At 38.7% G+C, this 64,756-nt stretch overlaps 2 protein-coding genes and 1 pseudogene across 4 annotated transcripts; all 3 read right to left on the bottom strand.

Annotated features, from left to right (window-relative positions):
* Positions 1-17,672: 17,672 nt before the first annotated feature.
* On the bottom strand, positions 17,673-23,482 carry LOC114261615 (ruBisCO large subunit-binding protein subunit beta, chloroplastic). 2 transcript variants are annotated; one of them, XM_028201898.2, is made up of 15 exons: positions 23,282-23,482; positions 22,461-22,714; positions 22,242-22,367; positions 21,715-21,852; positions 21,510-21,605; positions 21,093-21,335; positions 20,750-20,984; positions 20,398-20,567; positions 20,237-20,314; positions 20,059-20,130; positions 19,847-19,951; positions 19,026-19,118; positions 18,854-18,946; positions 18,031-18,157; positions 17,673-17,911 (listed from the first exon to the last, which is right to left on the bottom strand). In XM_028201898.2, exons 2-15 carry the CDS (start codon positions 22,698-22,700, stop codon positions 17,898-17,900), a joined length of 1,830 nt encoding a protein of 609 aa, XP_028057699.1. In that variant the 5' UTR covers positions 22,701-22,714; positions 23,282-23,482; the 3' UTR covers positions 17,673-17,897. The 2 variants fall into 2 exon arrangements, with proteins under 2 accessions (XP_028057699.1, XP_082756230.1); XM_082900104.1 differs by having other exon boundaries at positions 22,461-22,753; positions 23,282-23,359.
* A 3,327-nt stretch (positions 23,483-26,809) lies between these two features.
* On the bottom strand, positions 26,810-27,350 carry LOC145823008 (secreted RxLR effector protein 161 pseudogene; annotated as a pseudogene).
* A 21,906-nt stretch (positions 27,351-49,256) lies between these two features.
* On the bottom strand, positions 49,257-52,725 carry LOC114261617 (ankyrin repeat domain-containing protein EMB506, chloroplastic). Of its 2 annotated transcripts, none has more exons than XM_082900118.1 (7): positions 52,194-52,725; positions 51,272-51,351; positions 50,914-51,012; positions 50,712-50,810; positions 50,534-50,632; positions 50,349-50,447; positions 49,257-49,881 (listed from the first exon to the last, which is right to left on the bottom strand). In XM_082900118.1, exons 1-7 carry the CDS (start codon positions 52,585-52,587, stop codon positions 49,777-49,779), a joined length of 975 nt encoding a protein of 324 aa, XP_082756244.1. In that variant the 5' UTR covers positions 52,588-52,725; the 3' UTR covers positions 49,257-49,776. The 2 variants fall into 2 exon arrangements, with proteins under 2 accessions (XP_082756244.1, XP_082756236.1); XM_082900110.1 differs by having other exon boundaries at positions 50,349-50,459; positions 52,194-52,711.
* Between the last annotated feature and the right edge of the window lie 12,031 nt (positions 52,726-64,756).

Here is a 64,756-nt window from a genome sequence, read left to right on the forward strand (position 1 = left end):
GAAGAATTTGTCAGGATTCCCGTCGATTTCAACTCGATCCAGGGCTCCGGTTGCCTTTTCACTTGGGAGCCGCCCAACGTCGTCGACGCTCTCTCGATCCAGCACCTCAATTGAATTCACTTCCAGGTCTCTTGGTGTCTTTGTAGTAAGAAGATAACATGCCTGCGCTGATTTCTGGGAACCTCAAATTTGCTCAATGTCGTGTTCAGTCCGAAAGTGAAGTAATTGATAATATGTGCTGGGCACGACCTGCATCGTATGCAGTCAAGTTCGTCCCATGATAAGATTATATGGCGAAGGAAGCTTGACAACCAAAAATTCTACATTCACTGACCGGGAGCCTGCCCGAACTAGTAGTGTGATTTTGCCCAATGAGTATTCCGGATTAGCATTGAAGCCGAATAACGGATAATGAGCTAGAGACAGGTCCAACTCAGTGATGCCGAGTTTGACGAAGGTCTTGTAGTACATAACTTCCGAAGTGCTCCCCTGATCAATGAGAACAAGCTCAATGGTGAATCGGTTTATGCGTAGCTCGATGACCAAGGGATCAATGTGGGAGAGCGTTACGCCAGCCAAATCTGAATCATCAAAAGTAATACTCGAAGCTTCATGGGGCCGTTTCGCTGGTGTGATTTGTTTTTGGGGGTTAGGATATGACTGAATTGTATGTATGGCGGATCCCGTCGGCAAGCTGTATATCATATGGATTACGCCGAGTGGAGGTGAATCCTACCGTAAAGCAACTGTTTTGGTTGAGTCGTTCTTTCGGACGTGTTGCTTAAGCCAACCGTCTTGTACCAACTCCTCAAGGTGACCTTTCAAAGCATAACAACTTTCGGTATCATGACCGGAGTCTTTGTGATATTCGCACCGCCTATCCCGTCTCCTCGTGTCGAGAAGTCCCACCATCTTAGGTGGCCATTTGAAGAACGGCAGATGTTGTACTTTAGACATAACCATGCTGATCGGCTCTGACAACTCTGTATATTTCTTGTTCGTGCGCCTTATAAGCCTGCTATCCACTTAAAGTTATTCATTAGCCCGGTGTGGACATTGGTCATTTGATCGGCGCGAATCTCATCTTTTGTCTCGTTTCGTCCGATTTTGTGGTTTAGGGCTCTGTGATGGTACAGAATTTATTGGCTGAACGATTTCAGATGGGGCCGTCTTGCTAGCCTTGTGCCGGCTTTGACCCGCAGGGCGTCATCTTTCACTTTGCAGTATTCCTCGACTTTCTTCATTAGTGACCAAACTGTTTTGGGGGGCTTTTTGGTCAAGGGGTTGTAGAGGGCACTATCAGGATACAACTCCATTTTAAAGGCGGTGATGGCCATGGAGTCATTACAGGCATCATTTACGAGATTAAAGCATTCCCAATAGCGCGCCAAATATGCTCGTAGGGTTTTCCCTGGTTGGATTTGCATTGCCCAGAGAGAATCGACCTGCTTCGGTTGGACCTCATTGGTGATGAACCTTGCCCTGAAGGATTTTTGGAGTTGATGGAAGCTCTTAATCGATGCCAGCTCCAATTTATAATACTATCTGACGGCCAAAGGTCCCAAACTACTCGAAAATATTCAACACATGAGGGCCTCGTCGTTTGCATGTAGCGTCATGACTTGCTTATAATGACGGATGTGAGCAGTGGGGTCCGATTTTCCATCGTATAGGATGAATAATGGAGCTTTGAACTTTTTGGGTAGCACTGCCCTTGCGATCCGTCGCACAAAGGGGTCATGTTGATCCTCTTTATCTGAACCATTTCTTCTTCGCTTATTCCGTGCATGCGGACTCCCTTCAGAGGAACTGGAGGTTTTGACTCGTCCCTTCTTTTTGGATTCTAGGGATGATGAGTCAGAATCACTGTCACTATCTTGTCTCCGAACTTGAGGTCGTCGACCATCCTTTCTCAGAGGTCATCCCGGATCTTGGCATGCGGCTTGTTGGGATTTTGCCACCTCCAAGGCCAAATCCTGTCGAAGGTGCTCGTTCTCAGCGATTATGTTTTCCAACCTCTGTTCGTTTTGTTTCGCCTGATCCATAATCGCTAGCATTGTCTCATGTGCTGATGTCGAGGGTGAGGTCTGGGCAACTGAGTCGAAGTTCAAGGCCCTTCGTGAGACAATGGTCTCGGGCCCAAGCATGTTGCTTGGAGTGGTATCATCTCGTCACGTAAGGTCGTCAGCGACTATCAAAGGATCTTCCGTTACGCTCGCCATGGATATGCTAGAGTATTCCCACAGACAGCGCTAATTGTGGAGAAGTGGTTTGGAAATACTCTTTGGATCCAGTAGGACGCTCGTGATTCTCAGTTAGTTACCTGAAAAGGAATGAACACTCCGGTCGGGGGTGCCGAAATTAGCACTTCGACGGATAAGTCAGTGTATACTCTCTTGGTTGCTTATATCTCAAGTTAAACTTACTTGTTCTCATGTACCTTTTTTAGCTGATGCTCTTCTTATTTATAGTCGTCCTTGATGTTGATGGTTGGCCCACCTTTCGTCCAATGAACAATCGTTCATTCGGCTAGCTCTTCATATTCGGCCCAGTTTACAACTGATTCAAAGGCCGATCGGCCTATTCGGCCTCTGTCCCTCTGGGCTATGAGCCGTATAATACATGACTTGATTTCCTTCTTTAAGTTATTCGGCTAACCTACGTAGTAATCTACTCGGCCCCCACAGTTCCTTTTTTACTCTATCTTCTATCTTTTCCAAGCTAGGTTGCTGAAGTTAATATGCTCTTATTTGATAAAAAAGTTGTTCGGCTTTTATTTCGAACTCTGTTTCCTTCAATCCTTATTCTATCTCATCCATATCAAAGTCATCCCAGTATGCAGAGTCTTTATTCTTGAAGTCATTATATTCATCAATAAGGTTGTCTGCTTTATATTGGGTGTGAATTCAACGGGTTGAGATGTTGTCCAAAGATTGAGTGGTGGCCACAAAAGTTTGGTGCCAATGGAGAAGCAGTGGGAGTTGATCCAAAAACATCTGAAGCCCTGCTTGGGCAATAGGATTGAGGACATGACTCCGGGTCATAACGTCACAAGCCCATCGAAAATTCTCAAGAGGAACATCACTCTCAAGAACATTGAAGGGCAAATGAGAAAAGGCCACAAGTAGAAGCTGAGCTTGATATCACTCAAATATAGTGGGGGGAGTTGGAGGTTCATAGGAAGGAAGAAACTGATTCTCAAAGAGAGTAAGTCTCAGTTCTTCCACCTAATGAGGGTTTTGCGGAAGAGGAGGAGCAGGAGGATCCATCTCGAAAGAAGAACGGAACTGGGGGTTGTTTACATATGCAAGTCAGTCAGAAGAGCAAACTTTTGCCCTCTGGGCTAAGAATGACGCGCTGTAACCTTGTACTTCCTCTGGACAACAAGTGGTTTGCACAATCTTCGTAGGCATGGAGGATGTGTACCATGCTATGAGTAAGTTGTCTTCCAAACTGCATCGGCGATTGATGGATACATATGGGTAAACTACCAAGCTCTGAGCGATAGGAGGGAAAGATAGAAGATTAGCAAATTCGACGAAGTGATGATTAATGCGCTCTCTTAGCCTGGATTCCTCAAGTTCTGGCCAGCCTCCCCAGCCAGAAGTCTTAGAAGAAGAAGAAGAAGTTGCAGTCTCATCCCGCACATAAGATTTTTGGTTAGAAGAAGAGTTTCCAATATTCATGTTTGCAAAGTTTTCGGCTAAAGAATTATGAACAATAGGTTCGTTATCCAAAGGTCGATAGTTTGCAAAAGCTTCCATGACTTGAATATAGAGAGATGGATAGGTGTGGCTAATAAATGCATGAAGATTCTTTCGAGGGCAAGCATCATTATCTAACAACTCTTCGTATGCTCGATCTATGTCAAAGAAAGTTTGTTTGGCCATGCGAGCTGTATCAGTCCTTTCGAATGCTCAGATAGTGGGAAATGTTCAAGGTGTAGAAAAGAATTTAATGTCGTCGGTTGCAGTTCTAAGAAGATGTGAAACCTATGCACGTCCTAGGACGTGGGTGAAGTGTTTTGATCCACTAATATCACCAAGTATTTGGTATATTAGTGCGGGAGGTAATGTTGGCTGTATAAATTGTATAAACCAATCATGATTCAACACATGGCATGAGAAGGGCAATTTGGAAAGGTAATATAAATCACCAGTCATAGTCAAGCACATGTCAAGCCATACTGGTAATAATGGGTCTACGTAGCACTGGAATGATTGAGGGATATAAGGTGATGTGGCCTAATGGTTACTCAGAAGGTTCAAATTCAAAATCATGAGGGAAGCCTAACTACAAACATGGCGTAATGGAGCTAACTGTGAGAGAACATGATCAGCGATCATAAAGGGATGCTTCGACGGTTAGAAGCCCATTTCAACGATTATCATTGAGAAGTATAAATAGCAGAGAAGGCCCCAAAAAGAAAGGACCTAGACTCAGATCCAGAAACCAATTTTTATCTACTGTATTTTCCTTCCAGTTTTTACATTTCTTGTTCTTTACATTTCTACACTTCAAATTCTTGTATTGCACTTTATTCATAGGAGTAGTTTCGAATAGCTTGTTGCTGTAAACCTCTACGAGGCTGGATCAGATCATTGTAAGTTTTTCATTTTTACCTAATGAAATTCTGTAATTGTTCTTCATTTAATTGTCGTTTACTAAATTCTCATAAACAAGCCACCAGTAAAACTCCTCTTCATTGAGGCTGAAAGAACTGAAACACAATCGTCTGATAATTGGTTGGCAATTAATCTTCTATAAGGACTGATTGATCCTTACCGAAACGTTTAAAATTACAATAGTAACCTTCCAAAGCCAAAAAAAACTAACTGTACGGTGAGCAAATATTCCGGCGAGCCCGTACTCCTTTCTTCCAAGCTCCTTGTCTGTCCGATTGACCTGCGAACACAACGACGGTGAGCTACCCGGCGGTGTGTGGCCGGAAAACCCCTTTGACGGTCAAGTTAACACACACTCAAGGATAGATAGAGTGAGGAGAGAGTTGGACGTCTAAGTGTATCTCACCAAATGATCCTCTGTGCAGCATGGGGGGCGCAGACACGCTTATATACCTTCTGCGCCCCAAATCTACTCCCATTAGTCTCTCGATGTGTGGTGCTGCTATCCCATCTGTCAGCACAAATCCAGCAATCACCACCTAACCAAACTGTCAGGATATCTTGGCGGAGCCCGGCAGACCGGCAGAATCACCTCGACCTCACACAGCCGTGCTGCGCCGCATGCCCGAATGCTCACTAGCCGAGCTCCATACCAACCGAGCCGAGCTCGAAATAGGTCACGTGGGTAAAACAAAGGCCTTCCTGTCGAGCTAAAGGCGCGAGCCTTCCTGCCGAGCAATGCAAGTAGCACGGTTCCCACCTGTACAAGTTCAAATAGCTCAGTCTTGGGCTTTAGCCGAGCAGCCCCATCTCCGTGCAAGCCCAAAGCTATCCTGGCCCAAACGCGCTCGGCCTTCAGCAGCCCGGCCCTTACCATGGCCCATTTCCAGCTCATAAAATCTCCCTCTCAATTGCCCCTTAATTCCGTCCGCAAAAGCGTGACCGGGATTACATGATCCGACCGGGGTAGACCCTTTCTCGGTCTGTTGTTTGCAAGACGTCAACCGCACTAATTCCAGTGCTCAGTTCCTCGATTTGCTCGACCAACGTCTCATCTCGCTTTCCTGTCTCTTCAACTCTGACGCCGCCATTAATTGGGACACGCGTCGCTCGTTTGTTGGCCTCAAGCAGCCAACCATCACGTCCCTTCACATTCAAAATTTTTGGCGGTCTCTCACTTCTATTTATACGTCTCTGCCCCTTCACTTTTCGTTCTTACTGACTCTCCTTCATTCTTGTCGATCCAGAGCTCCAGTGCCCTCAGCAGCTCCCATTCTTGCCCTCCTTCTGCGTTCGTGCCTGAAGGATCTGCATTCGCCTCTACTGGTAAGCTCTTCGAATCTTTTTGTGGCTGTTTCATTTGATATTTCTTGTTTTAGGGTACTAAAACCATAGATTTTAGGGTATAGCTCCCCAAAACTCTCTCATGTCCCTTGTTCTCCTTGCTGTTTTTCAGCTTCATTGATGAACACCTGAAGATCTAGGGCAGACTGGGCTCCAGGTCTTCTTTTGATCCCAAAAAACGTTAAGACCGAGAAAATTACAAGTTTGCCAAAACCTTAGTAGAAACCGAGGTAGGCAGAGGACTTGGCCGCTCGACCGGGCTGGCATCTGGTCCGCTTGCGCGACCGAGCTCTTTGGTTTGCCTTCGCGATCGAGGTGGTCTAGCACTCTTCCTGACCGAGCTAAAGTCAAGCTCATTTTGCGTAACCGCGCTTCCACTTACAATTACCCTCCTTTTCCTACAGAGTCCAAGGGGACCACTGACCAATACCGAGGCTCTCAAAGACCGAGCAGCCATCAAACACCAGTCTGTGCTAAACCACCTCAGCTGAGCTAAACCAGCCGGCTACACATGGGGCGCTATCGCTTCCTTGTCGACACTCCAGTTGCCCTGGCCGCGTTTCGGGAAGAGTACGGTATCCCGGCTGACGTTCATTTAGAGCTCGGCGTTGAGGACACAACCCCATGGTGCAGATTAGACCAGTGTTCCTTCACCGTGCTATGCATTATAGAAGGGGGCCTCCACTTCCCGGTTAACCCGCTGATCTGCGAATTCTTGCGGCGCATCGGGCTAGCCCCAACCCAGGTCTCAACTAACACTTACAGAATAATCAACGGGATCCACGAACTGAACAACCGGCTAGGAACCAACCTAGGGCTAGCCGAGATACTGTGCCAGTATACCCTCGGGCATACAGGCGATGGCCTTGCCTACTATTTAAAAATCAGACCGGGCACGGAGAAGATAGTGACCGGCACCCCAGACAAGGACTTGCACGATGATGACTTTTTCTGGGTGTTTGGTAACTACAAAACAGCCGACGTACCGGGCTGGTTTATTAGCAAGAATTTCGGCGAGACATGTAAGCCGTGCTAACTGCTTGGTCAATTTATCTTTCTTCACTATTCTGTACTTGACATTTTTTCTTCTTTCCTTTGCAGCAATCGAAGCCTTGCAAGCCCACTATCATTATCCCAACGAAGCAGCCATCAGAACCGTGCTCCGTAACTGCAATCAGGATTGCCACGAGCTCATTGGTTACAAACCGACATACAGATATTCAGCTCCACGTCAGAGTAAAGTCACAGACTTTCTTCGCGCTCTATCTCCACCTCTTGATCCTATATTACCGGACGTGCCATTCATCCGGTTGACCGAGGCAAAAGAGATGGCCAAAGAAGCCGCATCAAGAACCTCATCACTGCCACCTCCACCGAGATACCGAGCATCCCAACCCGCTCTCCTGCTGCCGGGTAATCCAGCGGGACCGTGGTTGCACTAGCGTCTCCCACCGCCGGGCAAGCCAGCAAAGACAACCGCCGGGCTGGCAAAAGGCCACGTGCAGACCCTTCCGCCGAGCTAGTTGCAGAGCTCAACATCGAGCAAACTGCCGTGATAACTGACCCAACTCCGCCGTGGAGGCCCCAACTCAAGCACCGGGGTAAAGAGATCCTAGCGACAGCTTCTGTCAAAGGCGACAAGGAGCATATGCTCGCCTTTGACCTCTCCAAAGCCTTGCTGCTACCGAGCAATGTGGTCGGCAGCGACCATGTGCCGGACACCCGGCTAGTGAAATCCTCAGTCAAGTCTATGACCAGGGTAAGAACTTTGCACATTTTGCCAAAAAATTTTCCAAGTGTTTGCTCGGTTTCGTCCAAGTGTTTGCTCGGTCTCCTTTTTTATCAAACTTTCTTCTTGCAGGCCATCCAGAAACAACACTTGGTGTTGGAAAGGATCCACTGACTCCGGCAGAAAGCAACCGACTCTGCCAGCCAGGTCGAACATCTTCAAGCCGAGCTGGGGCGATCAAAGGCTTCGCTCGATATGGCAAATTTTGACAACTCAAGGTTGCTCGGCCAGCTTGGTGTTGTCGAGAAAGAGAGGAATGCGCTCAAAGACCGAGCTGGAGACGTTGAAGCAATCAAAAAAGGTGGAGCTGGAGGATGCAAACAATGCCGGCTTCAAGGAGGCCGCGGAGAACTACACTAAGTAGGTCCATGCCACCCAAGACATCTTCTTCAAGGCGGGCTGGAAGGCTGCTTGTGAACAACACGGCCAAGGACCTGATACTGACGTGTTTGCCTCTCCTCCAGCTGCCTTCCTACCGACCTATCTTATGCGCTATGCCAACGACGTCTTCAACGCGTTGCAGGCCGAGGAAGAAGAAACTGAAGACACCGAGGAGAATGCGGAGGGTGACAACCGCCCAAATCAAGCCGGGCAGGAGAAGACCGGCGCCCAGGAGACCACAACCACGATCGACCTGGAGGTCGCGACCGGGGATAAATTCACAGACCTTTCCCCTCTAGCTTAGTTTTCTTTGTCTTTCTTTTTGTTTGAACATGTAACCGGGCTATCTGCCCCTCCTCTTGTAATTATTTTGCACATCAATGAAAAAGTTCAATTTTCATCAAGTGTTTGCACGGTCTTCAAGCTAAATAACTCCAGCCGGACAAAATTTCGACAAAACAAACCATCTTGTTTAACTTATTTAACCGGAAAAGACATCTCGGTTTGAATCATAAAGTTGAGTAAATTATCAACTCAATCAATCGGAGTAAAACATCTCGATTGAAGTTTCACAAAAGTTGAATAAATCATCAACTTAGTCAACCGGATTGAAACATCTTGGTTGAAAATCTCAAAGTTGAGCAAATCATCAACTTAGTTAACCGGAATAAAACATCTCGGTTGACATTCACAAAAGTTTGAGTAAATCATCAACTCAGTCAACCGGAATAAAACATCTCGGTTGACATTCACAAAAGTTTGAGTAAATCATCAACTCAGTCAACCGGAATAAAACATCTCGGTTGACATTCACAAAAGTTTGAGTAAATCATCAACTCAGTCAACCGGAATAAAACATCTCGGTTGAAATCTAAAAGTTGAGTAGATCATCAACTCAATTAACCGGAGTAAAACATCTCGGTTGAAAACCTCAAAGTTGAGCAAATCATCAACTTAGTCAACCGGAATAAAACATCTCGGTTGACATTCACAAAAGTTTGAGTAAATAATCAACTCAGTCAACCGGAATAAAACATCTCGGTTGAAATCTAAAAGTTGAGTAAATCATCAACTCAATTAACCGGAGTAAAACATCTCGGTTGGAATCTCAAAGTTAAGTAAATCATCAACTCAATTAACCGGAGTAAAACATCTCGGTTGGAATCTCAAAGTAAAAAACAACAATTTGAATGCTAAAGCAAAGATGAGACACTTCTATTATATTGACAAAAAGAATATTACATTCTGAAGTGTGAGGCCAAAAATTTCTTTGCACAGAAAGAACACAAAAGCTAAAAATAGTACAGTTTGGGGATGGCCGCATTCCATGGCCGGGGTATTCCTCTTCCCTCCAAGTCCTCCAAGTGGTATGCCCCCTTGCCCGCCAGACCGGTTATCTTGTAGGATCCTTCCCAGTTTGCCCCTAGTTTGCCTTCACCTGGCACCAGGGTGTTGCCCATGACCTTCCTCAAAACCCAGTCACCGACTTTGAACGGTCTGGGGTGCACTGTTTTCTTGTATTTTCTTGAAAGCTCTTGTTGGTAGGCGGCCACATGGATGAGAGCCTTTTCCAGCGTTCTTCCACTAGGTCTAATTCCAGGGCAATGGCTTCGGCGTTCAGCTCGGGCTCAAAACTTTCACTGCGGAAGGTGGGCATACCGACTTCCAAAGGGATGACCGCCTCTATGCCATATGCCAAGGCAAAAGGAGTTTCCCCGGTGGATTGTCGCGGGGTCATTCGGTATGCCCAAAGAACGCTTAGGAGTTCCGAGGCCCATTTTCCCTTGGCTTTCTCAAGCCGTTTCTTCAACCCATCAAGAATGGTCTTGTTTGATTCTACAGCTTGACCGTTAGACTGCGAGTAAGCCGGGGTAGAGTTGTAGAATTCAATCTTCAAGTCTTCACAAAATCCTCTGAATAGGCGGCCGTCAAATTGGGTGCTATTATCAGAGATCATAATTTTGGGGACGCCAAACCGCATTACCACATTCTACCAGACAAACCGTTTGACGTCTTTCTCCTTGATTGTTGCCAAAGGCTCAGCTTCAACCCATTTGGTGAAGTAGTCTATAGTCGCAATGAAGAACTTCCGGTTGCCTGGTGCCGTTGGAAGTGGGCCCACTATATCTAGCCCCACATCGCAAAGGGCCAAGGGCTGGTGAGGGGAAGAAGTTCCCTGGCCGGCTGGTGGATTTGGTGGGCAAACTTCTGGCACTTCTCACATTTGCGAACATACTTCTGCATGTCTGCTTGCATGCGCGGCTACCAATATCCTTGCGAGATAGCCCGGCAGGCTAGAGATCTGCCCCCTATGTGACTGCCGCATATACATTCATGAATTTCGTACAGGAAAGCTTCCACGCTGCTTGGGTGTACACACTTGAGGTATGGACCGATGGAAGACTTCTTGTATAAAGCGCCAGATGGAGAGAGCCAAAACCGCTCTGACTTCACCCGGACTTTATGTGCTTTTTTTTTGTCGGTGGGAAGGGTCCGATCTTTGAGGAAGAGGATAATTGTGTCCATCCAAGAAGGACCTAGCTCAGTGCAGAGTACTTCTGTCTGCTCGACTTCCTCAATGCTGGGCCTCGGAAGGAATTCAATCAGGAGAGGGCTGGGAGATGTGCTATCGACTATGAAAGCGAGGCCGGCTAATTCATCTGCTCGGCTGTTTTCTTCACGACCAATTTGTTGGACCCTTATTGCCTGGAATCACTTGATGTCGTCTCTTACTAGAGCTTGGTACTTCGCTATTCTGTCGTCTTTAGCTTCGTAAACCCCAGAAACTTGGTTAGCCACAAGTTGGGAATCACTATAAACCATTAGCTCGAATGCGTGCATCTGAAGCGCGCTCTTGAGCTCGGCCAAAAGCACCTCGTACTCAGCCTCATTATTTGATGCAGGGAATCCAAGGGTGATAGAGTGTTCAATGGTCAGTCCGTCTGGCGAAATCAGAACTATGGCCAGCCCGGCACCGTGGCGGTTAGAAGCCCCATCTACGAAAAGTTTCCACATTTCGCCCACAAAGAGCTTCTAACATTCTGAGGGGTCCTGGGAGGCTTGCAGGTGGATGGGCGCATGGTCGCTCGGCTGTGCGGCGTCAGGTTCAATGCTGACTGGTTCCACTTCCTCCCCTTCTGGCGATGCGGCACCGGACAGAGCAGGTTGGTCGGTAATACCCAACTCTGTCGTTGCATCGCTGGGCTGTAGCGTTGTACTAGCTGAGGGTTCTTCGGCGAGACGTGCAAGTTCCGCGTCGCCAACATCACCTTGCTGTGTTACTTCGGTTAAATCTGCACTCACCCCCTCGGCTACCGCCGCAAGATCCACTGGGCAGACGGGGTGAATCCCGGGTGAGAATTCAGCAACAAAATCGGCCAATGTCTAGGCCTTTATGGCAGTGCGTGGTTGGAACTTGACGTCAAACTGTCCCAATTCGACCGCCCACTTGAGAATTTGACCGGAGAAGTTCGCCCGCTCGAACAAAGCTTCGAGGGGGAACTCAGTCAAAACAATGATTGTATGAGCATGGAAATAGTGCGTTAACTTCCCGGAGGCCATTATCAATGCCAACGCAAGTTTTTCCAGCGGCAAGTATCTCGACTCTGCTGGTAGCAAGGTTTTACTTACGTAGAAGATAGGGAGGTGCTTGATTCCTTCCGACCGGACAAGCACCGCACTAACTGCATGCTGAGAAACGGCCAGATAAAGGTAAAGTTCCTCGCCGGGATTCGGTGTTACCAACAGTGGTGTTGAAGAAAGATACTCCTTGAGCTCGGCCAAAGCCCGGTCACACTCTTCATCCCATGAGAACTTTCATTTCAAAGCTTGAAAGAAAGGGCAGCAGCGATCTGATGACCGGCTTATGAATCGGTTAAGCGCGGCGGCCATTCCAGCCAGATGCTGCACGTCCTTAGCCGAGCTTGGCTGTTTTAATTCTTGTACAGCTCTGATTTGTGTGGGATCTGCCTCGATGCCACAGTTTGTGACTAGGAAGCCTAAGAATTTTCCGGATCCCACGCCAAAGGCACACTTGGACGCATTCAGGCGTAGCTTGTGTCGTTTGAGAATGGCGAACGTCTCGGCCAAATCAGACAAGTGGTCTGCTTGATGCCGGCTTTTGACCACCATATCATCAATATAAGCCTCCATTGTCTGGCCTAGCAGAGGAGTGAACATCTTGGTCACCATCCTTTGGAAAGTTGCCCCGGCATTCTTCAAACCAAAAGGCATGACTCGGTAGCAGAAGAGTCCCATTGGAGTAGTGAAAGAGGTGATCTCACGGTCAGGGCCATGCATGGCAATCTGATGATAGCTATGGTAGGCATCCAAAAAACTAAGCCTGTTATGTCCGGCTGTTAGATCGACAAGCTGGTTTATTCTGGGCAGAGGAAAGCTGTCTTTAGGGCAAGCTCGATTGACGGTCTTGTAGTCGACGCAAACTCGCCACTTCCCATTCTTCTTAGGTACAACGACCGTGTTTGAAATCCACCGAGGGTAATGCACTTCCTGAATAGCTCGTGCCTCAAGCAAGTTTTTTACCTCTTCTGCAACTACCTTGGTATGGTGTAGCGCCGATCTCCTCGATCTCTGAATGACCGACTTTGCCTCGGGAAAAATATTGAGGTGATGGCAAATAAAACTCGGATCGATGCCGGGCATGTCGTAAGGCGACCATGCGAAGACTTCAATATTTACCATAAAAAATTCCACCATCTCGGTCCTTTCATGGACGGTAAGGCTTGATCCGAGCAAGAAGAACTTGTTCGGGCTCTCCGTGTCAATCCGCACTTCCACCAACTCTTCTACGGCTTTGTCCTCAGCCTTGGTGCCCACGTCGTCAAGGACTCCCCGGTCTTCCGGTCCTTCAATCATTTGAACGAAGCCTTTGGCAGCTCGGCTCCCGTTCACTGCCACGAAGCATTGCTTCGACATGACCTGATCGTCCCAAACTTCCTCAATTGCCTCCATAGCCGAGGGAAATCTCATCACCTGATGGTGGGTCGACGCTACGGCTTGCATAGCGTGAAGCCATCCCCTTCCAAGGATCAGGTTATATGTAGACGGCACTTGCAATACCCAGAACTCCACTTGCTTGACCACGGATCTCGCTTTGACTGGCAGAATAATTTTTCCCAAAGGCCACTCCGGTTGCGAGTTGAAACCAACCAGTGGCGAAGTTGCCGAAGCCAAGTCTATATCTCGGAGTTTGAGTTGTTTGAACGCGTCGTAATACATGATCTTGACCGAGCTTCCCTGGTCGATCAAGATGCGCTTGACTTCGAACTCCTTGACGCGGAGTGTGACCACTAAGGCATCGTTGTGCTGCGTCTGAATACGCTCCAAGTCCCTTGTAGAGAAACTGACCACGTCTTTCTCTTCAGTCTTCCCCCTCTTGATCGCGGGCTGGACCGACAAAACTTCCATCATGTGTTCTGCCTTCTTGATCATACCTCGGGGCTCGCATACACGTGCCGGCTCCACTATGCCGTAGATGACATTAACAACTCCTTGTGGGGGCGCCTCCAGGTCATCCGATCCACGCAGGTCAACCGGGGCTTGATGTGCGGCCTTCACACCCCCATCAATGTAAAGGTCCAAGTGTCCGGCTACGACTAACTCCACCAAGTGTTGCTTCAGAGGCAAATAGTCCCCTATCCAGTGTCCGCGCTCCCGGTGGAATGTACAGCGATACCGCGAATTGAAACCTTTTTGCACATCGCCTAACTTAGCAGGAAACTGGACGTAATCCTCGTCACAGATTTCACTAAGTATGCGATGGATTGGAATCTTAAAGACCGTGGTGATGCCCGTCCGAGCTTTCAACCTTCTGTTTGCGTCAGCTACGTCGTCGCAGGGGTATTCATCTCGGTCATTCTGCCGACCCCTACCCCGGTTTCGACGATTTGAACCTCGGTCAGATTCCTCGGCGCGATCATTTGAACGGTTGGTCTCCTGTCCGACCGCGTGCACCTTGCCAGCCGACCTCTTGTCTGTTGCTACCGGAGTTGCCTTCGCGGTAGATGCTGCTGCATCATCTTTTACTCGGATGTGCTCGTTGATGCGCTGCATTAGTTGGCCTATGGATGTCGGCTGGTGCATGGTAAGCGAGTCCTACAGTCTATGTCCGACCGGGAGACCACGCTTATGTTGTGTGATTGCCAGGTTGACCGGGCAATCCAAGATCTCATTGAAGGTTTCCCAATATCTGGAGTTGTATGCCTTGAGTGTGTCGCTCGGCTCCATCTTGACACTAAGAAGGTGGTCAACTTCCTTTGGCGTTCTGGTGTTGGTTTTGAAACGCGTCACAAAGGCTTCCGCCAACTGCTGCCACCTTTCGATGCTCCCCTCCGGCAACCTCTCAAACCATTTCAAGCCCAACTCGCCCAAGCTTGACAGGAAGATAAGGCACATAAGAGCATCATTCCGCTTATGTCCGGCCATGACCTGTTGGAAGTGGCTTACATGCATGTATGGATCGGTCTTTCCGTCGTAGAGCGTGAACTTTGGCTGGTGGAAGCCTGCGGGAAGCGGCTTTGTTTCTATCCCCAGGGAGAAGGGTGTGGCACTCAGCCTCGCCAGATCTGTGTCTAGAAAGAGGGGCACAGCTGGGCGGGGTGGTGGTATTACGACTTCTTCACTGGCATGACCCCCGTAAGATAGCTACTGGAGCGCGGGCACCCGCTGAGTCTCTTGCCGGCGAGCCCGCTCCTTCAAGATTGCCCGCAAGTCCTCTGAGCAAGCGGAATAGGAATACCTCGACGTCGTCGCCGGACGTGAGGGCTGATATGTACTGTCTTGCGCGCTAGATCTCTTTTCCGGCGCGTCGGATTCTCCAACCCTGTAGCTTCTGGTGATAGAAAGAGACGAAGTGTACCACTGGCCCTGATTGCCTGAATGGCGGGGTTGGGTGCGCTCACTGTGGTCTCCCACTCCAGCTACACCTTTCCCTTTGACATGCCGCTTAAGACCCTCCATCTTCGCCGCCATTCTCCGAATGACGGCGTCTTGGTCCCTTAGCTTGTGTTCCAGACGTCTGGCGTGCGATTCTCTCCGCCGCCGGTGACCGTCTGGACTCCGAGAATAACCAAAGCTTCTTCCGCGCGTCTCTTGAATGTCCTCTTGGAGAAGTCTCCAGGTCCACCATCGGAGGAATGGCGGGGTGTCCTCTCTGTCTGGCTGACTCCGGGATAACTCCGTCGATGGCGGACAACGGAATCTCGTTGTTGTTCGTTATGGACGGCAATCAGATGAGCTGGGAAGACAAGGTTTTGTCTATCAAGTTCCCACAGACGGCGCCAATTGTACGGGGAGCAAATATTCCGGCGAGCCCGTACTCCTTTCTTCCAAGCTCTCTGTCTATCCGATCGACTTGCGAACACAACGGCGGTGAGCTACCCGGCGGTGTGTGGCCGGAAAACCCCTTCGACGATCAAGTTAGCACACACTCAGGGATAGATAGAGAGAGGAGAGAGTTGAATGTCTAAGTGTATCTCACCAAATAATCCTCTGTGCAGCATGGGGGGCGCAGACACGCTTATATACCTTCTGCGCCCCAAATCTACTCTCATTAGTCTTTCGACACGTGGTGCTGCTATCCCATCTGTCAGCACAAATCCAGCAATCACCACCTAACCAAACAGTTAGGATATCTTGGCGGAGCCCGGCAGACCGGCGGAATCACCTCAGCCTCACACGGCTGTGCTGCGCCGCATGCCCGAATGCTCACTAGTCGAGCTCCATACCGACCGAGCCAAGCTCGAAATAGGTCACGTGGGTAAAACAAAGGCCTTCCTGCCGAGCTAAAGGCGCGAGCCTTCCTGCTGAGCAATGCAAGTAGCACGGTTTCCACCTCTACAAGTTCAAATAGCTCAGTCATGGGTTTTAGCCGAGCAGCCCCATCTCCGTGCAAGCCCAAAGCTATCCTGGCCCAAACGCGCTCGGCCTTCAGCAGCCCGGCCCTTACCATGGCCCATTTCCAACTCATAAAATCTCCCTCTCACTAACAAAACTATCCTAATTTTTTTTATTAAACTTTCATCTAAATTTTTAATTTTTTATTTCTCTTATCCCATATTTCTTATTTTATCAAATTGATATTTAAAAAAAAAAAATTTCTAGTACATGTCTTTTTAATTTTTTATCAAATTCAAATTTAAAGATGAATTTTGAATACTTTCGATCAAAAAAAAGAATGGAAAAATGTTCTAATCGAGATAACGGTAACATCACTTTGGTCCGATAATACTCACTTTAGGGTTGGTTTAGGAAGTGGATTGGCTTTTTGACTTTTTGACTTTTTTGGTTATTTTAGCATGGGCTAAAAAGCTTAGGGAAGAATTTTTTGGCCTTTTGGCTTTTTTGGTTTTTTTTGTGAAAGAAAAGTGTAATGATTATGGATTTGATGTGATATTTTGTTTTTTGTGGCTAAAATAGCCAAAAAAAGCCTACTTTAGCTCTTCCCAAACAGTTCTAATTGCTAATCACTCGCATTTCATGAATAAATGCTGAAAATGCCGTACAAATGGACTCGAACCCTATACATATCCGACCCAATAAAATTATATAATAAATAAAAATAAAAATAAAAACGAACACATTACATTTCTCGTTTTGATCAATAAACTAATTATTTCACAATCTAGGGTTGTTTAAGGTGTCCTAAATAAGTGTATTTTTCATCTTTTTGAACTAAAAAATTGAGGAAAAAAATATAGATGTTGGGGTTAACTTTTTGACTTTTTACGAAAAATTGTATAAATAAGTGCATAGGAGAAGTTAGTGATTAGCCGTACAGGTTGGACAGTGCAGTCGGCTGGTTAGGAGATGGGAAAATATTGCCTCTTTTTTTAGCTTTAATTGGACGGTATTGTTCGGCCCGTGGGGGCTCACCACGAGTCCCGTTCTGCTAATCGGAACCGTTCAATGTGTAAAACTCATCTAGTGCTATACGCCTATAAAAAACCACGTTGATCGAATATCGATAGCTATCTGATCATGTTAATTTTTTTTTGTCAACTGTTAACTATAATACCATTCATTTTTTATATAAAATTGATTTGATTATGTAGTTAGCGATATCCGATAGACATAAATTTTTTACAAGCATATAATATTAAACGATTTCTACACAGACCTGTGATAGACCCCCACAGACCTAACATTACCATCCAACTTAATGAATATATATATGCCTTTTCTTTGACGTCAATACCTAAAATGACGTGAAATTAATTTATATTTTAATAATATGTATATTAATTTTTTATATTTTTTTTTATAAATAGTGATAATTTTTTAACTTTTTTATAACTTTTTGACTTTACTAAAAGATCCCAAACCAGGCCTTAGTCCTTAAATTTTGAAGTTTAGGTTTTCTGCACCCGAACATATATTCCTCTTTACTCTAGGAGCACATTTAAATCCTCAAAAATCAGTTTAGAATTAGATCAACCAAATTTCCCCACAACCATCAATAATTAAAAAAAATAGTCAAGAAAATAAATCTGAGAAATCATAACCAAGACCAGAGGTGAAAAATATTATTCTTCTGCACTCAGATTTCAACTTGTACATCCAAATTGCAAGCTGCTACAAGCCGGTACACGGACAAGCTAACCTCACCAGATTCTTCCAAGCATACTAAAATTACAAAAAACAAAGAACTCCCCCCTTCTTTGCATTTTGTTACCCACCCAAATTGAAGTTGGCTTGGTTCTTTTACCTTTGTCCCCCACAAGCACACCTTCTACAATAGTTTAGTAACCGTATCCTGATACAGACAACAAGGCGGCAATTATTTAAATCAAACTCATTTCAAAGAGAAGCTAAGACACAAATTGAAGGTAAAAACAATGTATGTCCAACTTGTTTTAAGTCAACAGCTACTACCTGAATTGTCCATAGGGTTCCCGGCAGCAGCCATTGGCTCAGGCTCTTTGATCTCAACAACCACACAATCTGACATCAAGAAAGTTTTAGCAACCGAAGCTGCATGCTCCAAGCAACATCTGACCACCTGAATCAGTCAGCACAAAACAACAGAATTTTTCTTTTAGTTCACCTGGCCTGCTAACTTCACAAAAAGCATGAGCTAGAGTAGTTTGAAAAAGTAATTACCAAAATAGTGGTCCAAAAATAATATATCTAACCCTATCCGACAACAACAGGTACAGACTATGGATGAACCAACTCAACCAACCTGAATGTCAAGCTATATATATGTAGAAGCCACTGCACTCCTCATAATACGAAGATGTGAATGAAATGGTTATATGATAAGACTGATCCACTAATTGAATCATGTCTGGAGCATGTGCCAGTGCTTTAATATAACAACATAATTCAAAAACCTAGGGACCACCTAAGATTGCGAATACAACTTGATTCCAAATTTCCACTGAACTACTTAAGTTAGTGCAATATAAACATACTTAAATGCACAAAACATATTTTCTGCTAAAGACAAATACGTCCACCAGTTTGCTGGCAATGATCCAAACATGCTATGCCTGGAAGAAAAACCCCAACAAACACCGAGTTCCAGTCTTTGGAGGAAGCAAATACCAATCTATTCTTAGAGGTATTCCATATTCCAACCATTTGGCAAACACTAAGTTGCCTTCAGACCTCCAAGTTTATCAACCAATTCCATGTCCTGCCTTAAGATACTAACTATATGCAACCAAAAAAATTATTGTTTGCCATATTTCACCTTGGTTGGATCAATTATTCCAGCAGCCATCAAATCCTCATAGTTTCCAGTTGCAGCATTGTATCCAAATTTTGGGTTGTCACTGGAGAGCACCTGAAGAAAAAAATCACATAAAATGACTAATTGAACATAAGACTTGACATCTTAATGACATAATGATATAATTAAATACCTTCTCACTGACAACACTTCCATTCACGCCAGCATTCTTGGCAATTAACTTCAGGGGGTAACTCAAAGCTCTCTTAACTATATCTGCTCCAACCTGCAAAATGCTTAGCAACATGATAACCAAAGTTATTATCAATCCTTCTTGCTCAATACAAAATGCTCCAATGATTCCCAGCAGCAGTGGATACCTATCCTTCTCCCACTCTACAGCATCAAATGATGGCCATGATAGTATCCTAGGACGCCAAATGATGGCCATGACAGAATTGAGTAATCCTAGCTAACGGGGTGAGTGCAAAGAGGAGACATAGGCAGACCAAGGGTTGGGCCATGCTACTACCACCACGTGGGAGTGACTGACCAAAGGCACACTAGTTAAGAATTGCTCCCAATTGCTCCTCAACATATCTTATAGGAATGAAACATGAAGGCCATGGTCAAACAAGAGCTTGTTTGGGTGACCCAAAGGGCACCAAGACATGACAATACCGAGCAGCTCTATGACTTGGGCTCTTCATACTTCGACTCATTCACTTTGTGCTTTGGCTCGCAACTAGGGCACCAAACATGCTAGTGGACCAAGCAGCCACACTTGGTGGTCTATATATCCCAACTTAGGTTGGCATATAACCCCCAATTAGGCCACTTGGGAACATTATGGTGCCTCGTAAGGACTGCCACGGTGAGATGGCGACACCAAGGTAGCAGTGACATGGCGTCCATACCACAGGTCTCGCTACATAGCAAAGGCATCCCAAACTTAATTATAAGACTATATTTGATCAGTAGATATATCCAAAGCAAATTACAACATAAAATCACCTTTTCCTCATCATTATCAAGGCTCTCCTTAATGCTATCAACTTTTGAAGCAAGCCTCAACAGAGTGCATCCACCACCAACAACAATACCTTCTTCAACAGCAGCCTGAAAATCAATACCAATGTCTATGTTAGAAGCTGTTGTCGTTTTACCTACAAAACTGAGAAACTACATATATGAATTGAAATCTATGGCCTCGTGAAGGAACTTGCCTTTGTTGCATTAAGAGCATCTTCTACTCTCAATTTCTTCTCTTTGAGCTCTGTCTCAGTTTGTGCTCCAACCTTCAAAATTTAATAGGAAATCAGTACACATCACAAAACAAAAATTTATTTCATAAACCACCAAACTGAACTGATCAAGATCAAATGATGAAAACTGAAAGGTTACCTGAATGACAGCAACACCTCCAGACAGTTTTGCTATTCTTTCATTAAGTTTTTCCTTTTCATAATCTTGCTCTGCAACCTGCTTAAAGCAACCACACAGAGTCAGCAGCATTGACAAATATGCATGCATACAGACATACACACATGGAGAGAGAATCCAACCTCTATGAGGTTTCTAATCTGGGAAACTCGTTTATTTACTGCTTCCTGAGTGCTCCCATCGCCAACAATTGTCGTCGCGTCCTTGGTGAGCACAACCTTAGCAGCATGACCCAGGACTTCTTTATCTGCTTTGTCTAAGGTAAGCCCAACCTCCTCTCTGATAACAGTCCCTGTATATCAAGAAGAAAAAAACCACTTTAACATGAAGAAGAAACAAGCAGACAACCCCAAGAACACTCCTATTTACAGTTATGAAGAAAAGAAACTTCAGAGGATGCAGTGGAAGTAGAGGAAAATGGAGATTGAGCAAATATTCAAGTTATATATGATAGAAAAAAGAATGAACTCTGACCTCCAGTCAGAATCGCAATGTCATCAAGGTACTGGCTCTTTCTTTCTCCAAATCCAGGAGCTTTTAGAGCAGCAATCTTCAGTGCTCCTCTAAGCTTGTTTACAACAAGAGTTGCCAACGCTTCTTGCTCAATATCTTCTGCAACTATTACAATTGGGTATCCACCTCTGATAGCATCTTCCAGGACGTTAATAAGATCCCTTGCATTTGTTATTTTCTTGTCAACCAGTAGCAACTACATGAACATCAAAAGAATAATTAAACCAAAAAAACAAAAGAACATAATATATTAGATGGAAATGCCTTTCTTTACAACTTCAAGATATATACCCAACATCCCTACCTTGCAGTTCTCAAATTCAACTGCCATTTTCTCACTATCTGTGACAAAGTAAGGTGAAATATATCCGCGATCGAATTGCATCCCTTCGACAACATAAAGACTGTTCTCGGCACTTTTACCCTCTTCAAGGGTCACCACACCCTTCCGACCCACTTTACTCATGGCTTCAGCTATCATATTTCCTACTTCATAGTTGTTTCCAGCACTAACTGCAGCAACATCTGCTAGTTCACTGTCTTCTACCTACAATTTCATATTGCACTACATAAGTATGAGACTACTAGGAGAAATTGGGTCCAGATTTTAAACTTTTTAAATAAGCCTATACCAAAAAATTATGAATATTCACAGCAGCATTTATAATTTCAATCTCAAGCCTTAATTATTAAACCCATTTGTGAAAGCACTTTTCATTACCTCTTTAGACATCAACTTAAGCTCTCCAACCAAAGCTTTTGCTGTCTTCTCAATACCTCTGGTAATCAGAACAGGGTTCGCACCAGCTGCTACCACCTGAAAAAGTAATACCACTTCTTAATAAGTTTGATAATGCCAGAATCACTCGTCAGCGTCCTCTTTGGAATTCAAAGAAAGATATACAGCATGAAATTTCCATGCAGACCTTGACACCCTCAGCAATAAGACCTTGTGCAAGAACAACAGATGTTGTCGTCCCATCTCCAGCCAAGTCATTGGTCTTGGCAGCCGCTTGTCTGACCAATTTAGCACCAATATTCTCTACTGGATCTTCCAACTCAACCTAGAAAAAAAATGAAGTATTTACTGTCCATTAGGGCCTCCAATATCAAATATTTACAGGAAATTATTATTAAACTCAGTTATAGAAAATCAGACACTCAGTTATAGAAAATCAGACAAAATTCAGATTGAACAAATTATTTGAGCCATTAAATAATTGCAAAATTCAATGAGGACAATGAAGTACATAAACCATGGCCATGAAGGTTTCCGCTGTTTATTGGCTTCATAAAGTATAAAAAACCTATCCTCTGAACTCTCAAACAATTCAAGGCTTCCAAAATACTTGTTTCCAAAATGAGTATAGTGAGATCAAGGGAATACTTCAAGCCATGGGTTATTCATAACAATAGAAATCTAATTACTACCATTAATTGCAACAAAGTATACCTCTTTGGCCACAGTCACCCCATCATTAACAATTTTTGGGGAGCCATATTTACTCTCTAGAACAACATTCCTGCCCTTGGGACCAAGAGTAACCCCAACAAGATCCGCAAGCTTGTTCACACCACTCTGACACCAAAACAAGACAAGCATTGTTAAAGAAAGCATGCGCATTATTAAACTTCATTATAATATGAAACCTCAACTCATGAAGAGACTCACTTGCAGCTTCTTAATAGCTGACCCATCCTTGTTGAAATACAGATCCTTCGCCATGGCATTTATTCTGGGTGAAGGTGTTCTACGTAGAGCAACATTTTGTCTCCTACTAAACGAGCTCGAAGATATGGAACTGAAAGATGATAACTTGTCCAAAGAAGTAGTAAGTTTCTTATCTGTCACACGAGCACTTGGCGCAGCCAAGGAGCCAACTGAAGACATGCCAGCCAAAGTTGATGCCATTTATTCTTTAAAATCTGATTGAAAAATTCAACATTAATCTTTCCCCAGTGTTACTTATCAAAACAAAACAAACAAAAAAAAAAAACATTTAAAAATCCTTCTGTAGAGAAAGCAATCAACTTCTATTTCAAATGATGAATCATTATCCAGAACAAATAATAAATATCAATTACACTACAAATACAAAAAATTCTCTTTAGCAGTGTAGTAAAAAAATTCCAGAATGAAGCTCCTACCCTACTCAACAATAGCAATCTATCTACATCTTAAATTATTGCCAATCTCACAAAAAAAGGTTGCCAAAATATTAGTTTCAGCAATTAAACAGATAAATAGTATTGAAATAGCTGTCTTCACTACACAGTTACATAAAAAGCCATATCTATCTATATATTTATAGAATTCAAAGAAGTGAAATCAAATTCTTTCACAACAAAAAGTATCACTCTAAAGCACACAATTGACTCTATCTATTTCCATTTCTTTACTTCTAGTTCTAGAGAGAGATTTTTCTTAGCAAACAAACAAAAAAACAAAATATCACATTATAGGAACGCGAATTGAAGAACAGAGAGCTTTACCTAAAAGAATAGGAGGGTACGCGAATCGCAGAAACAGTGACGGGCGGCAGCTGCTAACATGAACTGAGAATGAAAGGCTAGGGGTTGAGCGAGATTAGGTTTATAGAAGGGAGATGAATTGACGGTCCCTTTTGCTCTTGAAGCTTCCAGTTCATCTTAGCCGTTGGATTGGATCATATTGACGTTTTGTTTGTCGCACCCGGAGCACTCTAGAACTTTTGTTTTGTTTTCTTATTTTTATTTTTATTTTTAAATTGCGTAGAACAATTACAAATAAAATATGAGAATTTTTTTTTAAAGTCCCTAATAATTATAATTTAGAATATAAAAGATATTAAAAAAAGAATGATGTTTCAGGTCCATCAACTAATAAAGTGCGCTTTTTATTTACTTCTTAGATCAAAATACCTTTCACAATCAACGAGAAACTTGAACTACATTCCGACAATTGATCAAGTCCACACTTCACATTCAACCATCTTTACGAGCAAGAGAAGAGCAGAATTTGGGTTTTCGAATCATCTTTACTATCGACATTAGGGTTTCATCATTTTCTAAGAAATTTTTTTCCATTTCTTCCTCACAAATTTCTCTGACTCGTTTTCACTATTTATCATCATCACAGTGTATCTTCATCTTAGGACATATCTGTCATGACCCAAACCCGCTCCTAAAAGTTTGGTCCATGACCAGCTTGTACTTAGGCCTCAAAACAAAATTTCAAAATAATATTTATTTAAATACGGGGCCTTAAGCGAAAGCAGACAAATTACAAAACGTCCGTTGAGTGGTGCTTATATGTCAGGATTTTAAACATACACAATTTATACATATCTACATAACACTTGTCCACGTTAGAAGTATATACAAGGAATTAGCAACCAAAAGTTTACATATTACTCAAGGGTTTAACAAAAGCCACCAAAACTAGACCAAACATGTGACATCAAAAGAAATAGATAAAAAGCTTCAATTGCGGAGGCTGAACACAATAAACCCACCCAAAAAAGCTCCTGAAGTTGACCTAGGGCTGTCCTCCAAGTTGATCACCTACATAAACATACATAAAAACGAAGTGAGCAGGGCTCAGTGATTAATAATAATGTAAAGAGGTTCGAGAGGATAGGCATATGTCTTGGAGAATATTTATCTAACGTTTACATGGTCCTTTCGTCATATTCCAAACGGCCTAAGGCCCAATGTAATAAAAAACGGCCTCGGGCCCAACATGATACAAAACGGCCTCGAGCCCAACGTATCAACAGCTGTTCTGGGTTTTATAGGGTAGATGAAACATCAACATGTCTCCATCTCCCTTGCCTTAGAGCCACTATTCATAACAAATCATATCATGGTAGCGTAAGCAGAACATCGACATGTCTCCACCTCCCTCGACCTTAAGGCCATCATATATAACGAAAACATAACGACCTTAGGTCCATTTCATATGCCATTGCTCATATTTGTATCATTACTCAATCATTTCCATTTATCTAAATTTATTTAACGTATGCCACTTACAAACAAAAATGTATAAATCGTAGCACCATTTATCCCAAATATGCTATTCGCAATCATAATGCATAAACTATAGTATATTTTATCTCGAACGTACTAAGTACAATCAAGGTACATAATTCATAAATAGAAATACAAAAATAAATATATATATCATTACACTATTATTACTCACAGTGGTTTAGACAAGTAGCAGTCTCTTTCTGCAAGTGACCTACACATAACACACACACACAAACGGATAAATAATGTATTCTTTCCTTAGTTTATCTTTTTAATCTTTTGTTCGATTCGTTTACTTCTTATTCACTTCCAAATATTTTAGAGGGATCAGATAAACACATTAACAGTTTAAGAGGGTCAAAAAGAGATAACAAAAGTGGACAGAATTGCTCCCAATTACCGCATGTACAGAAGACCACCACCGCATGTGCAGAAAGGTGTGCTGCACGTGCGGCCCGCACGTGCCTTTATTTCAGAATGCCGGAGTTGTTTCCCCTGTTTCCTGTACATGCGGCTGTGCCTCCCCCGCGTGCGGCCATGGGTTCTATTTGAGCAATCCGAAAATCCAACAAATTCAAGCTTCCTAAACTCAATTCCAAGGGTCAATTCAAGCAAATTTCATTTCAAAACCTACTATATGATCATAGTAAACATAAATCTCAAGCTCAATTAGATCATAACTCATTTATTTCATCTTTTCATAGTTTATACCACATATCTTCATATATATATATATATATATACATGAGCTTTAAGCATGCAAAGATGCAAGACTAAAATCAACAATAAGGCAATTGTGATAGAAAAATTTGTGGACCATAAACTAAAAATCATTAAGGATTCAATTCTATACATGAAAACTATATGAATTTCTACTATACAAAATAAGTAAATACATACCTTGATTTATGATAGTATGAAATCCTTTTGAAAGAAAGAAAAACCTTGAATGGAAGACCTTGATCTTTAAGTTCTTTACTTGTCTAAGATCTTCAAACCACTTCTCTCTCTCTAGGCAATGGGAGCCTTCTTGTGGTGACAACTTGAGTTTTGTGATGGAGAGTGTGGTTTGGGACCTTACACTATTCATACTAATATACTTCCCATCAAAGAATCCATTCATTCAATGAGCTTCATTAAATAGATTAATGTATCTTATGCATTCATGATACATAATGCATCTTCTATATTAATGAATTCATTAGAGAGATTAATGTATCTTATATATTCACAGTAGATACATAATGCATCTCTAAGATTCATTCATAATGAATCTATCACATTCAATGCATTGACATTATCTTCATTAGTCTTCTATACATTATGTATATATAGGTGCATTCATCAATAATTAGTCACCATCTAATTGATGTACATGTATCTTACTTAATGAGATGAATCTAGTATAATCATGCATAAGCCACATTAAGCCATATTTAGGAAAAATTCTTACAATCTCCCAGTTGGCTTGCATGATTATATTACATCACTAGATTATCATAATATGGCCAACGTTCTCCCACTAGAAGATTGCACTATCACCATTAGATTCAGTTCAATGAAATTATTAGCACCAAATCATTGTAGTCAGTGATTTACACATTGATCAAGACTGTACAATGGTTGTGGTGTTAATATTTTTCATCAACATGAATAAGTGAATCTTAAATCATAGAGATGACATTAGCAACATAATGGTGATTAATGCTAATTCATCTATAACGGTCCCGTTGTTTACATCTTCTTCTAAATTGTGCACAAGTATGAAGAATGAAAACAGCGAACATAATCATTACTAACAGAAGATGATTATAACATAACATTTATCACGAACATAATACACTCATTTCAAGTCTAAACATGATAAACTTTCTATTAAGCCCATACGCGCAACATGTTCTTGAAAGAGCTTAGGTGTGAGACCTTTAGTTAAAGGATCTACTAACATGAGTGTAGTACCAATATGAGAGATGGAAACAGTCTAATTCAGAACCCTTTCTTTAACAACTAGATACTTGATATTAATGTGCTTTGATCCTCCTGAAGTTTATTATTATTGGAGAACCACACAGCAGCATCATTAGCACAGTAAATCTGTAAGGGTTTCAAAATTAAATAGACAAGTTGTAATCCAGATATGAAATTCTTTAGCCATACTGCATGACATGTGGCTTCATAATATGCTATCAACTCTGCCTCCATAGTGGAAGAGGCTATCAGAGACTGCTTATGACTCTTCCATGAAATGGGTCCATTAGCAAGCATAAAAATGTACCCAGAAAGTGGACTTTCGAGTGTCTTTACATCTAGCATAATCAGTATCTGAATAACCAACCACTTCAAGGCTGTCTGTTCTTTGATAAGTGAGCATGTAATCCTTAGTGCCTTGTAAATATCGCAACACTTTCTTAACTGCTTTCCAATGATCAAGTCCGGGATCGCTTTGGTATCGACCAAGCATACCAACTACAAATGCTATGTCAGGACATGTACAAACTTGAGCATACATAATGCTCCCAATTGCAGAGGCATAAGGAATTTCTTTCATTTGTTCCGTTTCTAAATTATTTTTGGGACACTAAAATTCACTAAATTTATCACCCTTAACTATAGGGGCAACACTACTTGAACAGTTCTGCATGTTGAACCTTTTAAGAACCTTTTCGATATAGGCTCTTTGGGACAATCCTAAAATACCACGAGACCTATCTCGGTGAATTTCTATCCCAATGACAAAAGAGACTTCACCAAAATCTTTCATTTCAAAATTTCTCATAAGGAATTTCTTTGTCTCATATATCATTCCCAAATTATTACTAACAAGCAATATATCATCAACATACAAAACTATAATGCAGATATTGCTCCCACTGATTTTAAGGTAGACAGATTAATCAACCACATTATCCTTAAAATTAAATTTGGTGAGAACTTCATGAAATTTAAGATACCATTGTCGAGATGCCTGCTTTAAACCATATATGGATTCTTAAGCCCACAAACCATATTTTCCTTGCTGTCATCCTGAAAACCTTCAGGTTGGTCCATGTAGCCCACTCCATGCAAGTCATCATTCAAAAAAGTTGTTTTAATTTCCATTTGATGTAACTCTAAATCATAATGAGCTACTAAGGCCATGACTATTCTCAAGGAATCTTTATTAGAAATAGGAGAATAAGTTTCCTTATAGTCTATCCTTTCTTTTTTAGTGTATCCTTTAGCAACTAATCTGGCCTTGTATCTTTCGACATTGCTTTTAGGATCACGCTTGGTTTTAAAAACCCATTTGCATCCAACAGTTTTGGCTCTCTTAGGCAATTCTACAAGATCCCAGACATTGTTGTCTTTCATGGATTTCAACTCATCTTTCATGGTATTTAACCATTGAGTTGCATTTCCATTTTTCATGGCTTGGACATAAGAAACAAGATCGTTCTCCAAGCCTATATCACACTTATTTAGGTAAACCCCATAGTCATCTGATATGGCTGGTTTATTTTCTCTTTGTGATCTGCGTAAAGGTTGTTTTGCAACTGGGACAACTCTTTTTCCAATGTGAGAAATCTCTTGTGTACCAATAGGTTCAGGTACTACATTTTCTTGGATAATCGTGGAAGGCGTAAAATCACGATTTTCCTCCAAAGAAATATTTTTGAGATTCATACTCCCACTAACGTTTTCATCCTCTAAGAACAAAACATTTCTAGTTTCAACAATTCTTGTGCTATAAGTGGGACAATAGAATCTAAAACCCTTTAATCTCTCAGGATATCTAATGAAATAACAACTTATAGTTCTAGGGTCTAATTTCTTTATTTGTGGGTTGAAAATTTTTGTTTCAGCAGGACAACCCCATACATGTAAATAATTCAAATTAGGTTTCCTACCAACCCACAACTCATAAGGAGTTACAGGCACAACCTTACTAGGAACCCTATTAAGAACATGTACAGTAGTTTTTAAAGCTTCACCCCACAAGTAATCTGGCAAAGAAGAGTTACTCATCATGCTTCTCATCATGTCCAAAAGAGTACGGTTTCGTCGCTCAGCTACACCATTTTGCTCAGATGTACCAGGCATTGTGTAGTTAGCAACAATACCATTCTCAGGCAAAAATAAAACAAAAGCACTTGGATTTTGACCCGACTCAGTGAATCTACCATAATATTCACCACCTCTATCAGATCTTACACTTTTAATCCGTCTGCCAAGTTGATTTTCAACTTCAGCTTTATAGAGTTTGAACATATCCAGTGCTTCTAATTTTTTATGAATAAGGTATACACATAAGTATACCTAGAAAAGTCATCAATAAAAATAATAAAATATTTATGTCCAGAAATAGTTGGCATAGTAAAGGGACTACATATATCAGCATGAATTGTGTCTAATAATTCAGTAGTCCTAGTAGCACCCTTTTTCTTTGTCTTTGTGTATTTTCCTTTAATGCAATTCACACAAGTACTAAAATCAGAAAAATCAAGTGAACTTAAAATTTTGTCTTTAATAAGACGTTCCATCCTTTCTCTTGATATGTGGCCTAAGCGCTTATGCCACAAAATGGATGAATTTTCATTCACTCACTTTCTCTTTTTATTTATCTAGTCGTTTACATTAAAGGATAAAAGAGATTGTGCATAAGTGGAATCTAAATTCAATGAATAAAGATTGCCATATAAAGTACCAGAACCAATCATATGAGAATTGTGGAATAATGAGACTCTATTATTTCCAAACTTAAATTCATAACCACAGGAACCAAGTTGTGAAACAGAAATTAGGTTTCTAGTAAAAACAGGAACATAAACTGTGTTTACTAAATCTAAAATGAAACCAGAGTCTAAAATTAGACGAAGGGTGCCAATAGCATCAGCGTCCACTTCTATTCCATTCCCAATCGTAATGGTTCGTTCTCCTTTATTTAGTTTCCGACTTGTAAGGTATCCCTGCATGGAATTTGTTATGTGAATACTTGCACTAGTGTCAATCCACCAAGAATTTGGTGGAACATCTACCAAAAGGGATTCATAAGACACAAAGCATTGAGTGTTACCTTTCTTGTCTAACCAACTTTTAAAACATGGATAGTTTTTTTTCTTATGTGACCTTTCTTTCGACAGAAATGGCATCGAATCTTATTTTCTTCATTAGCCTTGTGAGTTTCATCATTTGCATTTTTCTTCTTCTTACTTGTGCCTTTCTTGAAAATCTTTTTGGTTGGACCCAAGGTGGTAAAGTGAGCCATATCAGGCTTTTCAGCTTTAAGCCTCTCTTCTTCTTGAACACACATGGCAATTAACTCACTCATCTTCCAGTTATCTTTCTGCGTATTATAATTGATCTTAAAATGACCAAATTGTGCAGGAAGAGAGTCATAATGAAATGAACAAGAAAACTTTCAGAAATTTCCATATCCATTCCCTTTAATTGAGAGGCCATGTCGTTTATCTTTAAGATATGTTCATGAACACCACTCAAACCATCATATTTCATTGTCATCATTTTAATCATAAGAGTACTAACAAGGGATTTGGAAGCTCTAATGAATTGTTCTTCAATAGATTTCATATAGCTCACTGCACTTTTAGAAACAGGGATTGCTCCTTGAATTGTAGGCGTAATTGAGCCTTTCATAATCACTAGACTTAAGCGATTAAAGCGTTCCCATTTTTCCTATAAAGCCATGTGTTCCTTAGAACTTGTATCATTAGGCTTTGTAGAAGCTGGCTCTCTTAATGCATAGTCTAAATCCATAATTCCCAAAACAATTCCAATTTGTTCCTTCTATTTCTTAAAATTAGTTCCACTCAAAGCTTCAATACCAGACAAGTAACTATTAATTGCAGTAGGATTCAACGCTGCAAATACATAATATCCATTACATAATATAATCAAGAAAACTATTTTTCACATGTCATAAAAATAACACCACAAGTTAAATATATCTAACTATAAAACATAATTAGTTAGATACAAAATCAAGTTATCCTTCCGTTAGGAAGAATAATAATATATTTTAACAATTCATAAAAGTAAATGAGATGACTAATAAAAATAAACAACATAAAATAAAATAAAATAAACATTAAGACCGTAATGAATTTATCACCGTTGGGTAGAAAAACTCAATGTCTCTTATTTTATTTTATTAACTAAAGCACGTAAAAAGTTTATCACCGTTGGGCAAAAAAACTTATTGCTATATTTATTATACTAATCATCTTAGTTGTTCAAACATACATAGTGTTGAATCTCCGTTGGGTTGATCAATAATGTTTCAACTCATAAGGTGTGTAACAAAACATTATAAGTGCATAAAACATTATCTTAATTACCACTTGTTCAACAATTTTCAATTTTATTTTAATATCAATAGAATAAAAGATTGGCCAAAAATAAAAATAAAATTGGACAAGTGTAAATCAAGGTTTTGCACTTCTTACACAAAACATCATCATAAAATGAAATTCATACTTATACGTTTCATGCATCAAAATTGAAAACCATAGCTCTGATACCAATTGATAGAAAACTTTTCGGAACATAAACTAAAAACCATTAAGGATTCAATTCTATACATGAAAACTATATGAATTTCTACTATACAAAATACGTGAATACATATCTTGATCCATGATAGTATGAAATCCTCTTGTAAGCAAGAGAAACCTTGAATGGAAGACCTTAATCTTTAAGTTCTTTACTTGTCTAAGATCTTCAAACCACTTCTCTCTCTCTAGGCGATAGAAGCCTTCTTATGGTGACAACTTGAGTTTTGTGATGGAGAGTGTGATTTGGGACTGTAACAACCCCGAACTCCGATTAACGCTAATCTATGATTAATTATGCCTAACAGTAATTAAGAAGGGATTCTGAATTAATTTGTATGAGTGTGTGTTGCATTATCTGTGTTTGTATCTGTTTAGCATAGAAAGATATGTTCATATTTTAGCTTTGGTTTGCAAATTGAGGGCCTTATCAGCATCCAATTTAGAAATTGACTTGACTTATGTGTTAATTGAGAATTTTAGAATTTTATGGTAAGTCTAATTGAAATCTGATTTGGAACGATTAAATTAGATTAAATTTATGTCATTTGATTAGTTTTGTTTACCTATCACTTAGTGAGCCTTTTTGATCCCACTAACTCATTTGCCTTGCATTCAACCCACACACTCTTGAGCTCACACACACACAAACGTGAGAAAGGGAGAGTAGAGGGAAATTGAGCTCAAACAAAGATTTGGCTAGGAAATTGAAGACAATTTGAGGCCTTGGGTTAGAATCACACTTGAATTCAACCTTAGGTGAGAACTATACTCTTAAACATTGTATTTATGATAATAAGTATGTGAATTCAAGAGAGTTAGGCGTGCAAGTAAGCTAAGATTGAAGAATTAAAGCTCAATATATACATGCATATGTAATTCATGGCATTTGAGGTTGTTTTTCCAAAGGATTCTTGCATGCATGTCATGATCCTAGCTTTGTTTTGGAAATCCTTCATGTTCTATATCATTTTGTCATAATTGATCATGTTCTGAGAAGCTTTGGTTCAAAGAATTGCATGCAAGACATGTTCATGTATTATTCTTGAGTCTCAAGTTGAAATTTTGCACAAATGGCAAGCCTTTGAGCTATGATTCTTGAATTGATCCTTGGAACATGTTGTTTTATGAGTCTCTATAAGTTTTCTAAAGTTTTGGCCCAGAAAAATTGAGTTTGATGTCTTGGAGGTTGAATTTGAACCTGTGGATCAAATCTGGAAATTCTAAAAATTTGATTCACGCTCGAGCGGGAGACTTCACGCTTGAGTGAGCACTCTGAGTGCGTGCACTTCCGCTTAAGCGACGTGAGTCACGCTCGAGCGTGAAATGCATGTACCCAAAAGTTCATGTGTTTTACAGTCCGCTCGAGTGAAGGAAGTAATGCTCGAGCGAGGGTCTATGTCTCACACTCGAGCGGGGATCGAGCGTCCGTCGAGCGTGAAAACATACATCCAGTACTTTTGTCAAGTTTGTAGTCTGCTCAAGCGAGTAAATCCACGCTCGAGCGAACCTTCACTTTCTGCATGTCCGCTCGAGCGTAGAAAGCCACGCTCGAGCGTGGATCCCATTTTCAGCAAAAATTTGAGAAATGTTTTCAAGTGCATTGTGGCATCCTCTTTCCATCTTAGGCATTCCTAGGCCATATTTAAGACACTATAATGAGGTTAAAGACTAGAAACACACCCAGAAAAAATATAGCAAGTTACGCATAATTTGAGCGTGTGATTCAAGTGTGTATTTGTATGCAGGTTCATGTAGGTCGCGTGCCTCGAACCATTTGATTAATCTGCTCTGTTTTCTGCACCCAAAACCAACTGTGAGTAATAACTCTGTAAAGTTATGTTCAAACAATTATTTTTTGATTGATATGATACGATCTGTTTTCTGAAATGCTATTTACGAATTATAAATGAATGTCCATTTTTTTGATATGTATTTATATTTGTGACACCCATAGTTCACGTAGCCCTCGCCCGGGGGTAACAATACCGTGGCCAATCTGTACGTGGCCCTCGCCCAGGGGTAACAATACTGTGGCTTATATTCGTATGGCCCTTGCTCGGGGGTAACAATACCGATGCCTATATTTTCGTGGCCCTTGTCTGGGGGTAACAATACCATGGCTACTTGCGCAAGATATAGACCTTTGTGGTCGTCGGTACTGACTATACATGTGGATCGTAGGACGAAGTTGATATGACGGCTAATGGGTGTACCATGTATGATCCTATGGAAAGTCTGAATATGAATATGAGTGTGTACCCGAATTCAACTCTGATTTATAATTGAAATATGTTTATGACTCTGTTTCCGACATGAATACGTTGTGATATAAACTCTGAAATCTAACTCTGTGCTGGACATCATTCATTAAAACTCTTTACCTAGTTATTATTCATTGGGCTCTAGCTCACTGTATTATTTATATGTATGTAGGTGAGCAAGCACGTGACCAGGCCTGAGGTGCCGCCTGGTGAGTTTTGGTGTCAACTAGCTATCACGCCTCAAGTGGAGGTTCCCTTTTGAGAGCTACCCGGGTTCATTGTCTATGGGACTTTTGTATTTTTGAAATGTTTATGTCAGGCCTGAACACGTAGTAATCTTGTATATGTGGCTTGGATGATGTAAGACTACTGTATTTAAATGCCTTATATGTATGTATGCAAACATGTATATGAAAAGTTTCAAATATTTTGTCCCATATATGTCTGCACAACTCTATGGACTATGTAACTTTGTATATTTGCTTCCGCAGCCCCTGTTATATATATTATTCTGTTCAGAGGCCTTCGGTAATCCAAGGATTACTGGCCGGTTACGATGCTAAACCCTTAGGGGCGGGTTTGGGTTGTGACAAGGACCTTACACTATTTATACTAGTATTCTTCCCATCAAAGAATCCATTCATTCAATGAACTTCATTAAATAGATTAATGTATCTTATACATTCATGATACATAATGCATCTTCTATATTAATGAATTCATTAGATAGATTAATGTATCTTACATATTCATAATAGATACATAATGCATCTCTAAGATTCATTCATAATGAATCTATCGCATTCAATGCATTGACATTATCTTCATTAGTCTTCTATACATTATGTATATATAGGTGCATTCATTAATGATTAGTCACCATCTAATTGATGTACATGTATCTTACTTAATGAGATGAATTTAGTATAATCATGTACAAGCCACATTAAGCCATATTAGGAAAAATTCTTACAAATTGCTGATAATCTATGTTAATATAACTCAAAACATGAGAATCAACTCTTTAGTTAATTGAACCCAAAGATCACATGCTCAATTTCATGGAATATATCCAACCAAGACCATAATTCATAAACCCAAACTTCAATGAGTGTAAAGCTTCATCTTAAGACTTGATTCTAACCAATTTAAGGAAGATTAAGAGAAGTTTAACGGATTTTCACTTACTTTGAACTATATTCTTGATTCCCCCTTACAATTTCTCAAGTCTTCAAGCTTTGATTTGTGCTCTCTTCTTCTTCTCTCTTTTCTCTTCTCTTCTCTTCTCTTCTTTCTCTCTCTTGGGTGACTCTCCAAATTTTTCCACTCCCCCCAAATGAGAAAAGATGAACTCAAAGGGCTTTTAGTACATATATATGTATATGGCTAAACATGCTTGTGAAACACGCCATAGCGAATCAGACTGAATCAATTTTCAATTAAACCTCTTAAAAGAGTTCTAAAACTCCCATTAGCACACTCATGTACTCAATTTCAGTTTTTGTACTTATTAAGGTCGTTAATTTCAGTTTCAAAGTGTTAACTCTAGGAGTTTTAACCAAATAAGGCTAATTAATTCGTTACGAATCAAATGTTTACAAAACTTCATATAATGTCCTAAAAATCATGCTAATCATAACTGTAAAGTCAATTTCGATTTATCGCGCCTCTAAGGCTTTTAATTTTCAGTCCGAAGGTCACAATTCCAACAGGTTTTCTCATAACCGATAGATACAAATTTATAAACATGCAATTTACAAATTAAAACATAGAATTTCACATCAAGCACATTATCACATGTACAATCGCTCATATAATGAGGGAATCAGAGCATATGGAGCATTTGAAAAAGTCGGGTTATTACAATATCAGTTCATAATTAGGGTTTCATACTCACTCTGGTATATTTTTCTACAATCTAACGAGTTTTTCTCTAGAAACACAGTTAATTGCATTTTATATTAGCCTTCCATTAATTAGGATTTTAATTTCGTAATAAAAGCTACATGAATTTAAAAAATATTATCTCTCTGCGTTTTAAACTTATTTTTGAACATTGTTGTGTGATTTTGTCTATAAATTTCTCTAGTTTCAGAATTTCTCTAGCATTTGTTTGATCTATGTTTTTTCTTTGAATTTTCTCTGGCATGTTTATTCCCCATTTGTTTTTGTTTATTCCCCTATTTTCTCTGGCATGGTTAATTTCTCTGTATTTCTCTGTGTAATTTTCAAATTCAATTCATTCAAATTTCTCTGCTCCATAAATTTTGCTGGCATTTTAATTTTCTCTGGAATTTCTCTGGAATGTGTAATTTTCTCAGACATTTTCATTTTCTATGCTTGCTAAATTTATATTTCTTTTTTGAATTTTCTCTGGCTATATTTTACATCTATATGTAATTTTACTCTATTGTATGTGTCTATGTTTCTATGGCATTTATAATTTTCTCGGGCCACATCACTTTTCTCCTTTGTGTGTGTCTGTCATGTTTAATTTTTTCTAATTGTGTCTGTAAATTTCTTTGTCATTTTCATATTATAGAATAGAAATTTTCTTTGGCTTGCCATGTTTAATTTTCTCTGGAATGTGATTTTCTCTGTCATTTTCATTTTTTGTGCTTGCTAGATTTATGTTTCTTTCTTGAATTTTCTCTGGCTATATTTTACAACTATATTGTTAATCATGTTGTTTAATTTTGATAATGTCTAAAATATTATTTGAAAATTTGAATTTTTTAATATACATATTTTATATTATTTGACACAAAATATTATCTATTTAAAATATATATTGTATGATATATTTGTTATAAATATTATTTAAATGGAAATATTTTGAAAATATTTCAATTCACGATTTTAAAAAGCTCAGCTGGTCATTATTCACTTTTTGACAAAATTAATATTGATTAATTATAGTATTTTGACAAATGTGATATTAGTGAGTTGTCATCTTTTGAAAAATTTAATATACTAACATGGAATGGTTGGCATATAAAAAAATATTTGAATACAAAGTGAAACATACTCAAGTGGTGTCTGAAAGCAAATCATACTTTTTTTAAATATAAATATATAAATATATATATTATTGTAAAAAGAAAAAGATGAGCTTGACGGTGGGTTTTGCATCCTTGACATATATATATATATATATATATATATAAAATAGTAAAAGTTAGTGCAAAAGTTTGACAAAATCCTTATATATATATGATATTATATTCAAAAGTATAAATTGAACATCTTAGTGTCTTGCCTGCAAAAGTTTATCAAAGAAATGATGAACAAAGAAAAAATGTGTAAAGATTGACAAAGAAAAAGGTGTCTTTTGTCTATCAAGGAGCGTGTCCATGTAATCCATGACGTCAGCAAGGAGCGTCCTATCTCCAACGGGTATATTTTTTGATATAAATAGAAGTGTTGTGTGTGGAGAAAAATCAAGAACTTGAAGAGAAAAATTTTGTGTGCTCCAAAATTTTGAGTGTATTGTATTCTATTCTTTCACTTTCAGATCTAAGTGTAGTTTTTGTTCTTACACTTTCATATCTACTCTTTGTGAGAGAATTGTTGTAAAAGAGGGTTGAGTACCTATTATCCTTATTTATTATTTTGTGAAGGAATTTTGTAAGAATGAGGAATTTATTGTTAAGTGAAGCTCAATAGATAAAAATAAGACATGTGCAAAATCCACAAGCTTGGTGAAGCCTTGGTGATATATTGATTCCTTTTGATAGTAAAGAAATTCTCAAGGAGGTTCCTTGGGGAGTGGATGTAGGCCCAGCGTGTCGAACCACTATAAATCTCAGTATTTGATTTTCTCTTCCTATCGCTCTTACTTTTATATTGATAATTATTGTTCTGTTTTTTATTTGTTAAAATTTTAAATATTGTGTTTATTATTTTTTAATATTGTAAAATTTTTTAGTAACCCACTTCACCCCCTCTTGGGTTGCCTACCTGGGATATCATATATGTAAATTTTAGTAATTATTCAAAATTTCTCTGTCATGTTTTATGTTGCTTTGTTTATTTTCTCTGGAAATGGAAATGAACTGTGGCTGCATGTATTCCACATTACTTTCTCCCTTGTGTCTGTCTGCCATGTTTTCAATTTTCAGTGTCTCATTTTCTCTAACATTTATAATTTTCTCTAGCCACCTTAGTTTTCTTCCTTATGTCTAATTTTCTCCCTTATGTGTAATTTTCTCTGAGAATGGAAATGAACTGTGGTTGCATGTATTCCACATTACTTTTCTCTCTTGTGTCTGTTTGCCATGTTTTTAATTTTCAGTGTCTAATTTTCTCTGACATTTATAATTTTCTCCCGCTACCTTAGTTTTCTCCCTTATGTGTAATTTTCTCTAGGAATGGAAATGAACTGTGACTGTATGTATTCTACATTACTTTTCTTTCTTGTATCTGTCTGCCATGTTTTTAATTTTCAGTGTCTAATTTTCTCTGGCCACCTAAGTTTTCTCTCTTATGTGTAATTTTCTCTGGGAATGGAAATGAACTGTGGCTGCATGTATTCCACATTACTTTTCTTTCTTGTGTCTGTCTGCCATGTTTTTAATTTTCAGTGTCGAATTTTCTCTGGCCACCTTAATTTTCTCCCTTATGTATAATTTTCTCTAAGAATGGAAATGAACTGTGGCTGCATGTATGCCACATTACTTTTCTCCATTGTGTCTGTCTACCATGTTTAATTTTCAATGTCTAATTTTCTCTGACATTTATAATTTTTTCTGGCCACCTTAGTTTTCTCCCTTATGTGTAATTTTCTCTAGGAATGGAAATGAACTGTGCCTACATGTATTCCACATTACTTTTCTCTCTTATGTCTGTCTGTCATGTTTTTAATTTTCAATGTCTAATTTTCTCTGGCCATTTTAGTTTTCTCCTTTATGTATAATTTTCTCTGGGAATGGAAATGAACTGTGACTGCATGTATTCCACATTACTTTTCTCTCTTGTGTCTGTCTGCCATGTTTTTAATTTTCGGTGTCTAATTTTCTCTGGCCACCTTAGTTTTCTCCTTATGTGTAATTTTCTCTGACATGTTCAATTTTCTCTAGCATGTTCAATTTTCTCTGGGATTTAATGTTGACATCTTTGTGTTTTCATTGTCTAGAAATGGCGAAATGAAGAACCAGCAAAACACCTGAAACACCAAGAAAGAAATAGAAACTCTCTGAGTCTTCTTACGATCTTAGATCAAAAAGTAGCAAAACACCACAAACTCCTTACCAAAAAAACACACAAGTCTAAGGTGATGAAGCAACTAGCATCAAGATGAGTACCCCAACTTCAAAAGACTCAAGCTCAAGGGGAAAAAAATTTGTTAAACTCCAAAGAAAAAGAGCTCATTACAGCATTCAATACCAATCCAACCTCTCATCTGTTGTCTCATTTTTTGAAACACTTAAATTTAATTCAAACCACCTTGAAAAGCTTCAAAAGACTCCATTCTAGTATTTGATCCAAGCTCTAACCACTGGAAGGATGGATCCAAGGAAGTCTAGGAAATCTGATGATGATGTAGTTGCAATAATTCAACATTACAATGAAAAAACGAAAGCATTCATAGTTGGTAAAAAGAACTTGACCTTTACAACCAACGACAGGACCTTGATTTTTGGTTTGCAAGGTGGTAAAGGAGTCATGTCACTAAAATATTCAAAAAAACCAAACATTGCATTCCTAAGGCGGAGATTCCCAAAGGACACAAGGCTTACTGATCCTGTTCTTAAGAATGCCTTGGTCAAAACAATAAAAGGCAAGCAACCAACTGACTTCAAAAATGTTGCAATCATTGTTACCTTGTACTTGTGTCTCACCTTATTTTTTCCAACAAGTGGGAATCCAGTAGAGTGGGTTTTTATCAAGTATGTTGAACCTCTTGGATCAATGAAGTAGTATGATTGGCCAGAAGCAATCAAAGTAACATTGATCGATTCTATCACAACATTGCACAAAACTCCAAAAAAAAGTTTCAGGGTGTGTCATTTCATTGTTGGTAAGTAGAATTTCCATTCAAATTTATAGTTATGATACTTACAAATTTGTGTGTTTAGAAAAATTAATTACTTCAATTTCCATCACAGTATTGGCTATGTGAACATGCGAATATCATCGACTATGAAGACAGTAACACAACTAAATTCTCAAGATGTACCAAGTGGAACCTACAAAGCTTGACCAAATAGTTGCAGAAGACACCAGTACACTCTATTGCACCTTGACAGATTAGATTCATATCGTCACTGAAATCTCAATGAAATTCCAAAATTTCTTTGACCACTAGTTTGTTTCCCTCCTTGTGCCTTGCTTGATTTGATCAATTTTCTCTACGATGCAATATCTTATATGGAATAACTTATGTGCATTGACTGATTGAGATCAATTTTCTCTGAAATTTCAATTTATGTTGCATCTTTGATTACCACTGGTTTATTTCTGCCTTTGTAATGAATTCTCTCTGAAATCCAAATTTCTCTGACCACAATTATAGTAACATTAACTTATATGCCTTGATTGATTTTCTCTGATATCTAAATTATGTTGCTTGTTTAATAATTTTCTCTGGCCAATAAAATTATAATAACATCAAATTATGTTGCTTGATTTTCTCTGGAATAATTTTTCTCTCAGTGAAATTTTAATATTTCTCTAATAAAAGAGCCTCCTGTTATAAATAAATAACAAGGAGCTAGTTAAAACCCCATTAGAGGAGTTTTGTCTTTGTAAAAAGAAGAAGAAAGAAGCCAAAAAAGGCATTGGCCGAAGTCAATGAGACATTAGAGCCTTGTTTGGTTTGGCTTTGGGAAAAAGATCTTGGAAAAAAAATTTAGAAATTTTGTTTGGTTTGTAATTTTTCTTAAACAATTTTCAAAACCACTTTCTCTCTCCTATACATCAATCAATCACTTTTTCTCTCTCATTTTCAATCACTTTTTCTCTCACATACATCTACTCAATTACAACAAAATATTAAATCATCACAAACTCCCAAACTATTTTCAAAATATACAACTAAACAAACTACAAAAATTTCTAAACTCTTTTCCCAAAATATTTTTAAAAAATTTATCTCCCAAAGTCAAACCAAACAAGGCCTAGAAGATTCATCTGAAAAAGAAGCAGGGAATGAAGAAAGAGAATGCAACAAAGAAGAAGAAGAAGCAAGCAATGGAGAAGAAGATCAAGCAAGCAATGCAAAAGAGGAAGCTACAGAAGAAAATGAACAGAAAGAAGAAGAAGACAATGAAGAAAGGGATGAAGGCATTGAATCTAAATAAGAAGAAGAAAACAATGAGGAAAGGGATGAAGAATAACATAATGAGCCGACGGACCAACATCATGATAGCATTTGTGGCTTAACAATGCATCAGCCTTAAGAATCTGAGGAATTTAAGGATGCTCAAATTGCTAATCTACAACAAAGACTAAAGGCACTTTCTAAATCCAAAATAGAAGAAGAGAAAAATTGGAATGAATTACTTTAAGAAAAGGACATTGCAATAAGAACTTTGATGTTGGATATTCAAAAAGATGATGATAAAAAAAACAATTCAACAGTTGAGATGTTCAATTTCAGAGTTTGAAACTGAAAATGCTAGATTGCATGAACAAATTCAAGAACTATCCGTCCAACTAGCAACACAACCTTATCGACCACCAACACAAGTTCAACCCAAAGGTCAGTGAAAATCTTGAACCACATAACTTAGAGAAATTTCTATTTATTACAATTTTCTCTGTCAATGGTAATTTTCTCTAGAAGTTAAATTTCTCTAACCATATTAGTTTTGCCAGTTTGATTTCTGCTGCTTATTTGATTTTCTTTGTCTATTTGCTTATTTGATTTTTGGGGCTTGTTTGATTTTCACTGTGTATAGTTGGAATAGAAGTGAAACAATAACTAACAACCTGGCAAGAACAAGTGTCACACAAACAACAACCAAAACAAAAGACAAAAGTCCATGGTAACTAGAAAATATTAAATCAAATAAATTTACATATTGAAATATGATCTGTTACTTCAAAGAAATTTAACTTTTATTGATGTTTTCACTGTCTGCAATGAAAAAAGACCCTACATCAATGATAAAGAATTTAAAGGCAAAAGAAAGGAAAGAAAAGCAACAAGATCCAAACTTTCAATATCCCAAAGTTGTGAAGGTGACTAGAGATTCAAAGCAAGCTGCAAAGCAGACAAAGCAAACCACCAAAGACAAAGAACTACTTGATGCCGATGAGTACGTCTTGCCTCAACCAACAAGCATCAGAAAATCTTGGGTTTTTCCATAAACTCTACCGGTTACAAAATTGGTAAAAGAACATGTAAAAGATATCTTGCAACACATATCAAATGTGTCTGGACTCAAGTAAGTACAACAAATAAAATAGAAGATAACAAACAACAATTTACTAACTTATATTGCATTAACAACTATTAAATCCTTTCTTTGTCATCTTGTAGGGTTCTAATTTGGACAAGTGAGTTGAATCTCATTACTTTTGAAGATATTAGAAACCTAATAAAAGAAAAAGAAATTGCCAACAATGTAAGTCTTTCATCAAAATTTCTCTGCAACATTTCATCAGCCTTTATAAACCAATGTTACAATTATAAATGATATTTTCCAAGTCATTGATAGTTATGGTGAGATCTTATTTGCTGACCAAAGGAGAAAAGGACAACAACCATTTTTTTCACATACATGAGCTTGGTATGTTACTACTCTTTTATTTAATTTTCTTTGGAATTTACTTATTACTTTCTCTTGTTAAGAAACTTCTTGAAGCCAATTGTGTCATTAGTCTAATTTTCTCTGGCTAGTTGTATGCATTTAAAATTTCTCTATGTGTATATTTCTGAAATTCCTATAATTTCAACTTTCTCATAACCATTTTTTGATTTTCTTTGATCGCAGAACTTCATCAAGATGACGGAAAATCAAACTTTCCAAGTCTCATTATTTGACAAGCATATTGAAACCGCATGCCATTTCTCAATAAATACCGGGGGCAATGAGAAGTCAACAGATGAAAATCATTGGATGTTGTTTGTCTTGGACAAACAAGATAATTTATGGAAGTACTACAACTCACTAAGGCCAAGGAGGGATGATGCACAAGACAAATATATCAAAGATGCAAAACAATTGGTAACGAGTGCAAATTTCTCTGATCCATGATAATGTTTATGTGATGATAATTTTCATAGAATCCCATTAATTTGTGTGTAAATTTCTCTATTATTTAAAAAAAAAAATTTTGCAGCAAGATTACGTGGAGAATTTTTTGAAGTCTTGCCTTGAAAGAGAGGCAAAATCACAACCCTCTTTCAAATTGATAGACTCACAAAATACAAATTATGACTTTCAATATGTTGACAATTCTCTACAACAAGCCAGTGATTCATAAGTTTCATACAACATCTATAAATAGGATAATCTAATTTGAATGTTTCTTAAAACTAACTATACCTATAATTTGTATACAGTGTGGATTGTGGCCTCTTTATATGCTACATAATGAGACAATATACCAACTATGAACCTATCAGCTCGACATTGTCGACACAAGATGTAAGGTTGATGAGGGCAGAAATCATAGAGAGATTTGCGACCGAAGTTGGCTGGTCACAGACAGAACCAGTTCAAATACCACCAGAAGAAGAACCAAAAGTATAATAGTGAAAGGAAGACAATGCCCACAATGTAATTAGGATCAATTTTTTTTTTTTTCCATACATTGAAGGAAAGATAATGTTTGACATACATATATGTATATATCTTTTTTTGATTAATGTAAATTTCATAGCTATCAATGTTTAAATATATTTATTTTTTATAATGCATGCTAAGTGGTGATTGTCAATACAATCCACACAGAGAAAATTGTCTGAAGAAATTTCTCTGGTATGACCAGAATTTCACAGAGAAATTTAACTCGTATCGTGCCAAAAGGGTGTTTATATGATCATGTAATTTGTAATGCACTGTGTTGGTACAAAACAATCATCAAATTCAAAAAACACAATGCACACACTAATTTTCTCTGCTATTGACAAATTTCTCTAGATGAATTTGACCTCACAAAACACAATGCACAGAGTAATTTTCTCTGCTAGTGGCAAATTTCTCTTGATGAATTTCACTGGTATTATAAACACACTGCCTATAGTATGTTTCAACAAACACAATGCACATAGTAATTTTCTCTGTTATTGGAAAATTTCTCTAGATGAATTTGACCGGTATTATAAAGGCACTCCCAAAGTATGTTTCTAAAAACACAATACAAAAAGTAATTTTCTCTGTTATTGGAAAATTTCTCTAGATGAATTTAATTGGTATTATATACACACTGTCCAAACAAGATACACAAAGCAAATTTCTTTACTATTGGCAAATTTCTCTAGATTAATTTGACTGGTAATATAAACATACTACCCAAAGTATGTTTCAAAAACACAAGTGAATTGATCCAGAAATTACAGAAAAAATTTCAGAGAAAATACTAAACACAACGCACAATATACACGTTATTTTTGTAATAAGATCCTCTAACATCCTCAAATGTATTATTTAATCAATAAAATGTATTATCCTCAACTATTTAACAAAGGTTCCTTACATGTCTTCTTATTATGGCGACTAATACTCTCACATCGACTACACTTCATCACACTTTTAAATTCTCCAGTAGAAACGATTCTGTTCTTCTTTGACCTCCCAGCTGGTTTCTTACTCAATGGAGGTAAAATCATAGCATCATCAATGCTAGACATAGGTTTTTCAATAGTTGAAACTAAGCCAATCGAAAACGAGTATGCTTGATGATACATATCAACATGAAAAAATGGTTCAACAAATGAATTCAAATTCTTTCCACTACTAAAAATTACAGCAACAACATGTTGACATGGATACCCATTTATTTCCCATTTTCGATATGAACAAGTTCTCAACTCAAGATCAACCATAACCGAAGGAAAACAATGCACTTCAAACACATAATCAGATGATAAACTCACATTCTATGTCCTCTCATCCATGAAAGCCTTCTCCAACACACAATCCATACGTGGACAAAGAACTTTATTCCATTTACTAGAAAGCAGCCTCCTATCAGAGCTCATATTCATGATTTGCAACCGTATTATATCCACCAAATTTGTTATTGGCAAGTGCCGAGCTTCTCGAATCCATGAATTGAATGACTCAGTAACATTTGAATACATTTCACCATAATGTTTCCCTTCAAAATATGCATCACTCCAATTTTCATATGGTAAACTTCTCAAGAAAACACTCGCAATGTCTTCTCCCTCACTTTTTAATTCATTTAACTTGAAATGAAATGATGCCTTTGTCGGCACATATTCACATTCTGAAAACTTGGACACAATCGTCTCCCTAACCAAATTTATGTTTCCACATGATAGCCTATCTCTCAAATTTCTCTTTAGATGTTCAAAACAAAATCCATGATATCAATTAGGAAAAAACCTAGCAATTTCTTCCACAATACCACAATGTCGATATAATATAAAACCTATCACTCTCTCCGATCCCAATACTTCACATAAATGTTCAAGGAACCAACACCAATTGTCTTTATTCTCAGCATCAACAATGGTAAAAGCTATAGGAAAAAAACCTACAAAACAAATAGGAACAAGCATATTAGATATACACATGCAGAAAAAATTAGAACAATAAACAACCAAAGAAATTTGACACAGCCAAAATCCAAATAAACTTCACACAATGGCCAAATTCAAAAAAAATTCACACAATGGTAACATCTAAAGAAAATTCACTAAAAATTCACACAGAAAAAACATCCAAAGAAAATTCACTTAGTCACCAACTCCAGAGAAAATTCACACAGTGCCAACATCCAGAGAAAATTCACTTAGGTGACCAAATACAGAGAAAATTCACACAGTGGCGCATCCAGAGAAAATTTACACAATGCCCACCTCCAGAGAAAATTCACATATTGGCCATCTCTAGAGAAAATTCAAAGTGTCAGAGAAAAATCACAAAACATGACCACAAAAATAGAAAATTCACTTAATTCCCACATGTATAGAAAATTCACATACTTAGAGAAAATTAGATATATTTACAATTACCTTCATTTCCATCTTTCCCCGTCGCACCAAGCATAACTCCTTTGTATCGTTCTTTCAAAAATGTTCCATCAAGAAATAACAATGATCGACAATATTTGAAACCAGCAATGCATGCATGAAAAGCCACAAACACTCTTTTGAATCGCTTGTTATCTTCAAAATCTTTCAAAACGACTACCTGGATTGTTTTCAATGCCTCATCAAAATACCACCGTAATTGATCGAATGACAAACAAGAATCCCTATATGTACTACGTTTTGCTTTTTCAACCCTCAACCAACCACAGTTATAACTGATCGAGACTCTATACTTGTCTTTCATTTCTTTGACAACATCCACTGGACGAGTTAAAGGTTTTGCACTTACCTCTTCAAGTATCAGTCCAGAAACTAAGCTGGAAGTCATCCTGCCATGTTTACTAGTACGAACCGCCACACCACACGTATGTTCATTGTTCAAAGTTCTTATGTAAAAGAACCTATTTGTTTTTTCAACTGAAGCATGTACACGCCACATACATTCCCTTGATTCCTTATATGCACATTCTGTCGTAATCCTTAGCTTGTCATTTTTAACATACGTAAACCAAAAACCAACCTCAATAGCATACTTGCATAAAATAGTACAAAACTCAACCACACCACCCTCAAACTTTTGTCCAACACTGGTAATATTATTTTGCCAACTAGCTGACAATAATACTTTTTCTTAGTGAGAACAAAACTAAGAGAGTGAATTCCTTTCAATATCCACGAGCCTATCACATTCACCATGCACAACATCTATCTAATTAGACCCCACTTCATCTTCTTCATCAGAAGTACTACACCTAATAACTGAAACATCAACTATATCAACATCATGTGCACAAACAACCCTCAACATATTCAGAAAATCAATATTATTTCAAACCATACAATTCGGATAGCCGGCAATAGAATATGAAATACATATCATCTCAAGTTTCAAATTTTCCCATGTTTTACACAGAATGCCAATAGTAATGACAATAGTACTGTCCATCTATCATCTCAAATTTTTCCATGAAACATTAATGACAATAGTATCATTCACATATTTGCACAACAACAACACTGTACTGTCCATCTAAACTGAAAGAAAAAACATGAAAAATAACTTGTTCAATATAAAAACACTTCACAAGAACAACATAAAAGTCCAAAGAAATTTCTAATAATTCTAATTTTCTCTGGACTCAAATAAAAGTTTAAAGAAATTTACAAACTTATATTCACCTTCAAGATAACAAAAATAAAATCACAGAAAAATTAATGAATCTAGAGAAAATCACAGAGAAATTTAATGCTAACTATTAAACACAATCATAGACAAAAATCACACAGAATATCTGTTATGAAATTATAAGGTTCTCTGTGATTTTCACTAGACCACAAGCTTACAATTTTCTCTGTGTGATTATGCAGTATTGCACTCAAATCAAAATTCAGAGAAATTTACCAACTTATATTTACCTTTAAGATAACAAAAACAAAATCATAAAGAAAATTAATGAGTCCATAGAAAATCACAGAGAAAATTAATGAGTCAAGAGAGAATTACAGACAAAATTAATGCTAACTATTAAACACAATCACTGACAAAAATCACATAGAAAATCTGTTATGAAATTATAATTTTCTTTGTGATTTTCATTGGATTAGAAGCTTACAATTTTATCTATGATTTTCATTGGATAATAATAACAAACATATAATTTTCTTTGGAATACAAACAAAATTGCAAAAAAAGAAAAAAAAATTACAGAATAAATGAAAATTGCAAAAAAAAAAAAAGAGCACAAAAATTAGAAAAGAGCAGAAAAACAGAGCTGGTCTCCAAACACAAAGAACAAAACTTATCATTGATAAACATGTAATAGAGAACGAAAAATCAACTCCAAAAATCAAAATCAACTCCATTGTCAAATAACAAAGAATGAAAAATCAACTTCAAAAATCAAACAAAACTACACTAAGCTGGCTTTTCTCTCACATTGATCAAAACTGAAAACAAAAACTTAATTCAAAATACACTACAAAAACTTATCTGAAATCAGAGTCCTTACATACAAATCAAATGAAAAATCAAAACATACACTGATTATTAAACTTACCTGATTCAACTCCACTGGAATTCCAAGCTTCAATACGACTTCAACTTCTACACGAGCAACGAAAAACAACTTCTACATGACTACAAAATCTCTATAAAATCTGCACGAATATCTACATCATCAAAATCTTCGTTGCCAAGTTCATCCTCAAGTAATCTCCTACAAAAATAGCAACGTAATCTTCAGTTTCCAAACTTGAAAACCGTATATTATAAAGAAGGGTAAAATAGGTATTTCACAAACTAAAATAACATTGAGGGCCCTTAGGTATCAAAAAAAAATATTGTGGATTTCTCCTCATATTAAAAGTTGGATAAGGACCTTAGACCAATTTTTCTTATAATAAATTTTGAATTTTTATTAACTTAAATCTTAATTTTTTAATTTATTTTTAATCTAAATTATTTGTCAATTTTATTAAGTAAAATCAATAAAAAAAAATGTGTTTTAGTCATTAAAATATAAGTGATAAAAAGTCTAAATTATCATTCTGCATTGAGTTTAATGACTAAAACACTATTTTTTTCGTTAATTTTATTCAATGAAAATAGACAAATGATTTAAATTAAAAACAAATCAAAAGATTTTGATTTAAATTGATAAAATTAAAAATTAAAAATTAATTTTGTTACAAGGATCATAGATTTTTATTTGTATTTTTTTTTATAATTACCCTAACTTCGTAGTTGCATTTTCTTACCATTTTTTGGTAAATTTTACACGTCACCTAAACACTATTTTTATTCTTTCAAATACCACTTATCTCCTTTTTTTTCTTTTATTATCCATTTATCCCCTCTACTGTGTTTGGAAATGATTTTTTTTTTTTATAGTTTTTATGAAAAAACATGCATATGATTACTTTTTGGGGGGGGGGGGGCAGGGGACTGTTTACATTTTTTTAATAAATTTTTTATTTAAATTATTAAAAATTAAATTGACACCATTTAAATATTAAACATCAAATTGAAAGACTTCTATATATTAAGAATTAAATTGACACAAATCAAATATTGAAAACCAAAATAACATGATAATTTGGGAAACAAATTGTAATTAAGCCATTTTGTTTTCTTTTTTATTTCTCTTTAACCAAACTACATTCAGGAAAGAAACTAGTTAACCATTGACACAGTTGCAAAGAGACTACCTTAGAACATGGCAACAAAATGTACCAATTGTTGATGTTATTAAAAGCATTTCACCTTCAATCTCTCATGGTGAAGCTGTTTTTTAGTTATAACCCACCAATAATTTCCCTTGTATCTTTTGGCTTCATTTTATTGACAGTTATACAGGAGATTGCATAATTCTTCCATGCTGCTTACCCAGCTTGTCTTCAAATTCCCATAGTGACTACCACAACAATAAAAATAAAATTAAAATTAATAATTCGAATGTCTTTCAAAATTTATCCGGCGCTAAAGCTATTATCAACAAAACCAAACAGGACAGCCATATCTATCTGTATGAAACTCCATATGATGATTGGGGGGGGGGGGGGGGTTTGTGTGTGTGTGGGCGCAGGCCCAATATTTGTGATAGTTCAGTTGCAATCTCAAATGCAATTGCAGAGACATGCTTTTCAAGGTGTGAATTGACTTCCATGGCTCTCTATTTCTTGTTGAATATGCCTCTAACAGAGTCTTCATGGCATTGATGGCATTTTCATTGATGAAAGATTCATCAAACCAATTTAAAAGAGGATCAAATTCTTCAGATGTCCTGATGTTGGCTAGACCAGGGTCTGTCCAGATTCTCTGAGATTTATTATGGTAACCGTTTCAGATCGCTCTTGGGATCATAATTCAAAATTAAAACAAACCCAAACAGGATTCTATTCCCAAGTTGAGGGATGCATGCACACTTCCATTCACAGATATCTGTTAGCTGGTACAAGCTTCAGTAACTTGGCAAGATCATAAGATTTGAAGTCTTTCCCATAACATAAAGCTAGATCAAGGGGTGTTTTTCCATCCTGAAACATAATGAGGTGATAATGTCAGATCCACTTTCCCAAAAGCTGGAAAAAGGAATGTAATATTCCGCAATATTCTATCAAACAAATTAGTGTACAATTCAAAGACATTTACATCAATCATTCAGTTTTTTTTTTTTTTTTTTAATGAAAAAAATGGAAAAACTGTCCCAATACCAGAAGTCATTGCAATAATGACCACTAATGATAATTTGATGATAAAATGTTAAGGGTTAAAGTGGGAGTTCTAGTGAAGTGTACAATTTGTTAGAATGAAAACTTGTACTTGACAATGATTTGGTTTTTAAAAAAAACACATAATACGAGAGACTAAATGAAGGTCAGCCAAGGAGCTTAAAATCTAAAAGTTCATGAGTTCCTCAAGGCACGAAAGAAGATGAAATTTACCTAGATCATCCTAGCATGAGAATTTCTGACTTAAACAATCTGCAAAAGAAGTGAAATACCTTGTTTCTTCTGGTCTTGTCTGCTCCATTGACTAGTATAACTTTTGCTATGTCTCTATTTCTAGTTTGGATGGCAATATGTAACGGAGTCCATCCTTCCTGTGAAAAAAACTTTGAAGCAAAACTAAAATTGAATAGATGGAACAAGGGAAAAAAAAAAATACAGCCCATCTCCCTGCACTCACATTATCAGAAGCGTTCACATCAACATTGTACTTAATTAATATCTTCACAGTTTGCATGGCCCCAACTTGAACAGCATAATGGAGTGGGGAAGCACCATCCTGTTAAGAGCATAACAGATCAAACATAGCTAACGAAACTAAACAAAAATGGAGCTCGAAAGAATGAAACATGCCTCACCCGATCTCTAATGTTAGGATTTGCACCTTTTCTTAAAAGATGACTAACAACAGCCTCCTTTTTACCAATAATTGCTGTGTGAAGAGCAGTCATACCATCCTGCTTGATCAAAGTAACCAATCACTTGCTCTGTGTAAAAAATATATATATATCCCCAATTCTAGTAGTGAAAGGATGGAATTGAGAAATTGACAAGTCTTACCTTATCAGCAAGGTCAATGTGAAGCCCATTTCCAAGTAACATGTCCATGTAATGTATCTGTCCCGCAAGCCCAAGAGAATGGAAAGGGTTCCATTTCGCCTGAGATAAAAGATTCACGAGAGTTCACAGGATTAACTAGTCTATTAATCAGCAACAAAATGTGCATTTCAATTCCTTTTTCACAGGAAAAATGCCAAGGTAGCAAATAAATAAGAAGAATTTACTCTCTAGTTAATAATACTAACCAAGAAGCAGGTAATTACTAGGAGAGGCTACTGCCACGTTCATGGAGGAGATGAAAAAAATAATAATAATAAATTTATTTAATAATAGGTTGTTCATTACTTCGACCACTTACTGTTGATATTTTACCCAGGTTAGGAGTTGCATTCTGTTGTAAAATATCTCTTTCTTCTAGTCCCAAAAGCTGTTCAACCTCTGCAAGAATTAGACAATACTCCAGTATATTGATCTTTGCCCAATATATGTACTAGAAGAACAAAGCCTAGAATTGTTGTTGATTTCTTTTGTAGGACGAGGAAACATGCTTTGGTGCACCACAAACTCAACAACAACAAAAGGCAAGCCGCAAAATGCATGAATGCGAGTATTACAAAATCCAGTGATTAGGAAAGTCCATGTAAAATTTAGGTGATAATGGTGATGAGAGGGAACATGTACATTTCAAAACAGGACAAAGTTATTGGTTGTTTTTTTAACATGCAATTTTTGCTAGGGATCAACAGTGGCCGTCTAAATTGTCTATGGCCAATCACTATGTGCACCACAAAACACCTCTTTTGAATATGTTGAGTGTAAAGCATTTGATGCTGGATTTCTTATGAAGGCAACCCCATTGCTTCTCAAATAAAATCCTCCACACTAACATATAATATAAGGACACTGCTTCTTTTCTTTTTTCTTTTTTTAAGTAAATTTTGTACAGGAAGATTACTAATATGCTCTCATTTTTATTGGGAACAAAGATTTAAAAAAAATAAATAAATTATTATACATGAAACAGTCTCTCCAAGATTATATAGCCAACACTCAGACACACTTCTAAGTTCTAAAAATACAACAGATTATCATCAATAACAGAAGCTCAAAATTTTTTGGAGAAACTCTTCTTTCTTTCTTTCTTTTCTAATTAACAACATAAATAAATCTTCCAAAATGATTGTATATTGCTCCAGATTTGGACCTTTTTGAAGCCACTGAATTTCAACCAAAACATTAAAAAAAATAATAAAAGAAAGAAAGAGAAGGCGATGAAAAACCTTTCAGAAGATCCTCGGCAGATATGTCTGTTGTTGTTGAGGGCTTATCGGCACTATAAGAAGCAGTAGCTGAAGAAACACTCTCTTCTTCTTCATCTTCTTCTTCCCATTCTCTCTCAAAATCCAAGTTATTTTCTTCATTGTCATCGTCGTATTCACTGCCGGTACCGTCATCGGGATCTTCCCAAAGTGCTTGATTCCTCGGCGAATAAGAGACCCGATTCGACTCAAAGGCATAAATTCTACTCACGTTTGGGCGATCTTCAGCAACAGGAAGAGTAAAGCTTGTTCTTTCAGGATTAGCAGTGATTACTTTCGACATAGTATTGGTGAAACTATAAATTGGAAACAGTTGCTTTAATGGAAAAGTTGCAGAAGCAATTGGCACCATCATTGCTTTTCTTCCTCCTCCTCCTCCTCCTCCTCCTCCAGGTCCAGAAACAAAAGCCCTCTCTTGCTAGGGTTTTGCAAATTACAGAATTAGAGCGTAGTTTGATCTTTCAGTTTCCGTAATAGTTTCTCCGCTTGAGTTAGGAGTGAGCCACGCGTATATTGATCCGTTAAAATCGATTCGTCGTATTTGAATGGATGCCTGATTACGAGCGGATGATTACGAATTGATTTTTTTTAATCTGTTAACCTGGCGGATGGATGGCAAATTTAAAATTTCTTTACCTGCAACTGAACCGCCAAACCGCGAGTACTGATGGGTTGTTGAACACACCAAAATTAAATACTAAACTATACCAAATTCAATCAGAATAATGGCAGCTCCAAGTATCGATCTATAGGGACTATTGTGAAATTAAATTAATTCAATCGCAAAATTCCTAAATTAATTTTGATTAAAAAGATAAGATTAATTCTATACCTAAACAGTAATTAAATAAAATTGAAGAATTATATTGACAATTAAAATCTAGAGTTTGAGATATTAATTTTCGGGAAAAAATCTTAGGGTAGAAAATTCACCACTAACCACATGAATGAGACTTAACATCAACCATCAATCGCAATTCGGTTTGAATTATTCAATATTTCACAACTACAAGTTTGAAATATTAATCAAGAGGGTTGTTGCATTCAATGTACAGGCACGAATCATCCCGAGTAGTACGAGTCGTTTGCTCTAAACTATGTTAGCAAAACGACCCGTCTCTCATAGCATGACTCGTCTCGTACTTTGAATACAAACACAAAGAATACTAATGTATGGAAAATATTAAACAATCATAGAGAGTAAAATGCTTGAAGAGAAGAACGAAACAATTATTTATAAACTTCTAAAACATCCATACATTCATTCAAACCAAGTTACAATGAAAGCTCGTGAAAAATTCCATTACATGGCTAGGGTTTCATCAAAACTCTAGAAAAGACGACTAGCCACTCATGGAGGAGTGGAAAGAGGAAGAAGATGAAGAAGAAGCCCCCATGGAAGTGTTTTCCAAGCTTTGGTAGTGTCTCCCCCTTTGGAACCCTAGCCTCCCTCCTTTCTGTATTCAATTTTCGAACCCTAACTGTGACTGATTTTCTGTCTTTTATTCGGAGCAAAATAGACCAAAAAGTTTGTGCACGCGTCCCTAGGTGGGCCGCTCGTGCGGTGGTGGGCCGCACGTGCGGTGAAACTTGGCCGCACGTGCGGTGGCCTGGTGGACTCGGATTTTTCACATCTCGCTCGAAGAATCTGATTTCGCGTCCCCTTTTGATTGAATTTTCATATTTCCTGTCAAATCTGTACAAGTACACGAAACAAATCATCTCCACCAAATAAATAGAATTGAAAGACAAAAAATGTAACTTAAGTGGCGTCAATGTGGTACCTTTCGGCTTACATCACACCCCCCAACTTACATTTTGCTAGTCCTCAAGCAAAACAAAAGAAATAAGAAAAGTAAAATACTCTCAGTCACTTTCGTAGGGAACACGAATGCATTTAGCATATGCAACAAGCCTTTAAACCATAAGGTTACCCCAAGTGGACGAGTATAGTCTCGTGAGGGTTTTTAGAAATGATACCCACAAACATCAACATATTCAAATCCGCTCAACAACAATTAACCACACTACTCCACACAACAACCAACTTATGTGCCACTACAGTGTGACATTAAAAACATGATGATTCATTAAAGGCATAGTGGACAAGTATGAAAGAATCTATTGAGCTTAAACCACAATTCAGTTAATACAAAAGTAGAGTCTCCTATACTTGTGAATGCTAGTAGACACATCATTAGTACCCTCGATGTAAAGTGCAATCACCATACTAGTTAACTGTCCACTATAATAGCCCAGTGTAACTCATAATAACACTTAACATATACAGAAAAACTAAACTGTTGCAACCAAGCTTCTTAAATTTATTTTTATTTTTTTTTTAATTTTTGTTTTTATGAAAGACTGTGCAATGTCCTGATCCATTAAGCTTTCTATTCAGCCCATGTAACAAGCATTGGGCCAATGACTCCCAAACCAGGCGGTTTTAGGACACTAGGTGTAGAGACACCCCTACGGGCTTAATAACTCGAGCTGAAAAGGCTACAAATCCGAACTAGTCATTCTCTTTATTTTTCCTTAACTGTGCAATGTCTAGGTTCCTTAAGCTTTCTAATTAACTCATGTAGCAAGTATTGAGCCAATGACTCCCAAACCAGACGGTTTTAGGGCACTAGGTGTAGAGACACCCCTACGGGCTTAATAACTCGAGTTAAAGAGGCTACGAACCCAAACAAGTCAAGTTTTTTTTTTTTTTTTAGAGAGAATTTTGGCTACTCATTTATTCTTTTCTGCAATCTCAACCATTATCAATGATGTACACCAGGGATTATAATAAAGAGGTCACTGCTATGATAGTGTGTTCATGTGAATTAAGGCATACTCATGATAAGTGTACTAATACCACAAACACAAACAACTATCCTAGTGCACACATCACATGTGAGTATTTACCCAATAAACCCTTTTCATACAAGCCCACTATATTACCCAATTAACATATGTTCATATCATTACCATACTGGCACAAAGTAAACATTAAGTGAAGTGGTGCAAATCAAGTGCAGCAAGTACAGACATGAATATTTATTACAAATACCCTCACTCCCCAACTGGAATATAACATTGTCCTCAATGTAAGCAAGTAGACATGAGATAGTAAAATGAGAGAAAGGAACTTACCAGACATCATGGGCGCACATCCAGCGAGGCAAGGACACCCAAACACAGTTTTTGAATTTTTTTTTTATAAGTACATATAAAAGAGAAAGGAAAAGAAAATAAAACAAAATGAAATGAAAGAAAATAAAGGAAATATACAGAAATCATTGATGTGGATATGGTGGTGGTGGTGGGAAATGCTGCTCAAATAGGGCATGAATCAGTGTCCGAGTCTTGAATGCCTCATCATGAACCCTAGTTCCATGCTGATCAAATTGTCGATCAAACTGATCAAACCGCTGATCAAACCGATCAAACCGCTGCCCACTCGAATCCCGGTATACATAGAAGTCAGTGTGCAAAGAGGCAACTGACTGTTGATACCCATCAAATGCCGCTCGTGAATAATCCCGGTCAGCCTGGTAGTCGTTCTGGAGATCAACCATAGATTGCTGAAGGGCGGCTTGATTATCCATAATAGCCTGATATTGCGCCCTCGTCATACGGAATGGCAGTGGTGTCGGCGCTGGTGCGGCTGCAGGCTCGACTAGGGTATCATTAGGATTTGCCGGGGCCTCGGGAAGAACTAGTGGAGCGGCTGGCGAGCAGTGGTTTGACGCCAGTGAGTTCTACCATAAAATAGGAACGGCGGAAGCTGAACCTCAATGGCCTGCAGTGGGTATGTCCCTTGGGCTTTTATGAGCGCTGTAATGAGGTTGGCAAAAATGAGGGCCCATGTAGAACTACCCCGTGTATTGCGGATTTTGACTTCATTTAGGATTCTATACATCTGATTGTAGATCAAGGTAAGGATGTCAATCCAAAACCCGAGGTCAAACCGATACAAGGCACGGAGGAAGTCCCTTCTCCGCTCTTCCTTGTGGCCAATAGGAATGACATTCTTTTTCAGGACCACATCGAGGAAGAGAAGGCGACATGGTAAATTAGCCCGCCTGATGCTCGTACGGTTGTCATCCTCATGACGCCCCTCATAAAACTCAGTCACCAATTCCGGGATGGTGAGTTCCCGAGTGAATACCGGGAACTGTTCTGCATTGATAGGGTCCATGGAACAGTGGAGGACCTCGGCAATTGAAGTTGGAGTGACCACTAACTCCACTCCGTCAACAATGGAGCAAAGAGCTCCCGGGGCCTCGTCGTTGACGTACATATGCTGATAAAAGAGGCGCACAATGCGCGGGTATGCCAGTTCAGTGATAGTGCAGATGCCCAGGAGGCCCCGGTCTTCAAGTTGTTGAATACTCCATGTAGTGGTTTGATGCCGACAAAAGAAGTCCCCATCAAAGGATGTATCACATACCACCGGTTTGGTGGCCCAAGCATCTGTTGGCATATCCCTGAATGCAATGTTGGCAGTGCGAGGCTATTTGGGTGCTCGGCGGGATGATGAAGCCATATCTGCACAAAATAGTTCAACCAACACTACCAAAAATGTGGAACCATTATATTAACATTCATCAGAAATAGCATGTAGGCATAAATCATTCAAAACCGGATCATCCTCACACCACCATTTTTTTTTTCCTTTTTTTTAAAGATAAAAACAAAAATAATTAAATAAATGAATAAAAATGACATTAAACTAAATTAACTAAACTATAAAATAAAATAAAATAAACTAAGCTATAAAATAGCTAAATTACAGAAGAGGCTAAAGTATAGAATAAAATAACCTAAACTAAACATAATTTTTTTTTTAAGAAACCGAAATAAAATGAAATAAAATAAAATAAAAAACTAAACTACTTAATAATTAAATGAACAATTACATCATAGAGTAAAAAATAAAAAATAAAAAAAAAATGAAATCACTAACTAAACAAACACAATAAAAATAAAAATAATCCACTAACTAATTAAACTAACCAGAATCACTAATGAAATTATTTAAACTAAACAAATGGAGGAAATAAAAATAAACTAAATTATTATTATTAACTTTATTTCTGTTTTTTTTTTTTTATTCTGGCATGGGCCGCACGTGTGCCGAGTGGGGGCCGCACGTGCCCCGATGGTGTTCTTGCCCATATTCGCAAATGTTTTTTTTTTTAGATGAACAATAGATCTTAAAAAAAAAGAAAAAAGAAAAACAACATCAAAGACTCCACAATCTACACATAAAAGGAAAAAAAAAATTACCTTGAAAAAGTGGAGAAAGAGAGAAAAATAGTGGTGATTCGTCGGAAAAAATGGTGGTCGCCGGAGATTCGACGGATGAAGAGGGTTATAGGACGCCGGAGGTGAGATGGTTTTGGGGAGGAAGAAGAAAGAAGAAGAGAAGGGAAGAAGAAGGAAGAAGAAGATGGTGAAGATAGTGGGTTTGTGGGGTTTAGAGAGAGAGAGACAAATCTGAGAATGAGAGTGATTGGGATAGGAAGAGAGTGGGTTTGTGGGGTTTAGATAAGTTTTTTTTTTTTTCGAAAATAGGAAATAAAAAAATAATAAATAATAAAATAATAAAATAACAATAATAATAAAATACAATTTATTTATTTATTTATTTATTATTATTTAATTATATATATAAATAAATAAATAATAAACAATTATTTTATTTAAAAAAAAATTATTTATTTTTTATATGTAATTAAAAAAATTATATTTATTTATTTATTTTTAAAACTTATTTATGTATTTATTTTTTTAAAAAAATGAATTGTATGTATTTATGTATTTAATTATTTATGTATTATAAATTATAAACAAAACAATTTTTTTTAAGAGCGAGCCGCTCATGCGGCGAGATTGGGCCGCTCCAGCGGCCGTAGACAATAGCCAAATTGGTATGGGCCGCTCGTGCGGCGATCCCAGCCGCTTGAGCGGTCTGGGCTGTTTTTTTTTTTTTTTTTTTTTTTTGCTTGGCTTGGACCTGGGCCGCTCGTGTGCCGAGTGGGCCGCTCGAGTGGTGATTTTGGGCCGCTCCTGCAGCGCTAAGCAGTATGCATCTCAAGTTGGGCCGCTCGTGCAGCGAGCCCAACCGCTCGAGCGGTCTGGGCTCCGTTTTTTTTTTTTTAAAAAAAAACAAGTATAACACCCCATTATTATTATTGTTATTATTATTATTATTATTATTATTATTATTATTATTATTATTAATTTTCTTTTATTATTAAATGAACAAGTATAACACCCCATTATTATTATTATTATTATTAATTTTCTTTTATTATTAAATGAACAAGTATAACACCCCCTTTTTTTATTTTATTATTTTTTTTATCTAAACACAAAGAAATTAAACTAAAAAGCATGCTTTTTGACAAAAACCACAAAGTTCTAATCATCTAAAATTGCTCTTAAATATGACTGAGACCACAAAGAGCTAAGCATCTCAGAAATTAGTTAATAAGAGATGTGCCACAAACTAAAAATAAAAACACACATCAATGCCTTACGCAGGCTACGGAGGGTCCCTTCCACCCACACGCATGCAATGACCTTTTTCTGCTACATTGCAACAGCATAGTTTAACAAAAACACGAAGCACTCACAAGCGTACATGTTTCAAGAAAATAGAAAACTAACTCTCAATACCTAACAAAAGGCACCAAAGTTATGGCATAAAGTTACCACTTCAGAATCCCCCAGGTAATAAAACCCAGCGTAGTTTATAGCCTTCGGGCTAGTACAACCCAAAGTTTACTTAACCATCTCTACCTTCAATTGACATCCGAAATAAATATAGCACATAAGAAAATAACGGAATGCCCACTAAAGGTATAATCTTCACGCGAAAACCACGGGTACTACTTTTCTCCCTAACTATGTTTGTAACTTTCCCTATTCTCCAACAGGGTGACAGATTAGGTTGATTCAGTATCCAGAATCAAGGCGCATAAAGCTACCTCAACCTATGGGGCTGCCATACAGAGTTCAAGCCGAGGTAGTTTGAAGCAATCTCCACACCCCTGGGTATTTAAACCAAACTCTAGTCTCGGAAATTCCAAACCTTTGTGTTCTAGGCTTTGCCATTCGAACTCTAGTTTCCACCGTCTCAGTTGGTCTCCTAGGAACTCACTACAAACACGGTTAGGTGGCTATACCAGACCGTCAGATGCCGTTCGGGCACGGCAAACACCAAAGGAATTACACCTTTAGAGGATTTAAAGTCTCCTAGACGCAAATATAGCATGACGAGAACAAAGAAAAACAAAATAGCAAAGAAGGGAAAGAAAAGAGAACAAGAAATTAATCTATTAATCGTAGTAAAATGGGTCCATCAAAGCAATGGACTCAATCATATCTCCATTCCCAATCCCCTCTATATATGGTTTCAATCTTTGGCCATTCACTTTGAAAGTGTGGCCAGTCTTTGGATCTCGTACCTCAACGGCGCCATGAATAAATGCCTCAACAACTACAAAAGGGCCATCCCATCTTGATCTTAACTTACCCGAAAAGAGTCTCAATTTTGAATTAAAAAGCCACACTTTTTGGTTGGGTTCAAAGGATTTCCTATTGATATGCTTGCCATGGAATTCTTTAGTCCGAGCTTTAAAAACTCTCAAACTCTCATATGCATAATTCCGGATTTCCTCCAACTCATTGAGTTGCAATTTCCGGTTGAGCCCAGCCGCGGCCATATCGAAGTTAAACTTCTTTATGGCCCACAATGCTCGGTGCTCAAGTTCAACCGGGAGATGGCAAGCTTTGCCAAACACCGCTCTATATGGTGACATCCCAATGGGTGTCTTATAAGCAGTACGGTAAGCCCATAATGCTTCAATTAACCGTTGTGACCAATCTTTCCTATCCGGTCTCACAGTTTTCTCAATTATATGTTTTACCTCCCTATTTGAGACTTCCACTTGGCCACTAGTTTGAGGGTGGTATGGAGTGCCAACTTTATGAGTGATAGAGTATTTCTTAACTACCGACTCAAAGAACCGGTTACAAAAATGTGTACCCTGATCACTTATTATGGCTCTAGGAAACCCAAAACGACTAAATATGTTTTCATGCAAAAATTTGATTACCACTCTATGATCGTTTGTTCGGGTAGCTATTACCTCCACCCACTTAGACACATAATCTACTGTCAAGAGAATGTACTCAAACTCGAATGACGACGGGAAATGGCCCATAAAATCAATCCCCCACACATCAAATATTTCTACCACAAGAATAGGGGACATTGGCATCATGTCACGCCGAGACATCGAACCCATTTGCTGACAGCGCAAACAAGTTCTACAAAATTGATGGGCATCTTTGAAAATTGTGGGCCAATAAAACCCACTCTGTAAAATCTTGGCGGCCGTTTTTTGCCCACTAAAATGACCGCCACATGCAGAAGAATGACAAAATGTAAGAATTCTATGCACCTCACTCTCTGGCACACACCGTCGGATCACTTGGTCGGAGCAATATTTAAACAACTCCGGATCCTCTCAAAAGTAATACCTGACCTGCGAAAAGAATCGATCTTTGTCTTGCTTAGACCAATTCTATGGAATTTGCCCAATGGCCAAGTAATTCACAATATGTGCAAACCATGGGGGGCTCGCTTGTGACAGCTCAAAGAGTTGTTCGTCTGGAAACGAATCATGCAAAATAAGAGGGTCGCTATTATACTCAACGAGGATTCGGGAGAGATGATCTGCCACCACATTCTCAGATCCTTTCTTATCACGGATCTCTAAATCAAATTCCTGAAGCAACAAAATCTATCTAATCAACCTAGGTTTGGTCTCTTTCTTAGATAGTAAATACCGCAAAGCGACATGATCAGTGAAGACTATGACCTTGGAACCTAGGAGATAAGACCGGAATTTGTCTAAGGCAAAGACCACATCTAGCAACTCTTTCTCGGTGGTAGTGTAATTCAATTGTGCATCCGAGAGAGTGCGACTAGCATAGTATATAGCAAATGGTGCCTTATTGACCCTTTGGCCCAACACAGCCCCGACAGCATAATCAGAGGCATCACACATGATTTCAAAGAGAAGCGACCAATCTAGTGATTTCATGATTGGGGCGGTGGTCAAGGCCATTCTTAGTGTTTCAAATGCCTTTAAGCATGCCTCATCAAAGATAAAAGGCGCGTCCTTAACCAGTAGACTACACAAAGGACGTGATATCTTACTAAAGTCTTTGATGAACCTACGGTAAAAACCTGCATGCCCTAAGAAAGACCTAATTTGACGCACGGAATTGGGTGGAGGAAGGCCTGCAATGAGGTCAACCTTACCCTTGTCAACCTCTATACCTCGAGGGGACACAATGTGTCCCAACACTATACCCTCACGAACCATAAAATGGCTCTTTTCCCAACTCAAGATTAGGTTTGCCTCAGTACATCGTTCTAACACTCTAGTCAAGTTCCTAAGGCATTCCTCAAAAGATGGTCCAAACACCGAAAAGTCATCAATAAAAACCTCTAAGAATTTCTCCACCATGTCGGAGAAAATGGCCATCATACACCGTTGAAAGGTCGCCGGTGCATTACATAGCCCGAAGGGCATGCGCTTGTAAGCAAAAGTGCCAAAAGGGCATGTGAATGTGGTCTTTTCCTAGTCAGCGGGGTACACCGGGACTTGATTATACCCCAAGTAGCCATCAAGAAAACAATAGAACCCCTGCCCTGCTAACTGCTCTAGGATTTGGTCAATGAAAGGTAAGGGAAAATGGTCCTTCCTAGTCGAGGAATTTAGTCTCCTATAATCAATGCACACTCGCCACCCAGTAGTGGTTCGTGTGGGGACTAACTCTCCTCCCTCATTCTCAACAACAGTGATGCCCGATTTTTTGGGCACCACTTGTGTGGGACTCACCCACTTGCTATCTGAGATGGGGTATATGATACCCGCATCCAACAATTTCAAAACCTCCTTCTTCACCACCTCTTTCATGTTAGGATTCAGTCTCCGTTGCATTTCGTGAGAAGGTTTGGTGTCCTCCTCTAGGTGTATATAATGCATGCACACGAAGGGATCTATTCCTTTCAAATCAGCCACTGACCACCCTATAGCACTCCGATGTGCCACGAGAACACTCATTAACTGACTCTCCTACTCCGCAGTCAAGTCAGATGTAATGATAACTGGTAAAGTCTCTTGGGGCCCTAAAAATGCATACTTGAGTGTGGCCGGAAGTGGCTTCAACTCAAGTGTAGGTGGTGTGACCAAAGATGGTGCGGCAGGCTCTCTCGACAGAGGAGGAAGTGACTCAAACCGAGCTTTCCATGGAGGAAAATCCGATGTAGAAGAAGAATTAAGCAAGACATTCACCTCCTCAACTGACCTATCTATATCAAAATTTTCAAACCCAAAATGAGCTAGACAAGCCTCTAAAGGGTTCTCTACAAGAATAGAGGGCAAAGCCTCCTCAACAATCTCATCCACAAGGTCTACTAATAAGCACTCCTCTCTCTCATGAGGTTGTTGTGATACTTGGAAAACATTAAGTTTCACTTGCATGTTACCAAATGAAACTTCCATAACCCCGGTCCGACAATTAATGCATGCATTGGCCGTAGCCAAGAAAGGTCGACCCAAAATCACCGGGATTTGTTTCCTCGAACTGGCTACCAGTTCCATATCTAAAACCAAAAAGTCAACAGGGAAGTAAAACCTATCAACCTTAACTAGCACATCCTCAATCATGCCTCGTGGCACTTTGAGGGACCGGTCAGCAAACTGAAGAGTAACAGTAGTGGGCTTCAACTCGCCAAGCCCAAATTCCTCGTACACAGAGTACGGCAACAAATTAACACTAGCCCCTAAATCCAATAAGGCCCTATCAATGAAATGGTCCCCTATAATGCATGCAATGGTTGGGGCACCTAGGTCCTTAAGCTTAGGAGGTGTGTCATTCAACAAGATGGAGCTTACTTGCTCCGTGAGTAGGACCTTTTGGGACACATGTGTCCTAGATTTACGCTTTTGCGTACAAAGGTCCTCAGAAATTTGGCATATGATGGTACTTGCTTAATCGCCTCCAACAGGGGATATTGATTTTTACCTGTTTAAGACCTCCATCATTACCTCCATAGATGCCGCCTTCTTATTAAAAGGGGACGGTGTATCAAGGCACTGGGGAAAGGGTGCCTTAGGCACATATGGTGCCTTGGGCTCAAATGAAGTGCTAGGGACTAAGTCATCCCTCTTAAGTGTTTCCCCCTCACCCTTACTCTCACTAGGTGAACCACCGTGGTCACCCTTCCTAACTCTAGTTGCATCAGACGCAACTGACTGAGGCTCTAACTCCCTACCACTTCTCAAAGCAACCACCGCCTGCACTTGCTCATGTTGCTTACCATTCCCACCCGAACTCTCTGCCCCGTATTGTCCCTTAGGGTTGGCCACAATTTGACTTGGTAATTTTCCCTCCTCTCTCCGATTCATGTTGTTAGCCATTTGACCCAATTGGGTCTCTATCTTGGCAATAGAGTGAGTGTGGGAGTGAACTATTGGTGCTAACCTCTTAAGTTCTGAGAGAACTTCCAACACCTGAGTCTCAAAGGCAAAGTTGCCCTGAGGAACAGGCGGGGGTTGTGGTTGTGGTTGTCGGTATGGTTGTGGGGGTCTATAAGGTTGCGGTGGTCGGTAAGACGATTGGTTGGCAAAATTATTGAAATTCTGCCTTGGTGGTGTAGGATTGTAAGAAGTGCCTTGTGAAGAGGGTCTCCATGAGAAATTAGGATGATTCCTCCATCCCAGATTGTATGTGTTGGAGTATGGATCATTACCCGGGTTGGAGAATCCTTGAGCTACATTTACATGCTCTTGGACTAACTCCAGAAATTGTGATGCCGAAGGGCACTCACTCAAGTCATGAGCAGGGCTCGCACAAATAACACATGCCTCGTGAAATTGAGGCTGAACTTGTTGGGTAGGGGCATGTCCCATAGCTAATAATTGGTCCATCTTGCGGGGCAGTGCCTCTACTTGTTGGGCTAACTCTAAGTTTTGCCCGACCTCATAAATGCCCCCCTCTTTTCGGGGCTCCAACTACGGGTTGCCGGACTTGCCAGCCTACGGAGGCATGGTGAAGGGAATTATCACTTAAGTTCTCAAACAATTGCCATGCCTCGGCATCATTTTTAGACATAAATGTCCCACCACAGGACGAATCCACCATTTGGCGGTGTGGCTCAGTTAAGCCATAATAAAATGTTTGAACAAGTTGCCAATCAGGCACTTGGTGGTGGGGACACTGTTGGAGAAGGTCTCTAAGTCTTTCCCACGTCTCATGGAATTGCTCGCCATCCATTTGAGCAAAGTTTGTGATGGCTTGCCTAAGTTGGTTGGTTTTACCTATAGGAAAGTACTTCTCCAAAAACCGTTGCTGTAATTGGTCCCAAGTTGTGATTGAATTAGCAAGTAAATAATTTAGCCAGTGTTTGGCTTTATCCTTTAACGAGAATGGAAACAATCGCAACA

Source organism: Camellia sinensis, chromosome 1 (genome assembly GCF_055761805.1).
Source record: "Camellia sinensis isolate YWXY chromosome 1, ASM5576180v1, whole genome shotgun sequence".
Lineage (NCBI taxonomy): Eukaryota > Viridiplantae > Streptophyta > Magnoliopsida > Ericales > Theaceae > Camellia > Camellia sinensis.

Coding starts and splice junctions, on each gene's coding strand:
- LOC114261615 (XM_028201898.2), bottom strand. CDS start 22,700: ATGGCATCAACTTTGGCTGGCATGTCTTCAGTTGGCTCCTTGGCTGCG. Junction 20,568..20,749: donor CATTGCGATTCTGACTGGAG/GTCAGAGTTCAT, acceptor CTTGATATACAG/GGACTGTTATCAGAGAGGAG. Junction 18,947..19,025: donor GAAGTGTTGTCAGTGAGAAG/GTATTTAATTAT, acceptor TTTTTTCTTCAG/GTGCTCTCCAGTGACAACCC.
- LOC114261617 (XM_082900110.1), bottom strand. CDS start 52,587: ATGATGGTGCCAATTGCTTCTGCAACTTTTCCATTAAAGCAACTGTTT. Junction 50,811..50,913: donor ACATTGACCTTGCTGATAAG/GTAAGACTTGTC, acceptor TTGATCAAGCAG/GATGGTATGACTGCTCTTCA. Junction 50,460..50,533: donor ATGTGAACGCTTCTGATAAT/GTGAGTGCAGGG, acceptor TTTGCTTCAAAG/TTTTTTTCACAGGAAGGATG.